At 40.0% G+C, this 72,089-nt stretch overlaps 1 protein-coding gene and 1 pseudogene across 1 annotated transcript; both read right to left on the reverse strand.

Moving 5' to 3' along the window:
* Nucleotides 1–3,449: 3,449 nt before the first annotated feature.
* LOC121972325 lies at nucleotides 3,450–21,904 on the reverse strand (annotated as a pseudogene).
* Nucleotides 21,905–28,075: 6,171 nt separating this feature from the next.
* Nucleotides 28,076–28,907, reverse strand: LOC121972326 (uncharacterized protein ycf23-like). The gene is made up of 5 exons (XM_042524007.1): nucleotides 28,824–28,907; nucleotides 28,685–28,744; nucleotides 28,504–28,593; nucleotides 28,319–28,426; nucleotides 28,076–28,243 (listed from the first exon to the last, which is right to left on the reverse strand). Exons 1-5 carry the CDS (start codon nucleotides 28,905–28,907, stop codon nucleotides 28,076–28,078), a joined length of 510 nt encoding a protein of 169 aa, XP_042379941.1.
* Between the last annotated feature and the right edge of the window lie 43,182 nt (nucleotides 28,908–72,089).

Raw genomic sequence — 72,089 nt, forward strand, 5'->3', positions numbered from 1 at the left:
TTAAAGTGTACCTGATCAAATCACGGTTCTCCATTTGGTAGCCTATAGCGTGAAGCCCGTTGAGGATTTCTTTGATCCTCGCGTGAAGTTGACTTGCCATTTCTCCTTCCTACATTTTTAAACAATTTATTTAAAAGAAGGTCTCATTTGGTTACCTTGGCGTCGCTAGTTCCCTCGTGTCGTTCGACGAGCTTGTGCCATAGTTGCTTCACATTTTGGTGTGGCCCACTCGGTTCAGCTCTTCCTTCATCAACCCACATTGCAGGGTGTTGAGGGCTTTGAAGTCTGTCTGGGGTTTCTTCTTCTTGTCTGGATTCCACTGTTTCAGGTCCAATGGATTTTCGGAGTTGTCGACCGACGCCTTGTAGCCTCTGGTGACGCTAAACCGAGGTCTCTAGATAGACCTCCATTCGCTTCTTCTAGTAGGGGAAATCATCACCGTTGAATAAAGGGTGACAGACTGTACTAAAACCTTCGATTTGAGACATCGATCTTGCATACAAGAAAACAAGGGAAAAAATCCCAAGACTTGGTCTTGGATTAGCAGTGTGGGAGAGAAAAAAAAAAGAATTTAGGACTGAATTGGTGTTGCACCAATTCAGTTTAATTTGCTATGGAAAAGAAATCCAAAAAGGCAATGATACTAGTTTGGATTGTATCGAAAAACTTAAAGCTGAGAAAAAAATAAAAAATTTTCATCCCTTCTATCTGATTGGTGGTTCCACCAAATCAGAGCGGTACTTACTCTGACACCACTTGTTGGATCAGAGAAGTCGCTAGAGGCGGGAGAATAGCGATAGAAAAATTCGTAGTGAAATTAAGTCGAGTACGTAGTGGAATAAATGAAAAGAAAACACAATGCTAACACGAACCAGTTTTACTTGGTTCGGAGCCTTCGTTGACTCCTACTCCAAGGCCAGCACTCGTCAAGTGTTTTCGTTGGGCAATTCACTAGCAATTCAAAAATGTGATTACAAAGTTAAGTACAAGTATAATAAAAAAAACTACCGACGGTAAAAAATAGACTCGAGTCGCAGGTTGTCGGAGAAGTCTCGCATTGTCACAGGAGCAGTGCGCAATAAAGCAGTCGTAGGAAGAAGTTGTTGTGTTTTGCTCAGGGCAAGACCTCCTTATATAGGATGCTCCAGGCGCCTGGACCATGATGTAGGCCCGGCCAACTAGCACACTCCACATTGCGACGAGATAAGCTTTTGCCTTCCGGGCACTCGGACCAACTTTGGGTGCCCGAATCCCTTCCGGGCGCCCGGACCACCATTTTCCAAAAATTCCTTTTCCTAAAAGAAAATGTTAGTCCGAGACAAAATAAAAGTTATACTATCCTGCAAAACAAAGTGTTAGCACAATTAAAGTAAAGAGTAGTAATTAGATTCCGTCTCACCGAGACCAGAATTTAGTCACGATCTCAACTTAGATTTTTGAAATGGTTCTAAGTTGGATCGACGCCTACTGTTCTCTCAAATGGGGAGAGCGTCCTTACCAAGGCACTCTCCTCCAGTGATTTACCTTAACTTACCTGCCAGACGTCCGGTCAGTCCATCGACCCGTCTGGACTTCATGCCAGCTATCAGGTCGGCCCGTCGACCTAGCTGGATATCGTGCTAGACATCCGGTCAGCCCGTCGACCTGTCTGGACTTCGTACCAGCTACCTGGTTGGCTCGTCGACCTAGCTGGACTTCATGTCAGCTACTTGGTCGGCCCGTCGACCTAGCTGGGCTTCGTGCCAGCTATTCGGTAGGCCCGTCGACCTAGCTGGGCTTCGTGCCAGCTATCTGATCGACCCGTCGACCTAATTGGGCTTCTCCTGCACACTTAGTCAAAGTATTAGATCACAATGAAATTAACTTAACTTATTTTATCATTTATCAAAACCTGAGTTAGACCGTTAGTGCTAACCGCACCAACACCAAAGACCTTCGATTTTTGCTTTAAAAAATACACTTGAGTTTTCTAAGAAAATTCATCTATGAAAAGAATGAAATAATTACTCTTACCAAGTGAACTTAATTTTATCGAACCACAAACATTTGTGTGTATAAGTTCAAGCGACTTTTGGGCTCTTAAACTTGACTCCTTTGGAAAACCTTTTCTAAATTGCTTCCCACATAAACATGTTTCACATAATTGATCAGGATGTTTGATGCAAGTTAGTCCTCTCACCATCTCCTTATTTGAAAGTAATTCTAGTCCTCTGAAATTGAGATTCCTAAATCGAAGATGTCATAGCTAAGTGATGTTTTTATAACAAGTTTTGAGACAATTGACAACATCATTTTGAAATTTAAGCAAGAACATTCTATTTCTTAACATAAATACCTTAGCAATTAAGCAACCAATATCATTTTTCAAGATGAGCATACTATCTTTTAGTTGAATATTATATTTTTTTCCAAAAGTTGTCCTAAGTTTAAGATGTTGCTCTTCATATTTGACACATAGAAAACATTCAAGATAAATGCAGATTTTCTATTCTTCAAATAGATGAGAATGTTACCTTTGCCTTTCACCTCGATCTTTGATTTATCTTTGAAGGATACATTACCACAAACTAATTGATTAAGCTCTACTAAAATGTTTCTTTTTCCACACATATGATTGCTTGCACTAGTAACAAGATATCACATTATATCTTCGCCTCTTTCATTATCTTTATACGATAGTAATAGGATGTCTTCTTCCTTTTTTTTTCTTTCATATAGTTTATTTTTTCATATACTTTATTCTTAGGTGATTTGCATTCTCTAGCATAATGCCCAAACTTATTATAATTATAGCACTTAACTTGAGATTTGTCATACCTCCAGTTTGTGTGTCCTCTTCCCTCTTGTTGAGTTTTCTTCTCTTTCATTGTTGTTATTGGAACCTCATCCTTACTCATTAGGAAAACCTCTTCCATATCCACAACCTCTTCCACGTTGGCTTCTATTTTTACTGAAGCTTTAATCTTTGTTTGTCAGTTGAAGAGTCATTTTTAGGAGTTGTTGAGTAATTTCTTCATTTATCTTTTTCTTTTCTTCATAGACTTATAATGAACCCAAGAGTTGTTCTATCGTCGTGGCCTATAGATCCTTGGTCTCTTCGATGATGGTTGTAATACTATTAAATTTTGAATCCAATGATTCCTGTGCTAGCTTGGGAAGGTGGTAGCATGGGAAGATTCCTGTGCTAGCTTGTTCTATCGTCATGGCTCCTAATTAAAGGGATATTTAATTTTTAAAATTAATCAATTTTAAAATTAAGTTAACCCACCGACTCATTTAATTAGGAGCCACGTGATTAGATGGAGGGTTTGCAATAATGAATTGGGTAATGATAAACATACGATGACTCATGACTCGAAGATAGAACAAAGTAAATTTTAATTTTTTACCTAGAAACACAATTTATTCCGGTGTGCCCCTTTATTTATATAGCACCATGTATAATTAATTTATAGGCCCGACGTGTAAGGAACGTCGGTGACTGGTATCCACGAGTCATCGGACAAGAAGCTTTCGACGATGAATTTTTCAGCTTCAGACGAGTTATTAATCACGTGATAACCACTCCAATTCACCCTCCTACTCGTGTCGGCGCCGGCGCCAGCGTTCAGGAACTCCCCGTAGTACAACATGCTCAGCGGGGAGCTGTCATTCCACTCCAACCACCCCGCGGGGTCGATCAAACCCCCCAGCTTCGTCTTCATCACCACCCTCCTCGAATACTCCCTCCATGGTCGGCTGAGGTACGTCCTGAACGACCCCTGCACTGGCGCGAGGTCGGATGTTGTAGCCACGACGGATTTGTGGATCGATTTGCCGATGGACTCGTTCGAGCTGCTCCTTCCCTGAGCCGTGTCACGCCCCGGTGGAGTCCCTGTCCGAAGAAATTTTGGCAGCACCTCCCCTGTACGGTTGACAATCTGAATCATTTCTACATGCACAATATACATCAGCCACAGGCGGCTGGAATATAAACACAACCACGCAGTTATATGATACAACCTACTCGGCTGATACAATAAAAACACAACCACGCAGTTATATGTAAAGCAGCCCACTCGGCTGTACCAAAACCAAAACACAACGGAAAATGACAAAAAACCAAATACAAACCAAACACAAAACTACTAGCCGGCTAGGCTTACACAACCAACAATAATACAAAATACCACATAACAACTTCAAAACTCCATAAACAAAATCGGAGCACAAATTAAACACACTGACACATAAAACAAACAAAACATAAATGAAACCGATAGATCTTCTGAGGTAACGTGGGGACCAGCAGACAGGATACTCCAAGCGACATCATAACCAACCTGGTACCTGAAAAAGATAGTGTCCACGGGGGTGAGTTCAACAACTCAGCGAATGCCAATAGACATGCCTAGTAAGATATATCTAACATCAATAAACATGGAATACAGCTTCCTAATCATATATAGGAAATATTCAAAACTGAAAGATAACTGAGGAAGCTATACTCACCAGGAACTCCTATCCAGAACAAAAGGGTCGTCAAACCGAGAGTGTCATAAATCCTGTATGCATGTCAAACATATGCATCCAACCAAATGCAACAAATAAATGCAGCAAACACAAGCAATAAATACATCAATTGAGTATGATGCCAATGACATGTCTTGGTCACCCCTACTCTCCAGTCAGCCGTCTCACACATGATGGTGAGACCGAGTGGGTAGGGTTGTGACAACCGTACACTCTGACGTCACTACTCCTAATGAGTGACCGAGTGGACGAGATGCTGTCAGAGTACACCTATCCTCCTACCCCAAATCATAAATGGGGGAGCTCAATACTCTCATCTCCCAGTACACGATGACGTGGAGGGATCTCTGTTCTGCTACAACGCTGCGTCACACTAACCCATGAGTGGACTAACGGAACCCTTGACAGAGCACCTGCTGCAACACACCCTGCCTGAATATACCACTAACCCATGAGTGGTCATGTGTGCAGATCCATGTAACTGGCGATATACTCATAATAATGGAGTCGACTATCGCTCAGCATGCAATCATGATGCATGACACTAAGCATGACAATATCCTGATCAACATAGAAAAATCCATATATATATAATGGGTACCACAGTATCGATGATCAGATCCAAGGATCTAAGGTACACAAGTCAGGTATGGTATAAAACCTAGGTATCAGATAATCTAGATACACATGCCAGAAAATAAAATCCAGAACCAAGTCCTAACCTCAGTAAGGTATGGTATGTCACTTACTCTAGGAACTAAGGTACACAAGGCAATAATCACAAGACGTAAACATGGATACATAACAAACGCCCAACAGAACACACTATGGGTAACAAACAGTGACATACCAAAGGCAAACATGATCATTGCTTGTAACTATAAAATACTATGCATATCCAATTGACAATATCATAAAAGATAAGTCAAGAAGTACCCGTCTCCAATCGAAAAGTCCAATCTGGTCCAAATATGACGTCAAGATACTCGTCTCGCGTAAAATTCCTGTAGTAAATGGTACAGTTTGTAGGACCGTTGGGCTGGCTAGAAGGGGGGTTGAATAGCCCTGAATAAAACACAACCCTTTCTCGAACAATTAAGCTAACACTTGAAAAATAGATTAAGCAGAAAATAAAGCATAAAAACGAGGCACCGGATTTAACTTGGTTACAACCGGGGAGGTTGTTAATCCAAGGAAGATGATTGCACTAAGAACTCCTTCAGGCGGAGAAGCCTCGTTTACAGCAGTGTAGGCACAAAAAGAAAGAAACTAATCAAAGCAGTGGAAGCACACAAGTGTTGTTACAATTTCTAAACTGATGATTAGCTTCTGGACCAAGGCTATATTTATAGCCTTGGTGGGGGCGCCTGGAAGGGTTCTGGGCGCCCTAGGGGGATAAAACTTTATCCCCCAACGTTCAGATCGCGTAAATCGCGATCTTGGTCAAAATCAGGGTCCGGGCGCCCGGAAGGGTTCCGGGCGCCCCGGAGGGCTCCGGGCGCCCCGGACTGTTCCGGGCGCCATGGAGCCCAAAGTCAACAGCCGTTGACTTTTTCGTCCGGGACCTCTTCTCTGGTTCAGTCCCGCCTCGGTCCGGTTCTTCTCCTCCGAATCCGCTCACTTGGGTGATCTCTGCCATCCGAAAAAGGGCTCACCCGAACCCAACTTCCGGTCTTCTCGAGCGGGCTTCCCTTCGGCTTCTCGTCCCTCGGAATTGCCGCGTGTTTCCTTCTCGTTCGCCAGCGTACTCATCCGCAGTCTTCGTCCCTCGGTCGTCGACCTTCTCGCTAGCTGCGTCTCTTGCTCTCCGAGCAATCTTCTGCTCCGGCTTTCGTCCCTCGGAACCACCGCACGCTTCCTTCTCGTCCGCCGGTGTACTCTTCCGCAGCACCTCGTCCCTCGGACTGCCGTCCTTCTCGCTAGCTGCGTCTTCCGCTCGACTACCTGTGTTCCTAAGCTCCTGCACACTTAGACACAAGGTTAGAAACAAACAGGACCTAACTTAACTTGTTGATCACACCAAAACAACCTTGGGGTTCCAACAATCTCCCCCTTTTTAGTGTGATCAACCCAAGTTAAGCTAGGGTTAAAATAGACATTAAATAACATTAAGTAAATTAACTTAATTTTCAATTTAAGTGTAAAAAGATAGAAAAGATTAAATCAGATTAAATCTATCTACCTCCCCCTAGACTTATACTTTCCCTTCTCCCCCTTTGATCACAAAAAAATGGGGTTCCAAGAAAAACAATCTAAGGGTTAAAGACTTAGAAAAAATATTTCTAAAAAAAATTCCTAAGTTTTTAAGAGATTTAGAAATTTTTTCTAAATAATTTAAGCTGAGATTTCTAGTTTCAAGAAAAAGTTCTTAACTTAGGAAAAAATAATTTTTGAGAATATTTCTAAGTAAAAAAAATCTTAACTTACATTTTTAAGTATATATATATATATATATTTTTTAAATTGACTTAGGCAAAAAAAATTTCTAAGCAAGTAAATTTCTAATTTGAAATAAAATGTTTTGAATAACCTTTTTCAAGCACTAATTAATTCTTGTATTAATGCTTCATTAGTAAGTTAATTAAACATTTATTTCAATATTTTGGCTTCCAGGTCGTGGCGAGGCACTAGGCCTTCTTGGTTATTGGAGCAACAACCACTTCCTAAGACAAAGCCTCATAAAGAAATTCTTTGTTTAATTTTCTCACTTAAAGCGCTAATTTTAATTTTAAAATTAATTTAAGCATGACTTCGGAACCCAATATAGGTTCCAACCTACTGGATTAACTAAAAAGTTTTTAGGAACATATTTTCTTGAAATGTTTCTAATTTGTCCAGGGTGATATTTAAAGTACCAATTTAAATTATTAAATCTTCTAACATTGGTTTTAGATGAACATGCATGGTTTCTCAAGTTATCTACTTGCATTTTCAAATCATCATTTTCAAGTTTCAATTTTTCATTTGCTAGTTTTAATTTATCTAATTCTTCTAAGGGACAAGACTTAGCTAGAATTACTTTTAAATTTTTATTTTCACTTTCTAATTTGCAGCAATCTTTTGTTAAAAGTTTAATGAACTTAAACATTTTATCGGGAGGAAGAGATCGTACCTGACTTACCTTATCGATCTCGTTGTCCGTTTCTCCCCCTGAGCTGCTGCTTTCTTCCGACGTGTCTCCCCCTTCATCGATGCTCTCAATGCTCATTTCGGAAGAGCTTGAATGGCAGTCGTCATCTTGATGACTCGCCATCAGTGCGAGTCCGGAGAAAGCTTCGACTTCCGATTCGGACGATGTATCGTCCCACGTCGCCTTTAGGGCCTTTCGCTTTTGGATAGGCTTCTTACCCTTCTCCTTGTCCTTGTTCTTCAGCTTCGGGCAGTTGTCCTTGACGTGCCCTTCTTCGTCGCAGTGGTAGCAGCGGATCGTTCTTCTCCTCTTTCCCTGCGGATGGTTAGTAGATCTGGATTTACAAAGTTTCTTGAATCTTCTTACCATCATTACCATTTCCTCGTCGTCGAGAGAGGATTCCGATTCTGGTTCGTCTCTCGAGGCTTTAAGGGTGACGTTATTTTTAGGCTCCTTCATTCCTGTACATCTTGACTCATGCACTTCAAATGTTGAAAAGAATTCTTCTAATGAAATCTTTTCTAAATCTTTAGAAATGTAAAATGCATCTACTAATGATGCTCATTTGGTATTTCTAGGAAAGGAATTTAAAGCGTACCTGAGCAAATCTCGGTTACTTACCTTTTCTCCGAGATTCGAAAGACCGATGATAATTTCTTTTATTCTCAAGTGTAGATGCGTGACTAACTCGTCTTCCCCAAGTCGCAGGCTGGTGAGCTGATTGTGAAGCAGATCTCTTCTGGTGAGCTTAGCTTCGGACGTTCCTTCGTGCAGCTCGAGGAACTTCTCCCAAAGTTCCTTTGCAGAGTTGTATTTATCGATCCTGTTGACTTCTTGAGGCGGAAGAACGCTTAGCAGATGGTATTCTGCTTTGTCGTTCGCTACGAAGTCGGCCTGCTCCTTTTTTGTCCATTTATCTATTTCCTTGTCCTCTGGAGCTTGAAAGCCAAGTTTCATTGTTAAAAATAATTCAATATCTGTTGTAAGAAATACCTGCATATGTTTTTTCCAAGTGGCGAAATCCCCTACGAATTTCGGCGGGTGAATGCTTGGTCCGGCCATCTCGTTGCTTCGTTCGGCGGTTAGTCCTCCTGAAGCACCTCGGCTCTGATACCACTTGTAGGACCGTTGGGCCGGCTAGAAGGGGGGGTTGAATAGCCCTGCAAAAACACAACCCTTTCTCGAACAATTAAGCTAACACTTGAAAAATAGATTAAGCAGAAAATAAAGCATAAAAATGAGGCACCGGATTTAACTTGGTTACAACCGGGGAGGTTGTTAATCCAAGGAAGATGATTGCACTAAGAACTCCTTCAGGCGGAGAAGCCTCATTTACAGCAGTGTAGGCACAAAAAGAAAGAAACTAATCAAAGCAGTGGAAGCACAAAAGTGTTGTTACAATTTCTGAACTAATGATTAGCTTCTGGACCAAGGCTATATTTATAGCCTTGGTCGGGGCGCCTGGAAGGGTTCCGGGCGCCCTGGGGGGATAAAACTTTATCCCCCAATGTTTAGATCGCGCTTGACGCGATCTGGTCAACAAACCAGGTCTGGGCGCTCGGAAAGGTTCGGGGCGCCCCGGGCTGCTCCGAGCGCCCCGGGTTGCTCCGGGCGCCCCGGAGCCTAAAGTCAACCGATGTTGACTTTTCATTCGGGGACCACTGCTCCGGTTCAGTTCGCCTCGGTCCGGGTCTTCTACTCCGGATCCGTTCGCTTGGGTGATCTCTGCCATACGGAAAAGGGCTCACCCGAACCCAACTTCTGGTCTTCTCGAGCGGGCTTCCCTCCGGCTTCTCGTCCCTCGGAATTGCCGCGTGTTTCCTTCTCGTCCACCAGCGTACTCATCCGCAGTCTTCGTCCCTCGGTCGTCGACCTTCTCGCTAGCTGCGTCTCATGCTCCCCGAGCAATCTTCCGCTCCGGCTTTCGTCCCTCGGAACCACCGCGCGCTTCCTTCTCGTCCGCCGGTGTACTCTTCCGCAGCACCTCGTCCCTCGGACTACCGTCCTTCTCGCTAGCTGCGTCTTCCGCTCGATTACCTGTGTTCCTAAGCTCCTGCACACTTAGACACAAGGTTAGAAACAAACAGGACCTAACTTAACTTGTTGATCACACCAAAACAACCTTGGGGTTCCAACACAGTTTAGCTAAGTTTAATTATAAACAAATAGCTAAAAAAATTCCTAATCCACCGACCATCTAGGGTTAGCTTCATTAACCCTAATTATTCATAATCCAATCATACCTACTTCAACACATAAATCTAATCAATCTACACATGATTCATTATCTAACTACAACATGTAACCAAATTCCTATAACATACCTCAAACTCACAGCCGGTGTGGAAACAAAGTGCTGCTAGATGGAATTCTACCGAAACCAAGAAAACCACAGCAAGTCCTCCTTATTCCCCTTACCTCCTCTTCTCACAGCAAGGGTATTACTGGTAATTATGAATGGAAAAATCACAGCTGCTGTGGAAAAATAATGACAGTACCACAGTGATCAATCCCACAATACAACACAAACATTCTAATCAAGAACAGTAGATCATCACAAAGGGAAACGATTCATCAAAATCCTTGAGTCTACAAAATTGCCAACCAAAAATCGAACCTCACCGTGGATTCATCAAGGGCAATGGCAGGTTTGGTGGTTGGCACAGAGGTGACTGCCGAAAATAGAGGGAAGAAGCAAGCTCGCTCGGCAGTGGCAGCAAGAGGAAGAACTAGGGCTTGGATTCCACACTAGGGCACACTCAAGAGGAGTGTGCTGGATTTGTGTCAGCGCTAGGGCACGGTGAAGTCGGCTACCGGCGCTAGGGCTGAAGAGGAGCAGCGGTGAACACAACTAGGGCAGCAGAGGAAGACGATCAGTGGCGGTGCAGCTAGGAGCTCCCTTCCAGCGACGATTGGCCCAGCAAAGTTAGGGTAGCGTTGTTAGATGAAGAGGTGAAGACGACCGGCGGAGGAGGCAGTCGGCGGCGCGCTCTTTTGCTGAGGACAGGCGGCCGACGGTGTGTGACTTGGGTGGTTGGCGACTAGGGCACAGAAGCAAGGGAAGAGGATCGGCTCGGCACCGGCACCTAGGGCAGAATCGATGAGGAAGAAGATGAGAAGAGGGGAGAAGTGGGGATCGGTTTGGCTTAGGAGAAGATAACCGCAAGGGTGCGGTGCAGGTTCGGCGAGGATCGAGAAAAGAAACGGGAAAAAGAAATAAAAGAAATAGAAATAAATTAAAAAGGAAAATAAAACATTTCCTCAATTAAATGGGTAGCCTAAACAGGCTTTCCCGGGGCCCTATTTTTATCCCCGTTAACTCGTCCATACGAGCTCCGAAAAATTCCTGAAAAATTTCTAAAAATTCCAGAAAATTCTCTTATCATTATCTTCCATTTTTCCAGTATTTTACATTCTCCCCCACTAATAAAAATTTGGTCCCCAAATTTCGTTATCTACCATCAGCAAATACTAACAACAGGTAAAGCGTATAAATGATGAACGGTAAATTAAATCACATACCTCAAGTGAAAAGGTGGGGGTATCGAGCTCGGATCGTATCCTCGAGCTCCCAAGTAGCCTCCTCATCCGAATGATGCTGCCATCCGACTTTAACAAGTCGGATAGTCCTATTCCGCAACTGACGCTCTTTCCGGTCCAAAATCCGTACCGGAATCTCCTTATAAGTGACGTCAGGCTGAACGGGAACTGAGATATTGGTCAACACATATGTCGAGTCGGATATATACCTCCTCAGCATAGACACATGGAATACGTCGTGAACGCCTGCCAGGGACGGGGGTAGTGCCAACCGGTAAGCTACCGCTCCAATCCTCTCCAAGATCTGGAAAGGTCCAATGTATCGCGGAGCTAGCTTACCTCTGAGGTCAATTCTCTTCACCCCTTTCGTGGGTGAAGCTCGCAGACATACATGGTCGCCTGTAGAAAACTCCAGGGGTTTGCGTCCCCGATCAGCATAACTCTCCTGGCGGTCCTGCGCCTCTGACATCCTCCGTCTGATAGTACGGACAAACTCTGCCTCATGCTGAGCTCTATGAGGTCCCAACAGCTGGGCCTCCCAAACCATTTCCCAGAGGGTGGGTGTCCGATAGGGTCTACCTTACAACGCCTCAAACGGTGCCATCTGGATAGCCGAATGAAAGCCGTTGTTGTAGGTGAACTCTACCAATGGCAAATGGTCCTCCCAACTACTTCCAAAATCTAATACGCATGTCCTCAACAAGTTCTCTAGAGTCTGAATGGTCCGCTCTGACTATCCATCCGTTTGCGGATGGAAAGCTGTACTGAAACAGAGCTGAGTGCCCAAGGCCTGCTACAGACTCTACCAAAAACGAGACGTGAACCCGGGGGTCTCTATCCGAAATAATAGTCAACGGGGCACCACGTGATCTGATGATCTCCCGGCAATACAGATCTACTAATCGATCCAGGAAATCAGTCTTCCGGATCGCTAAGGAGTGCGCGGATTAGGTTAATCGATCCACGATTACCCAAATCGTGTCATAGCCCCGTCGTGTCCTAGGCAAACCCACCACAAAATCCATGGTAATATGTTCCCATTTCCACTCAGGAATAGGGATCCGTTAAAAGAATTCGACAGGTATCTGGTGCTCTGCCTTCACCTGCTCTCGCTACAAATTACGCGATGTCTTTCTTCATACCGTTCCACCAATAGAAACGCCTCAAATCTCGATACATGCGGTCCCGCCTGGGTGGACCACAAATCAAGAGCGATGAGCCTCCTGAAGTAGCTCCTGTAAGACTGGATGAGACTGAGGTACGCATAATCTGCCTCGGAAGTATAAAATACCCTCCTTGTCTCGTGTGAACTCGGTCTGCTGCCCGAAAGCTATCTGACTGTCAATGAACTACAAATGATGTTCACCGGCCTGGGCTTCTCAGATCCTCGTACTGATCGACGACTAAGCAACCATGGTAACCAACATACCCTGCTCTGTCTGTCCCTGTTCCTGAAGGCCTAACTCAGCAAAACCCTGAACCAAGTCTGTGACCACTACTCGATGGACTTCCTGCTGAGAGCATCGGCAACCACAACGGCTTTCCCCGGGTAATAGCTAATGGTACAAATCATAATCTTTTAGGAATTCCATCCATCTCCTCTGTCGAAGATTAAGCTCCTTCTATGTAAAAATATATTTGAGACTCTTATGATCAATGAGAATCTCAAATGTAATGTTGTATAAATGATGTCACCAAATCTTTAAGGCAAAAATAATGGTGGCCAGCTACAAATCATGTACTGGGTAGTTCTTTTCATACTCCTTCAACTGTCAAAAAGCATAGGAGACTACCCTGTCGTGTTGCATCAGAACAACGCCCAAACCCTGAAGAGAGGCGTCGATATAGAGCACGAATCCGTCCTCTCCAGAAGGTAAAACCAAAATCGGAGCCGACACTGGTCTCCACTTCAGCTCCTGGAAGCTGATCTCATAATCCTCAGTTCAAGTGAACTTCACGCCTTTCCTGGTCAAGCGTGTAAGTGGCATAGCAATCCGAGAGAAACCCTCAACGTATCTCCGGAAATATCGAGCCAAACCAAGGAAGTTGCAAGCCTTCTCTATAGACTCCGTCTACTCACAATGGTAACAACCTCTATCTCCTGTGGAACCACGGTATACTCCTACTGGTGACCATGTGTCTCAAACATCTCACAAAAGACAACCAAAATACGCACTACTGATCTTCACATATAGACGTTTCAGTCGAAACATCACTAGAACTATGCGAAGATAGTGTACGTGATACACCTCAGATCAGGAATAAAACACCACGTCGTCAATAACGATAACGAATTCTGATCCAATATCCTAGGGATACCCAAATCATCGAGTCCATGAAAACATCTAAGGCTCCGCAAGCCCTAATGGTAAACCAAGACACATAATGTCCGTATCATAGACATTCCTAACCATAAGATCCTCGACAATAAACAGATCTGATCACCAACGATATAAATCACCAAAGAATAGATCCTCCAGTTTAAGAGCAACGCTCCATCACATGAAATACCACATATGTGGGAGCAACGCTCTACCACAAGAAATCCTCCATATGTGGGAGCAACGCTCCACTATAATTAATCCAAAATATGTATCTACAATATATATATGGGAGAAATACTCCACTACAAGCAATCCACAATATGTGGTAGCAATGCTCCACCACAAACGATCCATAACATGTATGGGAGCAACGCTCCACAACAACCAATACATAAGTGCCCAAGGCACCTAACTATCCAGTTAGAGACTACACGAGATCTCTCTACCACAGATCACTGTGGGTAACCTAGGGTATAATAACCCAGTAAGCAAATCAAATCCATAGTCAACTCTATCATCATCCTAGTGAGTCGGTCACCCACTAATAGGAGAATTAGTTGACAGGGTAATACAACCAATGACATAATGTAGACACTCACATTCTACATTCAACATAGGTAGAATCATCATGATGCTACCAACCATACACCTGGCACACATGCACACACAACATATGTATGATCGACATAATCCTCCAATTAGTACACACCAAACATACTCACAACAAAGGTATAAACCATCGTGATACCTCCAACAATGCATATTGAACCCGTGTGCACATATCAATATAGGTATAATCGATAATACACCTCAAACAACACTCACATGACATAATATACACCTATGTCAAGAGTATAATCAACGTAATACTTCCAACAAATCATAATCGACACGAGTGTACACACAGAACAAATATAATGAACAAGATTCCTCAAATATTACACCGAACACATCTGCTCATATCACAACTCAGATTAATTCGATAAGATACCTCCAATACAACACTCAAACACATGTGCGCATTTCACAACATAGATTTAATCGACAAAATACCTCCAATAAACCAATCAGACCACTCGAGTATAATCTACTAGAAACCCACAACAATCATAACTGGAAAAATACACCCACTACATGAAATCAGACCGTCCATCATAACACTCCTACACACATAATAATTATATGTACACACCACATAGATATACAGAATCAGCATATTTAATCCAATCAACCTGATATTTCCTATGCTACATCTAAGTTATCCAACCAGGTACATAAAGTCTAAAAATTAAAGTACCCATCGAATAGGATACATTGATCCTCTATAGACTGACCAAGCCGACAATGGTATACGGCTAATTCAGTCTTTTCCACGTCGGTACAAGCCCTGTACTCAAAGGTGCTCAAAATATCCAACTAAGCACGAATAGCCCAAAGATCATCATCTCTATAAAATAGAGTATGATGGTCCTCTACTGCTCGAACCCACAAAACTAAATCGGTTATCTACCAACTGATCAAGATTACATTAATCCTTTTCAAGCAACTATGGTAAATCAAACTTCTACTGACCGATCTAATAAGAGTAGATCAATTACTTACTGACGAAACTAACTAAAGTATATCAGTACACTACTGGCTGAGTCAATAAAAATATGTACTTACTAGTCATTACCTAGCACCTAGCCAATAACAACAGAGACTGGTATGTCTCCAACCTCTAACCAACTAGTAGTAACAGAAGCTAAAACTACTGGTGATATGATATGGAAAATCACCAGAGACTGTAATCCTCGATCTCTATTAAAGTCGACCATGATCAGGGGTTTACCTAACACATAAAATATATGTTATATCAACTAGACAAGTACTAATAAAGAATGCTCATGGCTTTACCTAACACATAAAATATATGTTATATCAACTAGACAGGTACTAATAAAGAATGCTAATATATGTCATAAACTGTAATAGTCAACGGTGCATATACTAACAAAAAGGTAGGATAACAGTATACCAACATACCTCCTATAGCTTGAAGATGTCCTACTGCTGCCAGGTCCCAAAACCCAAAAAGTCACATCGAGAAGAACAAAATACAAAATCCGAAACACAGGGAAAATAAGACTCATAAGCCGATCTCTGATACCAAATAAATTGGTATCACATAAATCTCGAAAATCCAGAACACATAGCAAGTATCGTAACCTAACTCTGATACCACTAAATTATCATGCCTCGAGGGAGTCCCTGTCCAAAGAAATTTCGGCAGCACCTCCCCTGTACGGCTGACAATCTGAATCATTTCTACATGCACAATATACATCAGCCACAGGCGACTGGAATATACACACAACCACGCAGTTATATGATACAGCCTACTCAGCTAATACAATAAAAACACAACCACTCAGTTATATGTAAAGCAGCCCACTCGACTGTACCAAAACCAAATACAAACCAAATACAAAACTGCTAGTCGGTTAGGCTTACACAACCAACAATAATACAAAATACCACATAACAACTTCAAAACTCCAGAAACAAAATCGGAGCACAAACAAAACACACTGACACATAAAACAAACAAAACATAAATGAAACCGATAGATCTTCTGAGGTGACGTGGGGACCAGCAGACAGGATACTCCAAGCGACATCATAACCAACCTGGTACCTGAAAAAGATAGTGTCCACGGGGTGAGTTCAACAACTCAGCGAATGCCAATAGACATGCCTAGTAAGATATATCTAACATCAATAAACATGGAATACAGCTTCCTAATCATATATAGGAAATATTCAAAACTGAAAGGTAACTGAGGAAACTGTACTCACCAGGAACTCCTATCCAGAACAAAAGGGTCGTCAAACCGAGAGTGTCATAAATCCTGTATGCATGTCAAACATATGCATCCAACCAAATGCAACAAATAAATGCAGCAAACACAAGCAATAAATGCATCAATGAGTATGATGCCAATGACATGTCTTGGTCACCCCTACTCTCCAGTCAGCCGTCTCACACATGATGGTGAGACCGAGTGGGTAGGGTTGTGACAACCGTGCACTCTGACGTCACTGCTCCTGATGAGTGACCGAGTGGACGAGATGCTGTCAGAGTACACCTCTCCTCCTACCCCAAATCATAAATGGGGGAGCTCAATGCTCTCATCTCCCAGTACACGATGACGTGGATGGATCTCTGTTCTGCTACAACGCTGCGTCACACTAACCCATGAGTGGACCAAACGAACCCTTGACAAAGCACCTGCTGCAACACACCCTGCCTGAATATACCACTAACCCATGAGTGGTCGTGTGTGCAGATCCATGTAACTGGCTATATACTCACAATAATGAAGTCGACTATCGCTCAGCATGCAAGCATGATGCATGACACTAAGCATGGCAATATCCTGATCAGCATAGAAAAATCCATATATATATAATGGGTACCACAGTATCGATGATCAGATTCGAGGATCTAAGGTACACAAGTCAGGTATGGTATAAAACCTAGGTATCAGATAATCTAGATACACATGCCAGAAAATAAAATCCAGAACCTAGTCCTAACCTTAGTAAGGTATGGTATGTCACTTACTCTAGGAACTAAGGTACACAAGGCAATAATCACAAGACGTAAACATGGATACATAACAAACGCCCAATAGAACACACTATGGGTAACAAACAGTGACATACCAAAGGCAAACATGATCATTGCTTGTAGCTATAAAATACTATGCATATCCAATTGACAATATCATAAAAGATAAGTCAAGAGGTACCCGCCTCCAATCGAAAAGTCCAATCTGGTTCAAATATGACGTTGAGATACTCGTCTCGCGTCAAAGTCCTGTAGTAAATGGTACAGTTTAGCTAAGTTTAATTATAAACAAATAGCTAAACAAATTCCAAATCCACCGACCATCTAGGGTTAGCTTCATTAACCCTAATTATTCATAATCCAATCATACCTACTTCAACACATAAATCTAATCAATCTACACATGATTCATTATCTAACTACAACATGTAGCCAAATTCCTACAACATACCTCAAACTCACAGCTGCTGCAGAAACAAAGTGTTGCTAGATGGAATTCTGCCGAAACCAAGAAAACCACAGCAAATACTCCTTATTCCCCTTACCTCCTCTTCTCACAGCAAGGGTATTGCTGGTAATTATGAATGGACAAATCACAGCTGCTGTGGAAAAATAATGACAGTACCACAATGATCAATCCCACAATACAACACAAACATTCTAATCAAGAACAGTAGATCATCACAAAGGGAAACGATTCATCAAAATCCTTGAGTCTACAGAATTGCCAACCAAAAATCGAACCTCACCGTGGATTGATCAAGGGCAGTGGCAGGTTTGGTGGCTGGCACAGAGGTGACTGCCGAAAATAGAGGGAAGAAGCAAGCTCGCTCGGTAGTGGCAGCAAGAGGAAGAACTAGGGCTTGGATTCCACACTAGGGCACACTCAAGAGGAGTGTGCTGGATTTGTGTCAGTACTAGGGCACGGTGAAGTCAGCTGTCGGCGCTAGGGCTGAAGAGGAGCAGCGATGAACACAACTAGGGCAGCAGAGGAAGACGATCAGTGCCGGTGAGGCTAGGAGCTCCCTTCCAGCGACGATTGGCCCAGCAAAGTTAGGGTAGCGCTGTTAGATGAAGAGGTGAAGATGACCGGCGGAGGAGGCAGTCGGCGGCGCGCTCTTTTGCTGAGGACAAGCAGCCGACGGTGTGCGACTCGGGTGGCTGGCGACTAGGGCACAGAAGCAAGGGAAGAGGATTGGCTCTGCTCCGACACCTAGGGCAGAATCGGTGAGGAAGAACATGAGAAGAGGGGAGAAGTGGGGATCGGGTTGGCTTGGGAGAAGATAACCGCAAGGGTGCGGCGCAGGTTCGGTGAGGATCGGGAAAAGAAACGGGAAAAAGAAATAAAAGAAAAAGAAAAGAAATTTAAATGGAAAATTAAACATTTCCTCAATTAAATGGGTAGCCTAAACAGGCTTTCCCGGGGCCCTGTTTTTATCCCCGTTAACTCGTCCATACGAGCTCCGAAAAATTCCCGAAAAATTTCCAAAAATTCCAAAAATTTCCCTTATCATTATCCGCTATTTTTCCAGTATTTTACAAGCTGTCATGACGTTCTCTTGGTCGTTCATAGGTCGCCTCACGTAGAGGTTGCAATTCTGGAAGGCAATAGCGGTGTTGCCGAAGATGAAGTCGATGGTTCCATAGACGTCGCAGTTTCGGTAGAATTGTCTTTGGGAGTGGACGTAGAGGGTGTCCTGGTAACCCTTGAAGCTGCATCTGTAGAAGACGGAGTGGTCGGACTTGGATAGGAGCGCCACCGCCTGTTCCTTTTCTAGCTCAACCATGTTTTCAAACGTCATGTTGCGGGCGATGAATCTGTGGCATGATACGCCTGATCAATGTACATTGAATTACAAACATTAAATGGATCCTGACCAATGTGAAGAAATATTAATTAAATAGATCAATAGTACGTAGGTCCTAAAAATTATTGATACATCGAGTAAAATGAAATCAAATAGTTTTAGAAAGTATTGATTAATTAGAAGCTAGCAAAGGGAAAATCTATTTCTTGTATGATTGTTTAATTTTGAAATTAATTAAACTAGTACTTTATATCGATGGTAAAAAAAACTACAACTAACTGTTAGTTAGTTGATGTAAACATATTATCTATCTATCTATATATATATATATATATATATATTCTCATATTAGTTAATTTCTTACCAAGTAAATTAAATCAATTGATTATTTATTTATAACTAACCGAAGGTGGCCGATTGGAAGGTGTGGTAGCCGTCTTTAACGCTCCTATTCCCCATCACTACAGTAGCATCTATCCTGTCGCCGGTCATCATTAAATTCTCCATCGAGTTAGAATCTCCACGTACTCTTCGTAGACGCCGGCCTTCACATGAATCACGATCTCGTCGTGCTTCCTCCCCTCGCCTTGGCAGCGCCATGCTTGAACTAGATTTCTATTTGATGAATTTACTATTGATAAGTACGATATAAATCTTTGTTTGACCTTGTATCCAAGTCCAGTTTGATTGTATATGATCCTTTGTTTTTCAAGAATTAGATCAAGACTCTTGGAACCCAAGGTGAACCGTTCCAACGTGTTCTTAAGTTCTTTAACTTGAGTTTTCAAGTGAGAATTTTCTTCCTCAAGTTGTTGGACTTGGGTTGAACTTCCACTATGAACTGGCTCAATCAAAGGACTTAGGTTGGTCTCCTCCTTAAGGATTGTTACCTCCTTTTAGAGTGACTTGACTCGGAGGTTGAATTTTGTCAACTTTCATAACAAATATGAAACTAAATTTTGTAATTCATCTACTTTAGTACCAAAAATTAGGGAGCTTACAATATTATTTGTCCCTTCAGAAATGGATACTGATCTATGGCTTCTTTCTGACTCGGTTTCTGATTCAGCTCTGATTTCTAATTCAGGCTCTGTTTCGACAGCGTATGCTTCTACTGGTAGAGCAAGGAAGCTTGCTTGCTCGTGTTCTTGGTCAAAATCTTCTAAGGATTCTGACCATGTTGCTTTCAAGGCCTTCCTTCTTTGTTACTTCTGGTTTAGACAGTCAGGCTTGTAGTGTCCCTTCTTGTTGTAGTCGTAGCAGGTAACTCCAGACTTGGCCTTCGTGTTTGATTGAGTCACTTTCTTCTTCTTAAGTGCTTTCCGAACTAGTTTTACTAGTTTCGAGGTGATTTCATCATTGTCATCTGAGTATGACTCGTCTTCATATTTGGGTTCAGTTCGGCGCTTGACTTTTGGTTCCTTTTTTCTATTTGTACCTGCAACAAGAGCAATACTTTTCTCGACCGAGGGTGTATTAGTCTGTTCATGTAATTCGAATTCAGAAAATAATTTGTCTAACTTAATTAAGGAAAGATCCTTGGAAACTTTATAAGCATCTACCATGGATGCCCACAATGTATTCCTCCAAAATGCATTGAGCTCATACCTTATAACATTGCAGTTTTCCACCTTCTGACCAATTGTGTGGAGGTTGTTGAGCAGGTCTTAGATGCATGCGTGCAACTGCCTCACCGATTCACCATTCTGCATTTTTATGTTATATAATTTATTTAAAATAAGATCTCTTTTACTTACCTTAGTATCAGAGACCCCTTCGTGCAGCTCGATTAGTTTCTCCCACAAGTCTTTGGCGCTTGAGAAGAAGCCTACTCGGTTCAACTCTTCTTTTATTAAGCCACATTGGAGAGTGCATGTCGTTTTGGCGTCGGCCTCTATCTTCTTCATGAGATTTGTGTCCCATTTCTCGCATGATACTGGTTTTCTAGTGTCATCGAGAGGGAGCACAAGGCCAGTTTGGATGATTATCCACATCTCGACCTGTGTCTTCAAGTGGTACTTCATTCGGCTCTTCTAGTAGCTGAATTCTTCACCGAAGAAGAGGGGAAGACGTGCAGTGATATACCCTTCTTGGTGGGTCATTTAGGAAAAGTCTCCTACAAATAAAAAATAATAAAACTTGTTCCAAGACTCAGTCTTGGATTAGTAATGCTAGAGAAGATAAAATAAGAGTATTTTATGAATTTCAAGAAAAAATAATAAAATAATATTATTAAAAAATATTGTGACAAATTTTGTTAAATGAGATATTTTATCAATTCTAACTAATGGTGAAAATTAGAGAATGGATTTTTCAAAAAAATTGGAGGGAAAAAAAATGAAAGGTGCAAGAATTTATTTTTACCAAAAATGAACGAAAAAGCTATGAAAAAAATGCTCAAACGGTAGTTGTACCGATTCAAAGCGGCCCCATTCTGATACCAATTGTAGGATCTAGATGCGCTCGAGGGGGTGAATAACACTCATGACTTTTTCACTCATTTTAGAAAGCACAGAGCAATACAGCGGAAATAAGAAATAATGCGGAAGCAAAACAAGCGCTAACACTTTTCTTTTACTTAGTTCGGAGCCTGTGGCAACTCCTACTCCAAGGCCCACACTCGTTGAGTGTTTACTTTGGGCAATTCACTATCAATCCGGAAATTACATGTACAATAATTAAAGTACAATAATTGAAAGTATACCGACAACTATGAATAAGGAATTTCGAGCTTCCGGTTGTTGGAGTTGTGTTACAGCTTCGTTGGATCATCTTTTGAGTAGCGCGCAATAGAAAGACTGTGAAAAACAAGTTGTATTTTTGTATCTACTCGAACCAACCTTATATAGGCTGTTGAAGGTGCCTTCCACCTCCATGGAAGGCACCTCCAGCTTGGATTCTTATTCTCGAATCCACGGAGATGATAACTCCCGCTTTTTGTGAACTTTATCCCTCCGAAGGCGCCTTCAAGCTCCATGAAAGGCACCTTCCATCCAACATCTAAGGCGCCTTCAAGCTCCTTGGAAGGCTTCATCGCGCCTCTCCATGCGAGCTCTTCAGCCAAGCCTTTCGAGATGCCTCCTGCTCCCCTGGAGGCATCTTGAACACTGTTTATCCGAGCCTTTTAAGTCCTTTTTGCTCCCTGCAAGATACGTTAGACCAAAATAACAAACATAACCTATAAAATAAATTTAGCACAATAAAATATGAATGAATACAAGTATTTGATAGTCACCGGACTGTCTGATTTTGACTTTCAGATTTCCTTCGAAAACCCTAGGTCGAACCGACGCTTACTATTCCCTCAACCTCAATGGGGAACGCATCCTCACCTACTCCTCTCAGGAGAGTTTACTTGTTGTCAGATCGGTCCTGCAGATCGACTAGACTTTTATTCAGCGTCTGAGTCTTCAAAACTTTTCGCTGGACGTCCAATCCCCAACCCGTCCAGTCTTCCACCTAGTTTGCAACCACCAAGATTTTCACCTAGAGTCCCCGACTCTAGGGTTTCACCCAAAGTGCTTGACCCGCCAAGACTTTCCACCTAGGGTTACCACCTCCTAGGACCTAGGGTTACCAACCCCTAGGGTTTTCCACTTGCCTAACCGCGGCTAGGACTTTTCATCACCTAAGGTTACCACCCCCTAGGACCTAGGGTTACCACCCCCTAGGGTTTTTCACCTACCTAGAATCCACTAGGACTAAGACAACTTAGGACTTTCCTGCAAACTCAATCAACCTTATTAAATCACAAGACACACTATGTGAAAATTTGGAATAGACTTCGCAACTATTTACTTCGACAATCAGTATTTGTGAAGTAATATATTACAATCAACTTCGATAATAAATTTGATGTAGTAAATACTATTTTAGACTTTATAGATTAAAAAATGTGGGTCTCACTTCTAATTTTATCTAACATTTTACTTCGTAATATAAATTTGATGAAGTAATAAGTCACAATATCAAACTAATATATCTAAGTGTTGAAGTAATAACTTTGAACCGGTTTAAAAAAATTTCCTTGTTGAACCGGTTAATTTTTTCCACACGTGAACCAAACCCTATGCCCTCTTAACCTTTTTTTTTTTTTGTCGTTTCTCTTCTCATCACCTTGCGCCTCTTCCCTCTTTCGTGTATTTTTGCCCGACGCACCCTTTGCCCGGCGATCTTCGACTCCCCCCACGACGTACGGAGATCCACTTCACCCAGCGACCTTCGAGTCCCCCCTCCCTCCCCGATGCACGGATATCCTTTCCTCTCTACAATGCTAGGTTTTGTTCCCTTTCCGACCCCTTCTTTCCTTTCATCTCTACCTCTCCATTAGGTTTATGATTCTTTCATGGAATTTTTTGTATAATGAGCCACTAAGATGCTCCAAAGGTCCTATTATTTAGTTTTTTTTATCATTCATAAAGTGCTTTAGTTCTTATTCTTGTTAGGGATTTTTTTCCTTGTCAATAGATGATTCTGTTGATTTTGTATTTGGTATTGTAATTTTTTTATAGTGCTTGTAGTAACACCAGTGAAGATGTAATTTGCTATCCAAAGCATAATTAGTATTTTGTATTTGGTATCCGAAGCAAATCCTTGCTCGTACATTGGCAAGGATGTTTTATCTGCCTGGAAGTCATTTATACCAATCATAAGTGGTCTTCTTGCTAGTTTTGTTTTCCGAACCAATCTATTTGGCATCTGTAAGCTTAAGGTTATCACAATTTTCAATTTGAATTTGCTAATGTTGATCCACTTTCACTTATGGGACCATGTGTGAACATTAAGCTTCTTTTACTGCCATTACATTAGTTTCTGTATTTTTTTTTCTCAAATATATGAACTATTTATGTTTGTTAAATTAAGCTCCTTTTCCTGTCATTGCATTAGTTTATGAAACTTTCACTAAAAGTTCACATACATAGAATTAAGAAACTGTTCTTTTGTTCAGGAATTGTCTTATGGTTTTTGCATGCACAACAAACAAAAGGCTGATAATAAAATTTATCAGTTTGAAAGAAATCAATGATTCATCCCTAGTCGGGTTGCCAGGTATCCTTTGTGGGAGGGTGTGGGTGTGTGAGATTTCTTTATTGGAGGTTCTTTACACTTGTATGTGAACGAAGGATTTGATTACGTGCAGATTTCTTTTTGCACATGAATACAACAAATTACCATTTGGGAAAAGAAAAATCAATGAGTGGTGAACTTGTTGCAGGTACAATGCAATGAACCAGGCAAGCATATTTGAATATAATAAATATTCATTATGGTGGCAACTATGGTATCATGATTTAGAGAAAAAAAAATACTAATATTAAAGGGAATTTAAGCATTTGTTGAATAGATATAGTCAAGGATCAAGGATAGACAAAGTCTGAGAAACATAAGATTATCTACTTCATCTTTGTTATTATCTTTCATCTCTTGCTGTCGATTATGTTCTGACAATTTCTTATTCTTGCAGTTCCCCAAAAAGTTAACATCACTATTTTCATGGTAATTTTTTTTGTATCCAAGTTCATCCCCTTCAAGTGCCAATATCAGAAGAAATGCACATATATCTAATATCGACCATCAGGTTTAGGCAAGTTTGTCTTCATTCTTTATATGGAGCACATTTTAAAAAAAAAAAGGAACAAACAAATATTTTGACCTGTTCAATTTATTGATGAAACCTCCCATAATATTTATATATAACATCCGTCTATGAGTTAGTTTCTTAGATCATATATTTTTCATTACTTTGTCATTACCTTCTAATTTCCTTACAGTTACCTTTACACATACTTGAAGAAAGGAAAAAGAGCTGAGTATGTGTCATTTGTGGATCCTGGTCACATACCTACATGCGGTGTGGGTGAAGAAGGCAGTAAATTATCACAACATATTGCTGCTCAGTTGAGAGTATCGAACGGAGATAACATCTGCTTCATCCCATATAATACTGGGTAAGATTTTAATTATTTATCAATTCCTACTACTTGTTAGTCAATGTTATATTTTCATTTGTAGAGGTATCATTGGATCTTGACTATAATTAATGAAAATAAGAATATGATATATTTATTGGACTCTTTGAGTAATAGGAACCGAGACTATGCTTGACAAACTATTGTGACAAAGTAAGTAGTAGATTATACTAATTTTGAATGCATTCAATTCATTATAGGTTATAAAAATAATGCTCTATTATTTAGAATGTAGTGGGGTCAAGATATACAATGCATCAAGGGATATTTCAAAAGGACCAGGTGTTAAACAATTGACAGTATGTATTGTGACCATGTATTTAGACAACAATTAATAATTTTTATTATTTGGATTGTGACTTCTTGCATGACATTTTCAATTTTATTAGGGTAATTTTAAACAAAATGGTGGTGTTGAATATGGATATTGTGTGATGCAGTACATGAAAGAGATAATCTTGGATGAAGATCCACAATTAGAGAGAAAGGTGAATTTCTTCTTTATGAAATATTTTATTTAGAAAATATTGAGTCATTTTTTATTGATCCTCAAACTTTTGTTAATGTTTCAGTTTGCAGCATTAAAAAATAAACAGTATTACAATCAATCTCAGTATGATGAAGTCAAAAATGAATGGAGCGAATTCGTCTACTTCTATGTGGGTGCCTAAGTGTAGGCTGTGATATAAATTTTAGACATGTATTTAGAGATTTATGGATACAAAAGTTTTTGGGTTATGGTTAAACATGTCTTTTATGAATACACTTTTGGATTGTATTTGATACATATTTGTGATATATTTGTTTAATTTTGGTGGTAAAAAATATTGTGTTTTAGTAAAATATTATAATATAAATTTTTGTCAATTAAAATTTTATTGCAGTAAAATATGGTCAATTACTTTGATACTATAAATAAATGATGAAGTAATACAACAAAAAAGACTTCACTAAATTTAAATAGTCGTGTAGTTAAAAAAACTATTTACTTCACTACTGATCAAATTTAGGAAGTAGTTTGTATAAATTACTTCGTTATATTTAATTTTTTATTATAGTAAAATATACTCTATTACTTCTATACTACGATGAAGTAATACAATAATAAATACTTCAACCAAGACAAATTATGCAGAAGTAAAATTAAACATTTACTGCACCAGAATTCAAAAATTGTGAAGATGTATACCTATTTTACTTCGACAAAAACGAAACCTATGAAGTAATAAATCATCAACTACTTCGGTCATTTTACTAGTCTCGATGAAGTAATAGAGTTTTTTTACTTCGAAAACGGTCCGATTTTGAACCGTTTTTGGACCGGTGATAGACTTCGGTAAACGTGTGGTGAAGTAAAAAATTAACCCTTTTACTTCACGTGCATCTACTTTGATAATTATCTACCTATTACTTCGGATAATATCCGAAGTCTATTATCGATTTTCACATAGTGACAACTTAACTTTGGACCCTTTATCATAATCAAAACTTAGGTTCGATCGTCTGGTGCTCCCTATACCAACAGGTTGGATCATACATAAGACAAATATGAAAATATTTGTCAGAACAGAAGTACGGATGGGTCACATCTCTTATGAAAGAGTTGGACCCTATTTGGATTAGTCATGAACTAATTTGGTTTAGCCATGAACCAATTTGATTTAGTTGTGAATTAAACTAAGGGGTTAATGGACTAATTTTTTGTTAAGGCATAATGGGTTGGATTTGGACTTTCTAATCCAACTCATTAAAGAGGACTATATATTGATACGGTTAAGATAGAATTAATAAACAATTTATTATTGGCTTGATTAGGTTTTGAAAACTTAAACTCTATACCTCTCTCTCCCTCTCCCTCTCCCTCTCCCTCTCTCTTGTCGTCGGCTACAACAAGAGGTTCTCCTCTTGTTGTCGTGAGCCACCCAAAGGAAGAAGATCTTCCTTTTGCTTCTTCTTTCTTTTCTTGATTCTTCTCCATCGCTCGTGGCTAGTACCTTTTGAAGGAAAAGCTTATTCTCTTAAAATTATCTAAAAGAGCTCGGCATGGATATGAATAGAGGCAAGGTTCGATAATGCCGCAAAAGGTTGATGTCCTTTTCATTATAGGTCATCCGTAAAGTATACCTAGAATAATTGTTATTCGATTTTATTTTATTTTATGATCTTATCTACGCGATTATATACTGCATGCATATGGTGTGTGTGTGATGTAATAGATTAGTTTATTTATTATTAAGTATTTCCCTGTACATGTTTATGAAACGTGTTTTTTTAGCACATACACTGCATCGGGCATATCCCAACAATATGATCATACACAGGCATACGGATGTAGTTTCCAGACGGACAAGGATGACTCCAAGTCTCAGTCTGGATTCATATTCATATTAAATGAAGTTAGTTGTTAGAGTTCCAAGCAAGACAATGTTCTAGATTCTACTACCTATGAAGCGAAATACACACTACAAGAAAAAAGCTAAACAACAACGCTTTTTTGGCGTTGTCGTATGTACTTAAAAAGTGATGTTGTAGATGGTGTTGTAGAAAGTCATATCAAAGACAACGCTTTAAAAGCGTTGTGGTTGGTCACAAAGACAACGCTTTTTAAGCGTTGTCTTTTCGTTCTTAAAAAGCGTTGTTATAGATGCTGTTGTAAAAATGCACATATCAAAGACAACGCTTTAAAAGCGTTGTGGTTGGTCTTAAAGACATTGTTTTTTAAGCGTTGTCTTTTATTACTTAAAAACGTTGTCTTTTTAAATTTATAAAAAATAGTGTTTTTCTTAATTAAATAGCAAAAATTATAAAAAAATACTCAAAATTTACATATAATTAAATATCCACAACCACAATCATTTTTATAATAAGACTATTTAACAAATAAATAAAACTTTATATTATACAAACAAAATGTATACATATTGATCCACAAATTAAATTTGTATCATACAAGTTATCCTTAACTTCATGACAATAATTTTTCAAACACACAAGTTTTACAAAACCTCATCATTGACTAACCGCTGTTGTTGGTGTCCATCGCATGGAATTGCTTCTTTAAGTCCAGCCAACTCAAAAATGTTGACGTCCAAGTGTTAGTGTTCAACTACTTCTGACAATGAAGTAGTAGCAGATAATCAAGAACACAAGAGAATCTGAAAGAGTCTATATTTCTTTCACTAGTAGCAGATAATGATTAGATTAGAAAGCAAAAGAACGCATACCACACCAGCTGCTCCTGCTGTTAAAGCCATAGGTGCAGTGACAGCGCTTAATCCAGATGAGCACATAACTGGAATCTGAACTGCTCGGGAAATGGAGTATGCAGCTGCTAGCGTTGGTGTGGCCTACATTTTAAAGAGGAAAAATATCACATTTTTCATCACAAGTGTGCTAAGATTTCTTATTCGTACTGTTGTTACCTTCTCGATCAAACCAAGGACACCAGGTTTTGATGGACTTGAGTATTTCCCTCCTTCAGTTTGGATTATATCAGCACCTTCCTGTTCCAGCAACTCTGCTAGCTTCACCTTTTTAAATTGAACAAAAAACAACGAGAGATTGTGTTAGTGACAAATCTCAGTTTACGAGGAAATAAATGAGCTACCTGATCAGGGAGACTAAGCATGTGTGGCACGGTTACAGACAGTGTAATGGATGGAAGAATCCTTCTAGTTTCTCTAGTGAGCTTTAGAATCTGACAATGGCACCACAGAATAGTGACGAGATAGAAATAGCTGAAAATACTCGAGGAACTGCAAGGAAAAGTACGATCATGATTCATATACCTGTTCAGGGGAAAACTGAATTCCCATCTCGTAGAAAGAATCATAATTTCCAATTTCCACCTGCATTTAGCACAAGGATTTTAATGTTTGGTATGACAGACAATCCGATCGAAACCAGTCAAGTTCATCGCATCCTAACCATTTGGGCACCTGCTTCCACTGCAGAAGGAAATGCCAAAGGGTCCACAGAGGAAACACAAATCTGCAAGAACAAGATCATCATAAGAAAGAAGAGCTGTGGAACTCTAAAAATGCGAGCTACTGAGGCAGCGAGCAATCTGCTTGAACAAGGTAATCATGCAGCGTTGAAACTCTGTCGTGAGCATCAAAGACCAAATATTACCAAATATTAAGATCACTGACAAACCAAATAATAGGAAGATTATTGGTATAATCAGCTTCCATAGTTTTGATGTTTGTGGTACCGATGATATTAAAAGATCTTCCTCCTGAATGCTTTGACATTTTGGAATTTAGGAGTTCGAACATGTGTATTAAAATAGAAGAGAATCATACGAATGTGGTATTATTCGATATGATTTGATACAAATTTTGTTTTATACGATTCTAAGATATAAAAAACTATTAAAAAGTAAATAAAACTAATTGAAAGTAAAGAATTAATCTAATTTACTAGAAATTAAATTGAAAGCATTATTACAAAAGAAAAGCAATAATGGGTGAAGTTTAAATCATACAAAACTTGAAAAGAATGAATCTGCACTCTTCACATGGAGACACAAAATTGTCTATAGGTAAGGTCGATTCAACACAAAATAAGTCTAGCCAAAGCCAAGTTGATATAAAAATATGACAATAAGAGTGAAAATTGCACTTCACTCTAGAAGTTATGTACTCTAAAAATTGCCATAAAAATTGAATTTTAATCGATTATCATGGTTTTCTATGGTATACAATTTGGTCTTCTAGGAACAACACATGTGACAAACATGTAAACGATTCATCAACCTAAATGCCATTCTTCAATGCACCAAAAGCACCACATTTGAAGGAAGTAAAACAGCAAGGATTTCACAACCAAAGCATATTATAAGGTAAGTTGCAGAGACGATATTTCATCAGCATGATGATTGATGAGCAGAAAATGCAAGCTATGTTTAATGGCATCACACACCTTTTGAGCCCACGTCGATTGAGTGCTTCCAGATCTTGAAGCTATAACACCATTTCCAAGTTGCCATCAGTAAGTAAAACTCCCACATTGACATTTCATTGAACAGGTGGGGGACTGGCATTACTGGGAATGGCGATGCTGAGATTGGTTGGGACTAGGCCTTGCCTCGACCACGGCTGCTGCGCTGCTTCAGGTAGTAGCGAAGACAAGGTAAGCCACCAAGGAACTTCCTAATTCAATAAAACATCAGGAATTAATTATAACGATCCTTTTGCTATATAAAATGTTTGGAAGAGTAAGCTCCTGAATGCATTGCCAAAACCTGAACAATGGTCAATTCATTCGATAGAGGTGTACCCAGTTACCCTCACTATGTACCTCTTTTCAGAAGTTTAACGCCCCTACTCCCAATCCATCCCAAACCAATTCCATGATTGCCTTCATCATAGGAATTCAATTTGTAACCAACATAAAAAAGGACAACTTTAACTAAATCAAACAATAACTTTCTCCGGATTCACAGACCTATAGTGCAGGAACTTCCCCTTGTGGAGGGGGAAAAAACAAGGAGCTTAGGACAAGAGAGGTTACACGATTTTCGCCACTAGGGTAAAGCAAAGCGCAGGAAGACCACATAAGACATCAAATAAATGAATAAGAACAGTACAGGGCGAAAAGAAGGATGACGACTTACAGAAACCAGTGTGGATCATGAATACCTCCATGGACGCTCCGATCAGCGCCGATACCGCGCCAATCTTCAAGTACCAATCCAGAAACTTCATTGCCTAAAAGATTCGAAGACAAAAACAGAAACGACAAAATCGAAGCCTCAGCGTGGATCTGCAAGTCAACCAGCCGCAACGGCGACGCGAAACAAAGCAAGAAACGAGGGACCAAGAATCAAAGAGAACACTACAGGCCGCCGCTGAGAACAGGAAGTCCGTGGAGCGCCGTTGTGGCTCCGGCGGCGGATGCTCCGTCAACGCGTCAGCGTGCAGAGGGAAAAGGGGGCAGCTCTGGCGGCGGATGCGGTGGCTTCGTCCAGAGGTAGCGGCTAGATCTGCCGTCAGAGATGGCGTCGGCCGGCGTCAGAGATGGTGGCGGATTAGGAAGGGTAAGCTGACTTTGATTGAGGAGATGGGGAAATGCGAGATTAGGGATCTCGACTTGGAGGAGTTGGGCCGGCGTGAGGAGTTTGGGTCGAGATTAGGGTTCAGAGGAGATCACGCGACAAGGAGAGGAGAAGGCGCTCGTGGAGAGGAGAAGGCGCTCGTGGAGAGGAGAAGGAGAGGAGAAGGCACTCGTGGAGAGGAGTGGAGAGGAGAACTCGTGGAGAGGAGTGGTGAGGAGAAGGCGCGCGCGCGTTGAGGGTTTAGAGTTTAGCAAAGCGAGGGCTGCGAATTTATTTTAAGTGAGTTTAGGGGAAACATACACAACACTTTAAAAAACGTTTTTTAAAAAAATGTTGTCTTTGACCATAAACAACAACACTAAAGACAACACTTCATTAAAAACCGTTGTCTTTAGTAAAAAGTAAATACCATAGACAACGCTTTTCACTAAAAGCGTTGTAAAACAAAGAACGACAACGTTTTTATTAAAAAGCGTTGTCTATTGGGTGTTGTTGAATGCAAAAATTCTTGTAGTGACATTACAATTTTAGAAGTAGCAAAGGAAGCAGTTTGGATTAAGAAGTTCATTACCGAACTTGGTGTGGTTCCATCCACTGTTGAAGTATTACCTGTTTATTGTGACAATATTGGAGCCATTACACAAGCAAAGGAACCTGTCTTATCAACGATCCAAACACATGATTCGCTACTATCATCTGATTAGGGAGATTATTAGTAGGAAATAAATACAACTCGAAAAAATTTCCACTAAAAGAAACCTAGTAGATCCTTTGACAAAGGCTCTACCACAAAGAAAGTTTGAGAGTCACCTCCATGCTTATGATTTAGGATACTGTGATGATTGGCATAAAGCCAAGTAGAAGTGTTCGATTTTGAGGAATGTCCTAAGGCAATCACCTTATGATTTTACTATTTATTTGATAAATATAGACCCACTATTTGAGTGTATATTATATGTTTAAATAGTCTTAAACTCATTTACTGAATATCTGTAATAAAATTAATAGCATTTGAGAATTTGTGATTAGATCACAACTTGTGATTATCTCTACATGTACAATTATGAACATATTAGAATTTCCCTAGTCGTCAAATTGGTGCATTCGGATATCGTCAAATTTCCCTAGTCTTAATTTTCTTTTTTAGTTTGAAAAATCAAAGTTGAAAAACTTACCTTTTTAAAAAGTAGATAAAAATTTGAAAAACCTATTTTGAAAATTACCACACGCTTGAGAGTTAAACTTGATTAACTTTTAAAAACTACTTGTCTCCCCCAAGTCAACTTGACTATTTTTTAACTTGGTGTCAAAAATTGCACTTTTTTCAAATTTTGAAAGAAATAACTCTTCACTATGATTGTTTACCTTTGTTCATTTTTTTGATGAATGCCAAAGGGGGAGGAGGGTTAGGTGGTTAAGTTAGCTAAATCAATTTAAAAATACAAACTAACAAACTTTAAAACCACATAAATGCATGTTGTTTCTTGCATATGTTTTCACTAACTTAACCAGGTTGTCATTCCATCAAAAAGGGGGAGATTGTTGGTGCAGGTAGCACTAACGGTCTAACCCAGGTTTTGATGAATGACAAATAGGTTAAGTTAGTCTTGTTGTTGTCTGACACTTTGATCGAGTGTGCAAGAAGTCCAAGCGGGTCGACGGGCTGACCGGACGCCAGGTCGACGGGCTGACCGGACGCTTGGCAAGAAGTCCAGACGGGTCGACGGGTCGACGGGTCGACGGGTCGACGGGTCGACGGGCTGACCGGACGTCTGGCAGGTAAGTGAGGTAAGTCACTGGAGGGGAGTGACTGTGAGGACGCATTCCCGGGAAGGGGACATTAGGCGTCGATCCAGCTTAGATCCATTTCGGATGTCTAAGTCGAGATCGTGACTCGATTCCGGTCTCGGAAAGACGGAATCTAAGTCATACTAACTTATGCTAATTCATACTATTATAAATGTGCTAATAATCTGTTTTGCAGGATATATATTGCCTCGGACTAACTTTGTTTTGCAGGAAAAAGGAGATTTCTGGAACAAGGTGGTCAGGGCGCCCGGAGGGGATCCGGGCGCCCGGAGGTCCGGGCGCCCGGAAGGGATCCGGGCGCCCGGAATGCAAATTATATCCAACCGAGTCGTCGCCACGTGGAGCATCACGGGTTGTGCAGCTACGTCACATTCCAGGCGCCCGGAAGGAATCCAGGCGCCCGGAACATCATATAAAAGAAGCCCCAGGCAGGAGCTTCAAAATCAATCAAGCTGAGAATTCTTCTGCTGCTGGTCTTGCTGCTCAACGTTTAGTGCGACGCCAACAAAGCTCCGACACTACGCTCCATTCTTTTCCCTTCTTGTCGGTATTTTGTTTTTAGTTTTCATTAGCATTCACTGTACAGTTCTTTTGTAATCATTATTTCGAATTGCTAGTGATTGCCCAACGAAAGTGGTCAAGGACCACAGGCCTTCGAGTAGGAGTCGTCACAGGCTCCGAACGAAGTAAAACAACTGTGTCTATTTTACTTTTCCGCTGCGCCTATACTCTTGTTTTTCGAATCGATATTCACCCCCCCCCCCTCTATCGAATCTAACGGTCCTACAGGAACTACCGCGCGCACTTCCTTCTCGTCCGCCGGTGTACTCTTCCGCAGCACCTCGTCCCTCGGACTGTCGTCCTTCTCGCTAGCTGCGTCTTCCGCTCGACTACCTATGTTTCTAAGCTCCTGCACACTTAGACACAAGGTTAGAAACACACAGGACCTAACTTAACTTGTTGATCACACCAAAACAACCTTGGGGTTCCAACAATCTCCCCCTTTTTGGTGTGATCAACCCAAGTTAAGCTAGGGTAAAATAGACTTTAAATAAAATTAAATAACTTAACTTAATTTGCAATTTAAGTACAAAAAGATAGGAAAAAAAATAACTCTATCTACCTCAGTAAAAAAAGATAGACAAAAAATTAAATCTATCTACCTCCCCCTAGACTTATACTTTCCATTCTCCCCCTTTGATCACAAAAAAAATGGGGTTCCAAGAGAAACAATCTAAGTTTATTTTTTTTTTTTAAATATTTCTAACTTAAAAAAATTTCTAAGTAATTTGAGCATAAATTTCTAATTTCAGAAAATCTTTTAACTTAAGAAAGAATGATTTTTGAGAATGTTTAAGCACATAAATGACTAGGTAATTAAAAATTTCTAAGTAAGTAAATTTCTAAATTGAAATAAAATGCTTTGAATAACCCTTTTTAAAGTACTAATTAATTCTTGTATTAATGCTTCATTAGTAAGTTAATTAAACATTTATTTCAATATTTTGGCTTCCAGGTCGTGGCGAGGCACGAGGCCTTCTTGGTTATTGGAGCAACAACCACTTCCTTGACAAAGCCTCATAAAGAAATTCTTTGTTTAATTTTCTCACTTAAAGCGCTAATTTTAATTTTAAAATTCAGTTTAAGCATGATTTAGGAACCCAATATAGGTTCCAACCTACTAGATTAACTAAAACGTTTTTAGGAATATATTTTCTTGAAATGTTCCTAATTTGTCCAGGGTGATATTTAAAGTACCAATTTAAATTATTAAATCTTCTACCATTGGTTTTAAATGAACATGCATGGTTTTTCAAATTATCTACTTGAATTTTCAAGTCATTATTTTCAAGTTTCAATTTTTTATTTTCCAATTTTGATTTATCTAATTCTTCTAGAGGGCAAGACTTAACTAAAATTATTTTTAAATTTTTTATTTCTTTTTATAATTTACAGCAGTCTTTAGTTAATAACTTAACAAATTTATAAAGTTTATCGGGAGGAAGAGAACGTACCTGACTTACCTTATCGAGTTCGTTTTTCGTGTCTCCCCCTGAACTGCTGCTTTCTTCTGACGACGCTCCCCCTTCATCGATGCTCTCGATGCTCATTTCGGAAGAGCTTGACTCGTAGTCGTCATTTTGATGACTTGCCATTAGAGCAAGTCCGGAGAATGCCTCGACTTCCGACTCCGACGACGTATCATCCCACGTCGCCTTTAGGGCTTTTCGCTTTTGGATAGGCTTCTTATCCTTTTCCTTGTTCTTGCTCTTCAGCTTGGGGCAATTGTCCTTGACGTGCCCTTCTTCGTCGCAATGATAGCAGCGGATCGTCCTTTTCTTCTTCCCCTGCGGATGGTTAGTAGATCTGGATTTACAAAGTTTCTTGAATCTTCTTACCATCATTACCATTTCCTCGTCGTCGAGAGAAGATTCCGACTCAGGTTCGTCTCTCGAAGCTTTGAGGGTGACGTTGTTCTTGGGCTCCTTCATTCCTACACATCTTGTCTCATGCACCTCAAATGTTGAAAAAAATTCTTCTAATGAAATTTTTTCTAAGTCCTTCGAAATGTAAAAAGCATCTACTAGTGATGCCCATTTTGAATTTCTTGGAAATGAATTTAAGGCGTACCTGAGCGAATCTCGGTTACTTACCTTTTCTCCGAGATTCGTGAGTCCGGTGATGATTTCTTTTATTCTGGAGTGCAGATGTGCGACTGTCTCGTCTTCCCCAAGTCGCAGGCTAGTGAGCTGATTGCGAAGCAGATCTCGTCTAGCGAGTTTGGCTTCGGACGTACCTTCATGCAGCTCGGGTAAGTGGTGTGTGAGGAGAGAAAAAAGAACGGAGAGAAAGCTCGAGTGGTGTTGCACTAATTTTGAGTAATTCGAAGAAATCGAAACGAAAAGTTTATCCGAAGAGGTGATTGCTCCAATTCAGATTAAGTTGAAAAGGCTCAAAGCCGAAAAGGAAAAAATGAAGCGAAAAAGCAACCAGAAAAACCCCCTACTCGAATGGTGGTTACACTATTTTAGAGCGAACCTGACTCGATACCACTTGTAGGACCGATGGCATGTGAGAGGGTGTGAATCATGTGTTTTTAAAAAATGTTTCTATTTTGAATTTGAAAAACAAGTGGACATCGGAAATCAAAACAGTTAAGTAAGAAAGAAGAGAGAGCAAGACACATGATTTATTTAGTTTGGAGCTTTTGACGATTCCTACTTCAAGACCCCCTTTGGACCTTTCTGATGGGTAATCCACTAACTTTGAATCTCAAATACAAAATACAAGGAGAGTGTAACACTCTACACTTTTCTTTTGCAAGTATATTAAGCATGCACAATAAGAAATTCTTTACCAACACAAAGATGTTGAAATGGATGCGCTCATGTATTTATCCCCCAACGGTTGGATCGAGTCAAAGCTCGATCCTGTGAAAAAGTCACTTCCGGGCGCCCGGAAGGGTTCCGGGCGCCCCGGACTGCTCCGGGCGCCCCGGACAGTTCCGGGCGCCCCGTAGCCAAAAGTCAGCCCAGTTGACTTTTGGTCCGTGCTCTCTTCTCCGGTTCAGCTCGCCTCTGGGCCGGGTCTTTCTACTCTGGCTCCGCTTGCTTGGGTGATCTCTGACATCCGGAATAGGGCTCACCCGAACCCATCTTCCGGTCTTCTCGAGCATGCTTCCCTCCGGCTTCTCGTCCCTCGAAATTTCCGCGTGTCCCTTCTCGTCCACCAGCGTACTCATCCGCAGACTTCATCCCTCAGTCGCACCCCGTGCCGACCTTCACGCTAGCTGCGTCTCTTGCTCCCCGAGCAATCTTCCGCTTGACTACCTGTGTTCCTAAGCTCCTGCACACTTAGACACAAGGTTAGAAACACACAGGACCTAACTTAACTTGTTGATCACACCAAAACAACCTTGGGTTTCCAACACTTACAAGAAAATGTATACCCTATGGTTACTCATTAGGATTATTACTCAAAGTTTTTGGCCAAAGCATCACATGTTAAGAGTATGAGACTCTTGTGCACATGTACGAGTAATTTGAATTCATAGAACTAGAAAATATTACTTGGACTATATGTGATGTAGTCAGCCTAGTGGGGACAAACACATAGACTATGTCCGAAACTAAGTGGATATAAGATGAGTGAAAGGAACGAGGCACAACTCACTATAGCTACTGAAGGGTTTAGAATTATTTTGAGATCAACTATGATTTTTTCAATTAATTGGGGATCATGGTGTACTACTAGGCATCACTCATAATGGTTCCATAATTAAGTAGTTAATTATTGGCGATTAAGATAAATCGAAAATCTATTGGGTCACACGCACTACGAGTCTCTAAAAGACATAAAATAAGTTAAAGAATAGGATTCTTATATCAAGAGATAAATATTTTGTTGAACCATACATAAGATAAATATGAAAATATTTGTCGAAACGGAAGCATGGATGGGGCACACTCTTATGAAAGAATTGGACCCTATTTGGATTAATCATGAACCAATTTAGTTTAGCCATGAACCAACTTAATTAAGTTGTGAACCAAGGGTTAATGGGCTAATTTTTTATTAAGGCATAATGGGTTGGATTTGGGCTTTCTAATTAATCCCATTAAAGAGGACTATATATTGATATGATTAAGAGAGAATTCATTATTGGGTTGATTAGATTTTAGAAACATAAACCCAACACCTCTCCCTCTCTCTCTCTCTCTCTTGCCGTCGACCACAACAAGAGGGTCTCCTCTTGTTGTCGTGTGCCACCCAAGGAAGAAGATCTTCCTTTTGCTTCTTCTTCCTCTCTTGATCCTTCTCCTTCACTCATGGCTAGTACCTTCCAAAGGCAAAGCTTGTTCTCTTGGACTTGTCTTGAAGAGATCGACGTGGATACAAATAGAGGCAAGGTTTGATAATGTCACAAAAGTTTGATGCTCTTCTAGTTACAAGTCATCCGTAAAATATACCTAGAATAATTGTTATTCGATTTCATTTTGTTTTATGATCTTGTCTGTGCGATTGTATCTTGAATGCATATAGTGTGTGTGTGTGTGTGTGTGATGTAATAAATTAGTATATTTATCGTTAAATCTTCCGCTATACATGTTTACGAAACATGTTTTTAGCACACTCCTCATCAAGCATATCCTAGCAGGTGGTTGTGAAGTTAACTAAACGAAGACTTTAGATTGGAGCAGGGGTTGCGAATGGAAGCAAAAAATCCTTCCTGCGCACACTCGAGAGAGCAAACAAATATCCTTACCAAAACCAGGGAAGGGGTCCCTGGCGAAAGCCCTCCGACGCTCAAGTCAGTGTAATGCCCGAGCAGGAAATCGAATAGTAGATGTGTAGTAGAGCGTGTACTTATTCAAAATATGTTCCAACCCGTACCGTGCCATCGGAGAGGACTCCCACTTTATATACCACCTCTAATAACCTCCACAATTATGAAGTGACAAAGAATGTCGGGTGTCAGAAGTTGTCCAGTAAAGGAACATGTATTCTAGGAGGCATATAGTCACCGTTCAAGGAATCTTCCGTTACCCGTGTATACCCTTTTTGTAATTGGCACCATCAATGAGGCAGTTGAAAGAATATGCTCTCATAATGTGTCGGCTAATGAAAAATGTAGAGTCACCTTTGAGGAAGGTTCTATTGAATGCCCATGTAATAACGAAAGAATATTTTCTGACAAGCGGTTGTTATTCTCTGATAGATTGTTGCGATTCTCTGATAATGTGATCCCCGGGAGATATCCCGATAGGATATTCAGCTAACCAGGTGTACATATAAAAGAAGAGTACTGAGTATGGTAAGACATTCAATTTTTTGGGCTACGATGATATATGTCGTGTGATGCTGGAGGCCTGATTATAAAGTAATGGGAAACCAAGTCTCCTAAGTCCAGACGGTTCTTGTGACCGGTCGACCATGTGCAAGGATACTTATTTCTGAAAAATGGGGAACTATTCCCTGAGTGTTGGATCGAGAAGTGCTAGAGGGGGGTGAATAGCGCTCGTGGCTATTTCGTTCGATTCAGAATCGTAAAATACGAGTAATTAAATGCAGCAGAATAACGAAAAGAAAATAAAGCAACACAAAGAGACACGAGGAGTTACTTGGTTCGGAGCCTGTGGCGACTCCTACTCCAAGGCCCGCGATCGTTGATCGCTTCCGGTGGACAACAACTATAAGCTCGAATAATGGTTACAGAGTTATTACAATCTACTTGAAATGAGAAAGTATACCGACAACAAGAATGTGTAATTTCGAAGCTTCAGGTCGTCGGGATCTTGTCGCAGCACTTCGGGATCGTCTCGGTAGCAGAAAGATCACTTAGAATGTGTTCTTTTAAGCTGCTACTCGAAAACCCCTTTTATACAATGCTGGAGGCGCCTCCAAGCCTGTCTGAGGCACCTTCAGGCCGCCGAGTCGCACGCGTGGATCAGCTCTGATCTGGTCGTGCCTTATCCCTTTCAAGGCGCCTCCAAGCTGCTCCAAGGCGCCTCCAACGCCTGGTCCAAGGCGCCTTCAGCTTCCTCCGAGGCGCCTCCAGCTTCTCTGGACAGCTGGCTTCGGCTAGCACCCGAGTCACCTCCAAGCCCCATGGAGGCGCCTCGGGCACTGCTCATCCGAGGTCAAAATGTGCTTCTTTGTTCCTGCAAAATGTGTTAGTCCCAAACACAAAATCCTGCAAAACAAAGTTAGCACAGACATATTATAAGTGATATAATCGACAGTCGTTGGACTGTCCGGGTCTGACTTCGGATTTCCAACCGGAAACCCTAGGTCGACCCGACGCTTACTGTTCCCTCTACGGGGAACGCGTCCTCACCTACTCCACTCAGGAGATTTACATGTTGCCAGTGCGATCCTCCAGATCGACTAGACTTCTGCTCAGCGTTCGAAGCTTCCGGACTTTCTGCTGGACTTCTGCTTCCTGACCCGTCCAGTCTTTCACCTGGTTCGCGACACCAGGACTTTCCACCTAGGGTTACCCCCTAGGACTTTTGCCTTAAGCTCTCGACCCGCCCAGACTTTTCGCATAGGGTTACCACCCCCTATGACCTAGGGTTACAACCCCCTAGGGTTTTCCAACTTCCTAACCGCAGCTAGGACTTTTGCCTAAGTACCACTTAGGACTTTCCTGCAAGCTCCATGAACTTGTTAGATCACAAAACGACTTAACTTTGAACTCTTTGCCATTATCAAAACTTAGGTTCGATCGTCTAATGCTTCCCGCACCAACAATCTCCCCCTTTTTTATTATGGCAACTCAAATTCAAAGTTAAGTAAAACATAATGCATAAATAAACATAAGCATGCTTTTAAATAGGAAGTTTAAGCATAAACGTAAGCATACTTAAGAAACAAGTTAAGTACAAGCTAAAGAAATTTTAAATTTTATAAAAGTTAAGGTAAATTTAAAAAATTCAAAGTTAAGGCTCCCCCTTAATAAGAGAACTTTTATCCTTAATTTGAATTTTTTGTCCTACTCCTTAATTTGAATTTTTGTCCTACTTTCCTTAATTTGAATTTTTTGTCCTACTCTCCCCCTTTGCCATATATCAAAAAAATTTGTAGAAAAACTTGGTAAGAATGTTGAAAGCCAAAAAAATAACATTTAAAACACTTGGCTTTTAAAATTTTGTAGAAAAAAACTTGGCTAAGTAAACATAGTTTAAGTGCAAAACAATTCTGTTTAGCCAAAATTTTGAAAACTTAAGTTTTTAAATACTTTATTTAAAGATTTTTCATTAAACTTAAAAGTCTTAAAAAGGGATTTTCTGAACTAAGTTTTGGAAAAAACTTTTAAAGAAAACACTTAGCTTTAAAGACAAGATATTTAAGGAACCTTTCAAACACTTAGCTTTGTAGTTAATATTCAATGTAAACCTCTTAGCTAAAGAGATAATTATCTTTCAACTAAGTTTAAAGAGCTAGTAAAAAGTTTACTTTAAAAAATAACTTAGTGAAATCTTTGGGGAAAAATAAATATAGTTTTATAGTTAATATTCTTTTAATTTTGAACAAGTTTTTTTTTAAATAACAGTTTGAAAAGGGAAAAATAAACTTTAAGAAAGATATTAATAAAGTTTGAAAAAAATATTTAAATGAATAATGAATTCCAAAATACTTAACGGCCAAAGAGGAGTAAAATAAGGTTAACCTTAATGTCCAATTAAGCATGAGTTGAATTAATTCGATTGTAAGTTAACTAAGTTATTTTAGTAAGGTATCAGAGCCCTAATATGCAAGTTGAGTAACTTAATTTCTTGGCCACAGGTCTAACCATCTAGCTACTAGCTGATTGTCTAGAGGACAACAGCTTTCACTTGGTTAGTCAAGTTAAGTCAATAGTTCCAGTTAGATTGACTAGGGTTGGATGACTTGACTTGATTACTGTATACTAGTGCTGGAGACCATCCAAGGCGCCTTTGGTTAAGGCGGCGGGAAATTTCCCGCCGTGATTAAGGGTGCCTCCCTCGTGTGGGAGGCGCCTCCGCAGTGCGCCTACGTGTCACACAATTTTTTTTTTAATATTAAATTAATTTGTTTTAAAGGTTAGGTTAATTAAGAAAGAAAATTAAGTTAATTAAGTTTCAAAAAATATTAGGTTCATTAAATTTTTGAAAAGTATTAGGATGATTAAATTTTTGAAAAATATTTTAAGTTAATTAAATTTTTGAAAAATAGTTTAAGTTAATTAAATTTTTGGAAAATATTTTAAGTTGATTAAATTTTTGAACAATATTTTAATTAAGTTTTAATTTTGAATTTGAATTTGAATTAATTTTAATTACGAATTTAATTTTGAATTTCAAATTTGATTTTCTTTTAATTTCTATTCCTTAGTCATCTCACCCGATCTAAATTTTCAATCAGGGAATCCTATAATTTTTGTGAGATGAATTATGGTTCAATTTTAGGGTTTGGTTTAATTTTGTGTTAGATTCAAGTTTAGCTTTGGGTTCAACAAGTAGACATTCTTTGGATAAACTTCTGGGCTATGGTGAGTCACAAGGATATCATTAAAGTAATCATGCCTTCGAGGTTTTCCAAATAGTCCTACCCATTGAACTTAATATAAAACTTTGGTCTAACTGGTTAGGATCCATAAAGGGTAGCTTCGGTCAGTTCCACTTAGCCAAATGCACAAGGTCGAAGCCATATCTTCCTAGACATGCGATGATTAAGTTTCCCCAACGTACTATCATCCAATACTTCACCAGTATTGTGAGTCAAGTTAAACCTAACACATTTTAATCTAACCTTAATTACCCTGCCGGGTAGTCTATTCTTGGTTACCCTTATCAGGTGGATTAAGTTAGGAGGTGCCAGCTATTCTGGAGCCTTCCCTTGGATTTTAATTTGATTTAATTTGAATTTAATTTAATTTTAATTTGGATTTTAATTTAATTTGACTTTTAATTTAATTTTATTTAATTTTAATTTTATTTTATTTTAATTTTATTTTATTTTATTTTTATTTTTATTGTTTTTATTCTAGCTCCCCCTGGATTATAGCCTCGATATGCTCTATCGAGGTAATGTATTTGATCCTTAGGGACCCAATATTGACCTAGTCCAACTTGATTAACCAGGTTGGACTTGGGTACCCATGCTTGGACTGATTTATTATTTTATCTATTTACTAAGGACATGTAAGATCTATATTTTCTTTTAGTTTTATAACCTAGCCTAGTTTTGTTGTAAATAGCTCTTTGTGTCCCAAGAATTAGGGCAAGCTTCTTGGAGCCCAAAGAGAACCGTTCTAATGTATTTTTTAAGTCCTTAACTTGAGCTTTCAGACTGGAGTTTTCTTCCTCAAGTTTTTGAACTTGAGTTGAATTTCTAGTATGAGTTGGGTCAGGCAAGGTTTTGGGGTTAGTCACTTCTTTCAGGACTGCTACTTCCTTTAGAAGTGACTTGACTTTAAGATTTGATTTTGCTAATTTGTGTAATAAGTAATTGACTAAATTATTAAGTCGAGGAACACTTACAGCGGGGTCTGGCCCTTCGAAAATGGAAACGGATTCATGGCTTTGCTCGGACTCAGCTTCCGACTCGCTCTCACTCTCGCTCTCGGACAGGTTGATCTGGTCCCGGGCCATCAGTGCAAGTAGACTCGTCTGATCGAGTTCGTCTTCGTCATCTTCTGAGGAAGATTCGTCCCATGTCACTTTTAGCACCTTCTTTTTCCTCTGCTTCTTTGCATCCTTCTTATTAGGGCAGTTGGCCTTGATGTGCCCTTTCCGGTTGCATCCGTAGCAAATCACTTTGAGCTTGACTTTTGAACTAGATTGAACCTCCTTGGATTGTACTGCCTTCTTTAGATCTCTCTTGTTGAAGCCTTTCTTTGCTTGTAAAGCTTCTTCACTAGGTTCACGAGCTCGAAGGTTAATTCGTCATCTTCATCGTCTGAGTCGGGTTCGTCTTCCTCCTCCGGTTCAGTTCTTCGTCGTGATCTTGGTTCACGTGTTCGACTGATACCTGCAACCAAAGCAATACCCTTCTTGGTTGGCAATGTATTAGTCTGTTCATGCAGTTCGAATTCTGAAAACAATTCATCTAATCTAATGGAAGATAAGTCCTTGGAGACTTTGTAGGCATCTACCATCGATGCCCACAATGTGCTCCTCGGAAAAGCGTTTAGAGTGTACCTTATGATGTCCCGATTCTTGACTCTTTGCCCGATCGCATGGAGGGAGTTGAGGATGTCTTGTATGCGTGTGTGGAGTTGACTAGCTGTCTCTCCGTCTTGCATTTTTAGATTATATAATTTATTAAATAAAAGATCTCTTTTACTCACCTTGGTGTCGGAGGTGCCCTCGTGGAGTTCGATCAGTTTCTCCCATAGCTCTTTTGCGTTGGAGAACGGTCCAACTCTGTTGAGCTCTTCCTTGGTCAGTCCGCACTGAAGAGTACAGGTTGCTCTGGCATCGGCTTGCACCTTCTTGATCAAGGTCGGTTCCCATTTTTCGCAGGGTGTCGGCTTGCCATCTTCGTCGGTTGGTAGTTGTATTCCAGTCTTGATATTTATCCAGGTATCAAATTGGATCTTGAGGAAGGTTTCCATTCGTCCCTTCCAGTACCCGAAGTCTTCTCCGATGAAGAGAGGGGGACGAACGGTGCTGAATCCCTCTTGTTGGGTCATTGATAATATGCAAAAAGGAAAAAAAAACATAAATGCCCCAAGACTAGGTCTTGGATTAACAGTGCGGGAAATAAAATTAAGATCACAAGCTTGAGTGGTGTTGCACCAACTTCGAGCAAAAACCAATTCGAACAAATAATTAGAATGTAGCTATTAAGCTAGATTCTAATTGACTCCGTTAAAATTGAAAATACCACGAAAAAATTGCGCGATTGGTGGTTGCACCAGATCAACACGACCCCACTCTGATACCAATTGTTGGATTGAGAAGCGCTAGAGGGGGTGAATAGTGCTCGTGGCTATTTTGTTCAATTCGGAATCGTAAAATACGAGTAATTAAATGCAGCGGAATAACGAAAAGAAAATAAAGCAACACAAAGAGACACGAGGAGCTACTTGATTCGGAGCCTGTGGCGACTCCTACTCCAAGGCCCGCGATCGTTGATCGCTTCCGGTGGGCAACAACTATAAGCTCGAATAATGGTTACAAAGTTATTACAATCTACTTGAAATGAGAAAGTATACCGACAACAAGAATGTGTAATTTCGAAGCTTCAGGTCGTCGGGATCTCATTGCAGCACTTCGGGATTGTCTCGGTAGCAGTTTGTAGCAGAAAGATCGCTTAGAATGTGTTCTTTTAAGCTGCTGCTCGAAAACCCCTTTTATACAATCCTGGAGGCGCCTCCAAGCCTGTCCGAGGCGCCTCTAGGCCACCGAGTCGCACGCGTGGATCAGCTTTGATCTGGTCGCGCCTTATCCCTTTGAATGCGCCTCCAAGCTGCTCTAAGGCGCCTCCAATGCCTGGTCCAAGGCGCCTTCAACTTCCTCCGAGGTGCCTCCAGTTTCTCTGGACACTTGGCTTCGGCTAGCACCCGAGGCGCCTCCAAGCCCCATGGAGGCGCCTCAAGCACTGTTCATCCGAGGTCAAAATGTGCTTCTTTGTTCCTGCAAAATGTGTTAGTTCCAAACACAAAACCCTGCAAAACAAAGTTAGCACAGACATATTATAAGTGATATAATCGACAATCGTCGGACTGTCCGGGTCTGACTTCGGATTTCCAACCGGAAACCCTAGGTCGACCTGACGCCTACTGTTCCCTCTACGGGGAACGCGTCCTCACCTACTCCACTCAGGATATTTACCTATTACTAGTGTGATCCTCCAGATCGACTGGACTTCTGCTCAGCGCTCGAGCTTCCGGACTTTCTGCTGGACTTCCGCTTCCCGGCCCATCCAGTCTTTCACCTGGTTCGCGACACCAGGACTTTCCACCTAGGGTTATCCCCCCCCCCCCTAGGACTTTTGCCTGAAGCTCTTGACCTGCTAAGACTTTCCGCATAGAGTTACCACCCCCTATGACCTAGGGTTACCACCCCCTATGACCAAGGGTTACCACCCCTAGGGTTTTCCACCTACCTAACCGCAGCTAGGACTTTTGCCTAAGTACCACTTAGAACTTTCCTGTTGGAGTGTATTCTAAAAGCCTAGCTTTTGTAAACATTTATTTTTGAAATAAAAGAATCACATTGGTCAATATGAGCATTTATTTATTAAATGTAATTGTTCAATTAATTTATATAGTAAACAACATGGAGTGTGGTGTCACACTCAGAAGATCATGTTGTCGGTTCTCTATAATTTATAAACAGTTGCTCACGACTAAGATGGAAAGGAACAAACCATCAGAATAGTCGTAGTGTAATTAAGTATTAGTTTATCTTAACTAATAAATTACACTGATACATTTTAAGTGTATTGAGTAGGACCATTTAGGTAAGTTCTTTTTGTACTGACTTAGTAAAAGAACTAGACCTTAGTTATTATGGAAGTGTGTACTCTTAATCCTAATATAATAAAAAGAACATATATTTAATATTTATTTCTTTGGCTTATCATAGGGTGAGGTTTAGCTCGATAAATCAATATGCCCGATAAGTTGGGAAATGATATTACTTATAGTGTGTATTGTTGATCATAGAAGGAATATGTGTCCTAATCATCTAGGTTGAGAATGTCCCCAAGAGGAGCTCATAAGGATTGTCATGTTAAATCCTGCAGGTGGACCTAGTCCGACATGACAATGAAGTTGAGTGGTACTACTCTTGGAGCTAGATATTAATTAAGTGAGTTGTCAGTAACTTAATTAGTGGGCATTCGTAATCTTAAACACAGGGAGACTAACACACTCATGATAAGAAGGAGCCCATAATGTAATTTGGGATTGGTGCGGTAGTGCGGTAATAACTCTCTAGTGGAATGAGTTATTATCGATGAACTTGAGTTGTGTGTTCGGGACGAACACGGGATACTCAAGCTCATTGGAAGGCCAAAACTAATTTTTCCTCTAGGTCCCTGTCGTAGCCTCATGATAGCCTCAAGTCTATCCAAATGTAAGGCTCTTCTTGGTGTCCAAGAAGGGGCCGGACCATTGCTTGGTGACCAAGCAATGGCCGGCCACATCCTCTTATAGGGGTCGGCCCTATTGCTTGGTGACCAAGCTTGTAGGGGCCGGCCAATATTAATTCAAATAGGAGGGTTGTTTTGAATTTTTAAAATCTTCTCTTTAAAGAAAACTATAAGTTTTAAAAGAGAGATTTTAATTTTTTAAAACTTTCCTTATTTGAATTTGACCACATGTTTTAATAGAGAGTTTTAAAAGTTTTAAAACTTTCATTTTTTAAACATCCTCATGGTTTAAGAAAAAAAGGGAGATAAGTTTTAAAATTAAAATTTTCTATCATTATGTTAAAAAAGGAAATTTTATAAGAGAGTTTTTAAATTTTAAAACATGGTTTTAATTTTTTAGAAACTTTCCTTTTTAAACTCCTACTTTAGAAAAGAGAGCTTGTAAAATTTTATAAGAGTTTTTTCTTGTAAAATTTTATAAAAAAAATAATTCCTTTTTCCTCTTAATGAGGTGGTCGGCCACCTTGTTTGGTGCCCAAGCAAGGGGCCGGCCATAATAAAAAATATAAAATCATCACAAAAATTAATTTTGGTGATTGATTCAATCAAGAGGAAAGAAAAGGAAAAAATTAAAAGGGAAAAGGAAAAACTCTTGGATGATTTTATTTTTTGTAAAAGTTTTTCTTTATTTGCCTTGGGCAAATAATATAAAAGAAGGGGTGAGGGGGCTTCATGAGACACAACTCTTATTCTCTTGCTTGGAGACCTCTTGGTGGCCGACCCTCTCCCTTCTCCCTTTCCCTTTGCTCTCTTCTCCTTGGTGGTGGTGGTGGCCGGATTTTAGAAGAAGAGGAGAAGCTCTTTTGGGTGGTGTTCATCTTGGAGGATCGTCGCCCACACGACGTCCAAGGCAAGGCGAGGAATACGGCAGAAGATCTCGAGGTCATTAGCTTACAAAGAGAAGGTATAACTAGTAATTTTCTTCCGCATCATACTAGTTATTTTCTTTGTAAGAATTCTAAATATAAGAGAATTAGATCTAGTTTTTCAAAATAGTTTTTCGAGTTTGTGTTTTCTTCTTTTTCGAATTTGTGATTTGATTGTTCTTTTTGGTTAACCTAGAGTTATTTAAGGAAATAAATATTAGCTTTCCTTAAAAGGCTTTGCCTAGGCGGTGGTGGTTGCTCCCATATCCAAGAAGGTCATGTGCCTCGCCATGCAGTCCTGGAAGTCAATTTTAGAAATTAATATTTATGAAATTAATAACTTAGGTAGATTTGAATCAATAGTGTTAAGTTCCGCTTGCGATTCAAATCTAAACCATTAAGAACAGATAAGTTAAATTTGGAATCAATGATGTTAAGTTCCGTCTGCGATTCCTAATTTAACTTCTAAAGAACACAATAGGTTATTTAAGGAAAGATTCGACACTTGTACAAAAAATTTTGTACAGTAGAACCGGTACGTTTTCCTAAGACTAACCAACAATTGGTATCAGAGCTAGGGTTTGCCTCTGTGTATTTTTAGAATTTAAATAGGTTATGCACATGTCATACATAATTTAGGCAGGATAGTAGTAGGATGTACTAACTCTTTGGTTGCAGGCTCCAACTATTATGGCTTATTGATATTGTGTGTGATTGAACCCTTGGACATGTCAAGGACATTATTTGTGTGCATGATTGTATGTATAAAATACAGCAGGAGCTGTATTATTTTTAGAATTTTATTTTTTGTTCGATCTAGAATACATGTACATTCCCATGTGGAATATAGGATCGATATATGTAAAATTTTATTTTTGTCGCGGATCGGATTCTTGCGAGACGTGGTACTTTTGGAGCACCAGAGGCGCAGCGGAATAAGAAGCAAGATAGATATGATAACTCGACCCGATGGCGGTGGCTAAAGATGGCAGCAGCTAGGGTTGGAGCACATAGAGAACAGTAACAGAAAAAGGCCATAATAGTTGGAAAATGATTTCCATATTTATTGCTTTTATTTACTGTGATGTGTGTGTATGCATGTGATGTATGCTAGCATAGGTTAAAATCCTCATTTTTAAATAACTAAGTGGGGGAGGGATTTTAATATATCTCATGGTCTCCATTACTGGTTTGTAAGTGATGCAACAAGCTTGCGTGTTAGATCTGAGTGCCTCCCTCCACAACGGATGGGTTTGTTGCAGATCACTAGATCAAACTTCCTTTTATGGATGCTTATAGGAAATTATTTAGGAGCGTGTGATCTTCTCCAACTGAAGGGGCACAATCCTATTTAATGGACTTAGTATCAAGTAATGGTATACACTTAGACGCATTAAATAGTATCCTCCCCAATAGAGTCACTGCTATTGTTTTGTGTGACCAAAGTGAAACCAACTATTAATTTTATTTGTCATAAAGTTATGATGACAAGATAATAAAATTAATGGGTCACACCCTCCTCTTACAAATGTTGAATTTGTATACGTCCACACTAACGTGGCATGCAATATTCACGATGATTTGAGGTGTTGGTTAATTTAAAATAGTATTGTTTGAGGAATCAATATTATTCTAAATTTAGAGTCTTGACCAAAGTTTATTTTTGTGATTCTTAGGATGACTTTCAACCCACTGGCCATTATACTGAAATAGAACAAACTTACTGGTCCCAATTATATTGATTGGAAAAGAAACCTGGGCATTGTTCTTACTGTTAAAAGCTATAAGTTTGTACTGACTGAGGCTTGCCCTGATGCACCTGATGGTGACTTTACCCCAGAGGAGATTGAGTATCATAAGAAATGGGTTTAGGGTTTAGGGCGCGGTGTTACATTTTGGCATCAATGTCAAATGTATTGCAACATCAGTATCAAGATTTACCAACAGTTTATGATATAATGAACAATCTCAAAGAACTCTTTGGGCACCAGAGTCGGACTGCTAGACAAGAGGCAATGAGAAAGCTAATGACAGCCACCATGTCTGAGGGGACACCCGTAAGGGATCATATCCTCAAAATGATGGCCTATCTGAACGAAATACAAGTTCTTGGAGGAGAAATCAATGGGGAAACCCAGGTCGATATAATTCTCCAAACGCTACCCAGAAGTTTTGAGCAGTTCCGCCTGAACTATAATATGAACAAAAGAGAGTATACGTTGGCGGAACTTCTAACAGAACTATAGGCAGTAGAAGGTATATTTCGTCAAAGTTCTCAGATTCACTATGCTGAAAATGGTTCTACTTCTAAGCCGAAAGGCAAGAAGAAGAAGAAATAGGTCTTTTCAGCAAAGAGAGTGAATAAACCTCAGAGACAAAAAGCTGGAATGAAGAAGTCGAAGGGCAAGTGCTTCATTTGTAAGCAGTCTGGACATTAGAAGGCGGACTGTCCTCGTAGGAATCAGAACAATAAAGGTATATCTCATGCTCTAGTTGTTGAAACATGTTTAGCGGTGTTATCTACCAGCACCTGGTGTATAGATACGGGAGCCACTGATCATGTCTGCAATTCCTTACAGGGGTTCCAGGAAACTTGACGACTATCTGAAGGAGAGATTACCGTCTACATGCGCAATGCTACTAAGGTGGTGGCTGTTGCAGTGGGAGATGTCTACTTATCATTTGATAGGAATAGAAATTTGATTTTAAGAAATTGTCTTTATGTACCCAGTTTTATAAAGAATTTAATTTCAGTTTCTAAACTGTATTTGGATGGATATTCAGTTTCTTTTAGTAACAATGTGGTTATAAAGAGAAATAAAGTGATTATCTGTTCTGGTGCATTGGTAGGCAATTTATATACTTTAAATTCAATTTATCCTACAAAGCAAAATATGGAAATTAATAACACATCTTCTAACTCTAATAAGAGAAAAGAACCTTCGGAAATGAACCAAACATATCTTTGGCATCTAAGGCTTGGTCATATTAACTTAAGTAGGATTCAAAGGCTTGTAGCCGATGGACTCTTGGGTTCATTAGAGTTGGAAAACTTTCCAACATGTGAATCCTGCTTGGAAGGTAAAATGACCAAGAGACCTTTTAAGGCCAAGGGGTATAGAGCCAAAGATGCGTTAGAACTGGTTCATTCTGATTTGTGTAGTCCTATGTCTATCCAGGCAAGAGGTGGTTATGAATACTTCGTCTCCTTTATAGACGATTATTCAAGATACTGATACATTTACCTGATGCACTGCAAGTCTGAATGCTTTGACAAATTCAAAGAATATAGGGCTGATGTGGAGAAACGTCTTAGTAAAAGTATCAAAACACTATGATCTAACCGTGGTGGCAAATACCTCTTTGGAGAGTTTAGGAATTACTTATCAGAAGTCGGGATTCAATCCCAATTGTCTGCACCTAGTACACCCCAGCAGAATGGTGTGGCAGAACGAAGGAATAGGACTCTTATGGAAATGGTTAGATCAATGATGAGTTATTCGGAATTACCGAATTCGTTTTGGGGATATGCTTTAGAAAAAGCAGTGTACATTCTAAATATGGTACCTTCTAAAACAGTTCCTTCTACTCCCATGGAATTATGGAATGGGTGTAAGCCTAGTCTGAATCATATCTGGATATGGGGTAGTCCAACACATGTGCTGAAGGGAGATACTGACAAGTTGGAATCACGTACAGAAGTTTGTCTGTTTGTGGGATATCCTAAGGGAACAAAAGGTGGTTTGTTTTATAATCCTAAAAATCAGAAGATCATTGTTAGCACCAATGCTCGATTTTTAGAAGAAGATTATGTAATGAACCATAAGCCCATGAGTGAAATAGTTCTAGAAGAAATTAGAGAGGACACGTCTACTTTAGTACCAACAGTACAAAATGAAGTACCACAAGAAACTGCAACACGAGTCACACATGATACACAGCCATAGACAGTGCCTCGTCGTAGTGGGAGGGTTGTGAGGCAACCTGAGAGATTCATGTTTTTGGGAGAGTCCTCGGACTTGATCCCAGGTAAACATGAACCTGATCTCCGTACATATGACGAAGCACTCCAAGATATAGATGCAGTATCTTGGCAAAAGGCAATGAATTCCGAAATAGAATCTATGTATTCTAATAACGTCTAGGAGCTTGTAGAACCATCTGATGGTGTAAAAGCCATTGGATGCAAGTGGATCTACAAAAGGAAAAGAGAGATAGATGGAAAGGTAGAAACCTTCAAAGCAAGGCTTGTTGTGAATGGGTATACTCAGAAAGAGGGAATCGATTATGAGAAGACTTTTTCGCCGGTAGCTATGCTTAAGTCTATCCAGATACTCTTATCCATTGCCGCTCATATGGATTATGAGATTTGGAAAATGGATGTCAAGACAGCTTTCCTTAACGGAAGTCTTGAAGAAAACATCCATATGAAGCAACCAAAAGGGTTCATTGAAAAGGGCAAAGAGCATCTAGTGTGTAAGCTCAATCGGTCCATTTATGGACTGAAGCAAGCTTCAAGATCTTGGAACATCCGGTTTAATGAAGTAATCCAGTAATATAGATTTATTCAGTGTCTGGATGAGTCTTGTGTATACAAGAAGTGTAACGGAAACGTGGTGGTATTTCTTGTACTATACGTAGATGATATTTTGTTAATTGGCAACAATGTCAAGGTATTATTGGACGTAAGGGTATGGTTGTTCAAACAATTTGATATGAAGGACTTAGGAGAATGTGCACACATTCTTGGGATCAAAGTTATAAGGGATTGCAAAAAGAGAATGTTGTGTCTATCCCAAGCTTTATATATAGATACAATCCTTGCTCGTTTTAGCATGCAAAACTCCAAGAAAGGTTTCTTACCTTTTAGGCATGGAGTAGCTTTATCTAAAGAGATGCCTCCAAAGACATCAAAGGAGATAGAGGACATGAAGGCAGTTCCTTATGCCTCGGCTGTAGGAAGCCTTATGTATGTAATGCTGTGTACGAGACTTGATATCTGTTTTACCGTGGGCATGGTTAGCAGATATCAGAGTAACCCTGGACAAGGACATTGGACTGCGGTAAAGCATATATTAAAGTACCTGAGAAAGACTAGAGATTATATGCTAGTCTACCAAGCAGATGATTTGCTCCCTGTGGGTTACACGGATTTGGATTTCCAATCAGATAGGGACAATAGAAAGTCTACGTCAGGCTATATGTTTACTCTAGGAGGTGGAGCCATTACATGGAGGAGTGTTAAGTAGAAATGCGTCTCAGACTCAACCATGGAAGCAGAGTATGTGGCAGCCTCTGAGGCAGCCAAAGAAGTTGTATGGCTCAGGAACTTTCTAATGGATTTAGATGTGATTCCTGGTTTGTCCAAGATCATCACAATTTATTGTGATAATAGCGGTACAATTGCAAACTCGAAGGAACCACGAGCCCAAAAAGCAAGTAAACATATAGAGCACAAGTATCACCTGATACGAGACATCGTCAAGCGAGGAGAAGTTGTCGTCGCCAAGATTGCATCAGCAGATAACCTAGCAGATCTTTTCACTAAGGCCCTTCCGGCGAAAGCTTTCGATCGGCATGTGGAGGGGATGTGAATCAGATGTATGGCAACAGATATGGCAGCTTAGTCTTTTAGTATAAGTGGGAGATTGTTGGAGTGTATACTAAAAGTCTAGCTTTTGTAAACATTTATTTTTGAAATAAAAGAATCGCATTGGTCAATATGAGCATTTATTTGTTAAATATAATTGTTCAATTAATTTATATAGTAGACAACATGGAGTGTGGTGTCACACTCAGAAGATCATGCTGTCGGTTCTCTATAAATTATAAACAGTTGCTCACGACTAAGATGGAAAGAAACAAACCATCAGAATAGTCGTAGTGTAATTAAGTATTAGTTTATCTTAACTAATAAATTACACTGATACACTTTAAGTGTATTGAATAGGACCATTTAGGTAAGTTCTTTTTGTACTGACTTAGTAAAAGAACTAGACCTTAATTATTATGGAAGTGTGTGCTCTTAATCCTAATATAATAACAAGCACATATATTTAATATTTATTTCTTTGACTTATCAAAGGGTGAGGTTTAGCTCGATAAATCAATATGCCCGATAAGTTGGGAAATGATATTACTTATAGTGTGTGTTGTTGATTATAGAAGGAATATGTGTCCTAGTCATCTAGGTTGAGAATGTCCCCAAGAGGAGCTCATAAGGATTGCCATATTAAATCCTGCAGGTGGACCTAGTCCGACATGACAATGAAGTTGAGTGGTACTACTCTTGGAGCTAGATATTAATTAAGTGAGTTGACAGTAACTTAATTTGTGGCCATTCGTAATCTTAAACACAGAGAGACTAACACACTCATGATAAGAAGGAGCCCATAATGTAATTTGGGATTGGTGCGGTAGTGCGGTAATAACTCTCTAGTGGAATGAGTTATTATCGATGAACTTGAGTTGTGTGTTTGGGGCGAACACGGGATACTCAAGCTCATCGGAAGGCCAAAACCAATTTCTCCTCTAGGTCCCTGTCATAGCCTCATTATAGCCTCAAGTCCATCCAAATGTAAGGCTCTTCTTGGTGTCCAAGAAGGGGGTCGGACCATTGCTTAGTGACCAAGCAATGGTCGACCACATCCTCATATAGGGGCCGACCCTATTGCTTGGTGACCAAGCTTGTAGGGGTTAGCCAATATTAATTCAAATAGGAGGGTTGTTTTGAATTTTTAAAATCTTCTCTTTGTAGAAAACTATAAGTTTTAAAAGAGAGATTTTAATTTTTTTAAAACTTTCCTTATTTGAATTTGACCACATGTTTTGAAAGAGAGTTTTAAAAGTTTTAAAACTTTCCTTTTTTAACTATCCTCGTGGTTTAAGAAAAAAAAGGGAGATAAGTTTTAAAATTAAAATTTTCTATCATCATGTTAAAAAAAAGAAATTTTATAAGAGAGTTTTTAAATTTTAAAACATGGTTTTAATTTTTAGAAACTTTCCTTTTTGTAACGACCCAATTTTCCCTATTTCAAGTTCTAAAAGTCCATAAAAATATTTGGAAATACTTTTAAAATATTCTAGAGATTTTTAGGTATTTTTAGAGTATTTTTACATAATTTTTGGAGGTCGTTTAGTAGGGTTACAAAAAGAAAGAAGTTTTGATAAAAACGTTGAAGGTGAGACTCGAACCCGAGACCTTGACCCGAGCCGAACCTCAGCCGAACGCAGCCCAACCAACCGGTCTGTAGTTGTTTTGTTAATTATATATGGAATAAAATATATATAAGGTAGAAGTTAGTAATAGAGAATACTCGGAAAAAAAAATGGTTGCAACGAGTTTTGAACTTGCAATTGGTGACTTCGGGCAAAACCAACCCAATCAGCTGAGCTACACAGTTTTGTTAACCTTATATGGATAGAATTAAGTTTATAGCATAGTTTTGATTACACCCAAATATAAGAAAGGAATTAGGTTTTGATTTTTCCGGAAAATCAAACAATTCCTCTCAAAATCTTCTCCTCTGCTCCTTGCGTGCGACGGCGCCGCTTCTGCCCGAGCGAAGGAAATATGAAGCCCTAGCTTCATCTCCGGCGGCCGGCGAGGGCTTTTCCCTGTGAGATCTTCACACTCGCGAGACCCCTTCATCGAGGAGAAGGTGTTGCCGCAAGGGATCACTGGAATTTTCACCTTTCCGCAAACCCTAAGGGCTTCCTTCTCGGTTGTAAGTCCAATAACGCTCGGTGAGTTGCTTCTCACCTGCAGTAGGAGTGGTTCCGCGACATTGATCTTCTTTTCTTTTGATTTCAAAATTTGATTTCACTCCTTATCATCCACAGCGTGCTCCTTTGTTTCAAATTTTCTGTGAAGCTTGCTGTCAGGTTGCTGCCGTGAGTTTCAAATAGGGTTAAGCTGTGAAAGGGTTACAATTAGATTGATGGTTAAGTTTTTTTCTGCCGTGTACCTTAAAAAAACTAACAAGATCCTTCTGTGAAGCTTAATCTGTGAAGAATACAATATCTACACACATCTGTGAAGAATACAATCTCTAGAATCCAAATAGATGTTATGAATATGTAGTATAGTATGGTTATTATGCAAATAACATGAAGGGATAGTTGTTTTAAATATGTAGTTAGGTTTTACCTTACTATGTTTTGACAGGACTGATCAGTTTCTCATTAAGGACTACTGCTTAGACATGTAGTAGATTTCCTTGCTATGTTTTTAACAAGACCGATTGGTTTCTCATTAGAATTAGTGCTTGAATTTCTTAATGCCACGGCAAGGAGCAAGAACAGCTCTCTTATTCCAAGCGCATATCTTTGGTTTCTTAAACAATAATAACCATTCAGTTTAGTATACGAGTAGATTTCCCTTGCCATTAGATGAACATGAACAGACCTTAAGCTTAGGTTTAGATTTCCTTGATGATTTTACCTCAAGCTTGTTGATTGTATCTTTCGTGCCATTTATGAAGTTATTGTTCCTTGCTGTTAGTAAAGCATGAGCAATTTTTCCATTTGCTAATAATTAAGCATGATCAGTTTAACATGAGCAGTTTTATTTTAGAGTAGGCTTAAAGAAATCAAATTCAGTTTTTCTTGATTCATATATGTTGTAGCATGCTTGGAGAGCTCAGTTTGCTTCCCTTTGTTTTATGTTTATTGTAGCATGTTTAAAGAAGTTTGATTTGTTTTCTTTTGCTTCATTATGTTGATACATTTTTAAAGAGTCCTGTTGCTCTATAAAAACTCTAGTATCTACCTGTAGGTGGGAAAAATAAGAGTTTTAATAAATTCTTTAGAGGTTTATAAGAAGTTATAAGAAAGAGAGACCAAGAGTTAGTAGTGATGGCTGGACTATGGGGAGATCAAGAGTTTGCTAAGGAATTGTTAAGACTTTTCTGTTTAGAGTTCTTTAGTTTTCTTTAAATGCTATTATGAGTCAAGATTGTAATTAAGTTTATTCCGCATTTGTAGTTGGGTTCTATTGATGGAGTGATATTGTTGTTTGCTATTATTAGGGTAGTTTCCTTCTTTTATTTGTGATATTATACTGCGTGGTTGTGAAAATATATGTTCCAGCCGCCTGTGGCTGAGTATAGTTTGTTTGTATTGATGATTTAGTCATCGGTACAGGGGAGACTCTGTCAAAATTTTTCGATAGAGATTCCTCGTGGTTTTTAATTATACCGGTTAAGTAGAGTTAGTAGTTAAGTAACGGTCACTCTTAGAGAGTAGTAGTAGTAGTAAGAAGGGTGGTCGTTACAGTTGGTATCAGAGCAGTGTTCCATTCTCCAGCATCACACACATATCAGCATCATCCTTGCCGTCTCCAAGTAAGAAAGTATTTAAAATTCTTTCTTTATTATGCTTTCCTTATTATTAACTGCAGTATAGAGTATTTGTTTTTAAGTGCTTAAGTAAGATAGAAGTTTGTTTCTCTTTTATTCATATACCTAAGTTTGGTTAGAAAGGATAAAGAATATATCAAGTCTTTCTTGCTTTGCATAATTAGATGTCAAGAAGAGGGCGTCCCCGTACCGCTCGTACTGAGGACCAGGCTCAGGAGAACGAAGAGCCAGGAGCAACTGAACCAAATCTCTCTGAAGTTGTTGCTCAACTCCAGAGACAAGTAGCAGAGCAACAGCAAGTGATCGTCAATCTGATGGCGAATCAGCAGCCAATCCCTCCCACTCCTCCAACCATTAATGTGGAGACTCCCGTGGTGACTGAGGTTCCACCAGCTGCCCTGGAAGTCCCCACAGCACCTAGAAGACAAGAAGCATATCTGATACAGTGGCTGAAACTGAAGCCAGAGAGTTTCTCAGGCACGACTGAGCCCTGGGATGCTCAGGCTTGGTTCAAGACACTGGAGAGCACCATGGAGCTTCTTGACTGGCCAGAAGTCGAGAAGGTCAAGTGTGCCTCATTCTGCCTATCTGGAGATGCTCGTATGTGGTGGGAGAGAGTTAAAAGCAAGAGAGAAGTCAATCAGATGAGCTGGGCTGACTTTGAAGCAGAGTTTTATGAAGAATTCTTCCGTCAGCGGATCACCAATAAGCATTATGAGGAGTTCATAGAATTCAGACAAGGTGACCTGTCAGTGGAAGAAGTAGTAAAGAAATTCAATAGGCTAGCTCGTCTCTGCCCAGAGCTAGTAAGCACGGAGAAGGAACGAGTCAGACTGATGCTCAGGATGCTGAGGCCAGTGATAGCACTTAATGTGAGTAGTGGAGCTCATCAGCCTCAGACTGGCGAAGATCTAGTCAGCAGAGCATTAGTCGCTAAGCACTATCTGGACAGCATCAGGGCACAACGAGCGCAACATAAGTCAGTCAAGATCGAAGATAAGACAGTTGGGAGTCAGAAACCTCAGACAAATAAGCAGAACTGGAAAGGCAAGGGTAACAAGAGAAAGCAGTGGAACTCAGGAGGTAACCAGAAGGGAGGACCAGCAAACAAGCAGACTAAGTTCCCTCCCTGTCCTAAATGTGGGAAAATACATCCAGGAGTCTGTCTTTTGGGTAAGACTGGATGTTATTCGTGTGGGCAGGAAGGACATATGGCTAGGGAGTGTCCTAACAAGCTCAAAGCACCTCAGCCACAGCCAATACAATATGGAGGCAAGCCTCAGTTACATTACATGCCTGCAACTCTGGAAGGACCTCAACTCAGTCAAGGAAGGTTGGAAGCTCCACCAGTTCCAGCCAATGCTAGAGTATTCTCCCTCACTAAAGAGGAAGCTGCTAGTGCCTCCACGGTCATAACAGGTCAAGTAGTTATTTTTCAGCATATAGCTACTGCACTATTTGATACTGGGGTGACCCATTCTTTTGTATCCATTCCTTTTGCCAAAGAATTACAGGTACCTACAGAAAGCATGAATTCCAAGTTCCTGACAACCCTACCTTGCAGGAAGTCATGGAATCGATCGATGGTTTGATGCATGCAGTCGAATTCGGGCAGTGAGCTAAGTGTAAATCTGTAGTCCTCGCCATGCGAGTTTCAATATCATTTTGGGTATGGATTTCCTTAGCAAGTATGGTGCTTCGGATTGGAAGGAAAGTGATCTTTAGTCGGAAGGTGAACCATCCTTTGAATTCTGAGTGCCAAGGAAGACCGAAATTCCTCTCTTCCCTCCTGACTCACGGATGCTAGCTAAAGGGTGTCTTTGGTTTCTTCATTCATTGTGAGTCTGAAGAAGAAGAAAGACCTAGCGGGAGGAAGTTCGGGTGATGCTGAGTATCCGGAGATATTCCTAGAAGAGCTACGGACTACCTCCCAACGGAGAAGTGGAGTTTGAGATTGAACGGTTCCCGGTGCGGTCCAATTTCAAAAGCTCCATACCGCATGTCTTCAGCAGAGCTAAAAGAGTTACAAGAGAAACTTCAGGAGCTACTTGACAAAGGCTTCATCCGTCCTAGTCACTCACCTTGGGGAGCTCCTGTGTTGTTTGTCAAGAAGAAGGATGGATCTATGCGGATGTGCATAGATTATAGAGCTCTGAATCAAGTGACCATCAAGAACAAGTATCCACTTCCCAAAATCGATGACTTATTTGATCAATTGAGAGGGGCAACAGTGTTCTCCAAGATAGACCTGCGCTCTGGGTACCATCAGCTAAAAGTGAAAGAAAGAGACATACCCAGAACGACTTTCAGGACCAGATACGGACACTACGAATTCGTAGTCATGCCTTTTGGTGTGACTAATGCACCTGCAGTTTTCATGGACCTGATGAACAGAGTGTTCAGAGAATACCCTGACAAATTCGCCATTGTGTTCATCAACGACATTCTAATCTACTCCAGAACCCCAGAGGAGCATGACACGCACTTGAGAATAGTTCTGCAGACCCTTCAACAAAAGCAGCTCTATGCTAAATTCTCAAAGTGCGAATTCTGGTTGGAGCAGGTGGCGTTTCTAGGTCACATCGTTTCTAGAGAAGGCATTCAAGTGGATCCAGCCAAAGTAGAAGCGGTCAGCAATTGGAAGAGACCCAAGAATGCTAGGGAGATCAGAAGCTTCCTTGGTTTAGCTGGGTACTACAGGAAATTCGTGGAAGACTTTTCCATAATAGCCTCTCCACTTACAGCCCTCACCAGAAAGAACAAGAAATTTGAATGGTCAGATAAATGTGAGCAGAGTTTCCAAGAGTTGAAGAAGAGACTGACCAGTGCTCCCATTCTAACAGTTCCAGAGAGTGACAAGAGTTTTGACATCTACAGTGATGCTTCCAAGATGGGCTTAGGAGCTGTACTCATGCAAGAAGGAAAAGTTATAGCTTATGCTTCCAGGCAACTCAAAGACTACGAGAAGAACTACCCCACTCATGATCTTGAGCTGGCAGCTGTGGTCTTTGCACTGAAACTCTGGCGACACTACCTGTAAGGAGTCCAGTGCAGAATCTTCACAGACCATCAGAGTCTTAAGTACTTCTTCACTCAGAAGGACTTAAACATGAGACAGCGTAGGTGGCTAGAGTTGGTCAAAGATTATGACTGTGAAATCCTCTACCATCCAGGCAAAGCTAATAAAGTGGCAGATGCACTAAGTAGAAAATCCAGTGCATCCTTGATGTCTTTGTCATCATTAGCCCTACCACTGCAAAAGAAGTTGTCAGATTTTGGTATGAAAATTATTTATGGGCAACTCTCTGCATTGACCTTAGAGTCAACCCTGCTTGAGGATATACAGAGAAAGCAAAGTGAAAATCCTGATATCCAAAAGATCAAGCAAGGGATACAAGAAAAAGGAAATTCAGAGTTTCGAGTATCAGACAGTGGAATTCTTTATCAGGGGAGCCGCCTTTGTGTTCCCAATGACGAAGAGCTGAGAAAGAAAATTTTAGAAGAAGCTCATAGTACACCTTATTCCATGCATCCTGGTTCTAACAAGATGTATCAAGACGAGAAACAGAGATTCTGGTGGTCTGGACTTAAAAGAGATGTAGCTAAATATGTCAGTACCTACCTGACATGTCGGAGGTCAAGCGAACACGAGACCGGGAGGAGTTCTTGACCTCTTCAATACGAATGGAAATGGGAAGATATATCCATGGACTTCAGGTCACCCAAGAACCACAAATGGATATGATGCAATATGGGTGATAGTGGACAGACCAAGTCTGCTCATTTTCTAGCCATCAAGGTGTCTCACTCTATAGAGCGGTTAGCACAGTTGTATGTTAAAGAGGTGATCGACTTCACGGAGTTCCTAAATCTATTGTTTACGATAGAGATGGGCGCTCACCTCTCACTTACAGGGTGTGTTTAGGCACTAGGCACAAACTCAAGTTCCCTGACCTTCCATCCTTAGGTGATGGGCCAGACAGGCGGGTAAATCGGATCCTAGAAGATATGCTCGGGGCTTGTGCACTAGATTTTAAAGGCAGTTGGTGCAAGTATCATGCTTAGCTGAGTTTGCCTACAACAATAGCTATTAGGCCACCATCAAATGGCACTAGATGAGCGTTGTATGGCGGAAGTGCAGATCACCCATTCTTTGGCAAGAAGCGGTGAAAGAAGAAATAGAAGTGGGTGGGCATTGAGGTGATAGATGAGACTACTCGGGCTATCCGGAAGATCAGGCAAAGGATTGAGACTACCCGGAGTGAGCTGACACACGCCGAAGGCCACTGGAATTTCAAGTAAGAGATTCAGTTTTTCTCAAAGTCGCTCCTATGAAGGGAGTGATGAGATTTGGCAAGAAAGGCAAATTAAGTCCTCGCTATGTAGGACCCTATCTAATTACAGAAAGGATTGGGAAAGTAGCTTACAAGCTGGACTTACCACAAGACATGTCAACAATACACAATGTGTTTCATGTCTCCATGCTAAAGAAGTGTCTCCATGACCCTAGTCAAGTGATTGAGCCTCAGTCAGTGCAGATCCAAGAGGATCTTAGTTATGAGAGTAGACCTACACAGATAGTGGACAGAGCAGTCAAGAGACTAAGAAACAAAGAAGTACCACTAGTGAAGGTCATCTGACAGAACCAGAAGCACGATGAAGTCACTTGGGAGCGTGAGGACAGTATGAGACAGAAATATTCAGAACTATTCTAAGTTCGAGGACGAACTTTTTATAAGGTATGGGGGATTGTAACGACCCAATTTTCCCTATTTCAAGTTCTAAAATTCCATAAAAACATTTGGAAATAATTTTAAAATATTCTAGAGATTTTTAGGAATTTTTAGAGTATTTTTACGTAATTTTTGGAAGTCGTTTAGTAGGGTTACAAAAAGAAAGAAGTTTTAAGAAAAAACGTTGAAGGTGAGATTCGAACCCACGACCTCGGGTCGGACTGACCCAAGCAAAACCGGCCCAACCAGCTGAGCTACACGGTTTTGTTAACCTTATATGGTGAGAATTAAGTTTATAGCATAGTTAATGATTAGGGAATAAATTGGGAAAAAGTCCGCGGCTGAGGGATTGAAGCCAAGACCCCTTGCTTCGGTTAAAAGCCGGTTGACCAGCTGTGCCGGCGAGTTTTTGTTAATTAAGGAAAGAACGGATTATATTTAAGGTATAGTTCAGTTTAAACCCTAGTACAAGAAAAGGAATTTAGGTTTCTTTTCGGAAAATCAATATTTTCTCAAAAAAATCCCTTCTCTTCTCGGCCGCGTGACGGCGACAAACCCACGGGCGAAACCGCGGCGTCTCCTAGGGTTCCCTCCGGCACCGGCGAAGCTGTCTTCCGGCCAACCTCATCCGTGGTGGTCATCCCGACAGAGAGGAGCACGCGTGAGCACAAGAGGAAGCCGAGAACTTCATCTTTCCGAAGCCCTAGAGTTCGTCCCGATTGGTTGTAAGTCCAAGCAAATCACGGTGAGTTGCTTCTCACCTGCAATAGGAGTTGTTCCGAGTTTCAATTTGTTTTCCCTTGCCTTGGATTGGGTTTGTACCGAATTTAGTGGTTAGGGATTTAACTCTCTTTTCCTGCTTGTTTCGGAACATGTAGATGATCTAATCAATTTTAAGCTTTGATTTAATTCATCCTTGCCTACAGATCATGTTGTACAGAATTGAGATTGATTAGGGATTTAGTTTCTGTTCTTGTTTTCAAATTTTTGAATTCTTTGTGATGATCGGGAATCCATGCTTCTGCCGTGAGGTAGTTTGTGCCATGTAGTCGCTGATTGGGTTCCTTTTTGTGTAGATGTCGTGTAAGTCATTGAGTAAAGGATTTTGCTGTGAATTAATTTACTTTGCAATTTAGTTTCAACATGCCCAATGATCTGCTGCATTTCTGTGGATTATGATGGGATTAGTTTTGCTGTCGTGAATCACCTAAAGGGATCTACTTAATTATAGCAGGAAATATGGCATTTTACAGTTGGTAGCATTGTCCTGTTTTAATACTTGTCTTTGGTTGATTTCAGTTAATATCTGCATGGTTGATTTTGAATAGAACAATACAAGAAGGGTTTCAAAACCAGAAGATCTTCTTCTTGGTACTTTTAAAATGTACCGGTCACCCTACTATCATTTAGGATAGATTTAGCAAATGCTGTAGTAGTAGTACTAGAGACTATTTCTAGTTAAAACTATTTCTAGCAAATTTCCAGAATTTTCTGGATTAATGCTGCCGTGAGGTTGATTTCACTTCACTTTGCTACACTTTGCTTCATTTGGCTTCGCTTAGCTCCACTTTGTTGATGTCTTTAGATTTAATCTCTTTGTTAAATCTGAGCATGAGGTAGTTTAGTCCTTTAGAGCATGTAGACTTCATTTCATTTGTCACAGTGAGGAGTAGTTTCAGATACCTTTACTTACTGCTATGAGTTGAAGTTTCTATTCTTGAATCTGTTTGTTAAAGAAGAGGAGAAGGAGTTCGAATGGATTCAGCATGTCGTTTAGACTTTCCTTCGCTGTTTAGATTTATTTTCTTGCTGTTTAGTTTTCACTTGTTGTTAGTAAAGCATGAGAAATTTTCCATTTGCTAATAATTAAGCACGATCAGTTCCCTTTGCCATTAGATGTGCACGGTGATACTTTCTAGTCTCTTTTGTTATTAGAATATCTTGAGCATGCAATTATTAGTTTCTTTGCTATTACATAAGCATGAGTTTCTGTCTTTAAGAACTATAAGTAAGAAAGACTAAGGTCTAGACTTGATTTCAATTCCAGAAGATTGAATATCAAAAGCGCACACAAGGTATTTGCTTAAATGCCAAGTAAGGGCAAGTATAAAGAAATTATAGTTAAAAAGAAAGTATTTTACTTTTTAATGGCATGTACCGGACACAAGGTCCAGGACACAAGGTCCAATGGGTGGGCTCCTAGATCGCCCCTAGACACAAGATCGCCTAGAATTACCTTAGTAGTTTCGGGATTAGCTACCTCGACTCTTATTAAGGATGCGCGCAAATTGGTTAAATGTCGGGTCCAAAAGAAGTTTATTATTATTTTGAAGTATTAAAGTATAAGTTTTTGAAACAAATGAAACGAGCTTCAAATCTGTCTAGAATTAGAAAGTTAGTTTCTTGTTATTTGAAGCATGCAGTGGTAGTTTCAATTGTTTCCTTGCTACTAGATTATTCAGCATGTTTAGCTTTACATGTTTAGTATGCTTCTTTTATTGGTTTATGAGCATAATTAGATATACAATGATTAGCATTTCAGTTAGCATGATTTCCTTTGCTATTTATGAGCATGAGTAATTTTATATGTTAGCATTCAGTTTTAGCATGTTTTTATTTATATACATGCATATCGAGTTTTTGTGAGTAGATAGAGCTCACTAAGCTTTATGCTTATAGACTGCACTTCCTCCTATTGCAGATAAAGGAAAGGAAAAGATTTAGCAAGGAAGGCGACAAGGTGGTGGTGATGAAGGTGTGTGATGGCTAGACTATGGGGAGATCAAGAGTTTGCTAAGGAATTGTTAAGACTTTTCTGTTTAGAGTTCTTTAGTTTTCTTTAAATGCTATTATGAGTCAAGATTGTAATTAAGTTTATTCCACATTTGTAGTTGGGTTCTATTGATGGAGTGATATTGTTGTTTGCTATTATTAGGGTAGTTTCCTTCTTTTATTTGTGGTATTATACTGCGTGGTTGTGAAAATATATGTTCCAGCCGCCTGTGGCTGAGTATAGTTTGTTTGTATTGATGATTTAGTCATCGGTACAGGGGAGACTCTGCCAAAATTTTTCGGTAGAGATTCCTCATGATTTTTAATTATACCGGTTAAGTAGAGTTAGTAGTTAAGTAATGGTCACTCTTAGAGAGTAGTAGTAGTAATAAGAAGGGTGGTCGTTACAGTCTTAATAGGATCCCTAATTTTAAGAGTTGGGATCAGTAGCATATCAAGTGCTCAAATAAATGCCAAAGCATTTTATTATAAGAGAATTAAAGAATAACAAGTATAAGGAAGTAATAGTTAAAAAGAAAATAAGTATTTTACTTTTAAATGGCATGTACCGGACACAAGGTCCATTGGGTGGGCTCCTAGATCGCCCCTAGGCACAAGATCGCCTAGAAGTACCTTAGTAGTTTCGGGATTAGCTACCTCGACTCTTATTAAGGATGCGCGCAAATTGGTACAATGCCGGGCCCAAAAGAAGTTTATTATTATTTTGAAGTATAAAAGTATTAAAGTATAAGTATTAAACAAGTGAGACAAGCTTCACATATGTTTAGAATCAGTAAGTTTAGTTCTTCTTATTTCCAGCATGCGGTATTAGTTTGTATGATTCCTTTATTGGTTTATGAGCATGATTAGCTATACATGTTTAGTATTTCAGTTAGTATGATTCCTTTATTGGTTTATGAGCATGATTAGCTATACATGTTTAGTATTTCAGTTAGTATGATTCCTTTATTGGTTTATGAGCATGATTAGCTATACATGTTTAGTATTTCAGTTAGTATGATTCCTTTATTGGTTTATGAGCATGATTAGCTATACAGGTTTAGTATTTCAGTTAGTATGATTCCTTTGCTATTTATAAGCATGAGTAGTTTTATATGTTAGCATTCAGTTTTAGCATGTTTTTATTTATATACATACATATCGAGTTTTTGTGAGTTAGATAGCGTTCACTAAGCTTTATTCTTATAGACTGCATTTCCTCCTACTGCAGATAAAGGAAAAGCTAAAGTATGAAAGGAAGGCGACAAGGTGGTGGTGGTGATGAAGGTGTGTGATGGCTGGACTATGGAGAGATCAAGAGTTTGCTAAGGAGTTGTTAAAACTTATCTGTTTAGAGTTTCCTTTTCTTTTCTCCTTAATGCTATAATGAAGTTGAGATTGTAATTGAGTTTATTCCGTATTTGTAGGCTGATATGTCCTATTGTTGGAGTTATATACTTGCTTACCATTGCTAGAATAGTTTCCTTTGAGTTATTGTGTTATTATTACTGCGTGGCTGTGAAAAAATGTGTTCCAGCCGCCTGTGGCTGAGTATATATTATTTGTATTGTTGATTTGGTCACCGGTACAGGGAAGACTCTGCCGAAATTTTTCGGTAGGGATTCCTCGTGTTTTTTTTTAATTATACCGGTTAAGTAGAGTTAGTAGTTAAGTAACGGTCACTCTTAGAGAGTAGTAGTAGTAGTAAGAAGGGTGGTCGTTACAGTTGGTATCAGAGCGGTTCCCATTCTCCAGCATCACACACACATCAACATCATCCTTGCCGTCTCCAAGTAAGAAAGTATTTAAATTCTTTCTTTATTCTGCTTTCCTTATTATTAACTGCAGTATAGAGTATTTGTTTTTGAATTCTTAAGTAAGATAGAAGATTTTGTTTCCCTTTTCTATATTCATATATAAGTATGATTAGAAGGGTTAGAGAAGCTATTTAGTCTTTTTCCTCTGCATAATTAGATGTCAAGAAGACGGCGTCCCTGTACCGTTCGTACTGAGGATCGAGTTCAGGAGAACGAAGAGCCCAGAACCCCTGGGCCTATTCTCTCTGAAGTTGTTACTCAACTCCAGAGACAAGTAGCGAGCAGCAGCAAGTGATTGCCAATCTAATGGCCAATCAGAAGCCAGCTCCTCCCACTCCCCCAACCATTAATGTGGAGACTCCAGGGGTGACTGAAGTCCTATCAGTTGCCCTAGAAGTCGTCACAACACCTAGAAGACAAGAAGCATACCTCATCCAGTGGCTGAAGCTGAAACCAGAAAGATCCTCAGGCACGACTGAGCCCTGGGGTGCCCAGGCTTGGTTTAAGACACTTGAGAGCACAATGGAGCTTCTTGACTGACCAGAAGTCGAGAAGGATAAGTGTGCCTCTTCCTGCCTATCTGGAGATGCTGTATGCGGTGGGAGCGAGTTAAGAGTAAGAGAGCAGTCAACCAGATGAGCTGGGTTGACTTCGAGATAGAGTTTTATGATGAAGTCTTCCGTCAATGGATCACCAATAAACAGTATGAGGAGCTTAAGGGATTCAGACAAGGTGACCTACCAGTAGAAGAAGCGGTCAAAAGATTTAACAGGCTAGCTCACATTTGCCTAGAGTTAGTAAGTACAGTGAAAGAACGAGTCAGACTGACGCTCTGAATGCTGAGATCAGAAATAACACTTAATGTGAGTAATGAAACTCACCGACCACAGATTGGTGAAGAGCTGGTCAGCAGGGTATTAGTGAGCACTATCTTAACAACATCAAGGCACAACAAACGCAACACAAGTCAGTCAAGATGGAAGATAAGACAGTGGAGAAACAGGGACCCCAGTCAAGTAATCAGAACTGGAAGGACAAAGATAACAAGAAAGACCCAAGCAGGAAGACGTTCGAAGAGGTATTTTTAGAAGAGCTACCTGGACTACCTTCCAACAGAGAAGCGGAGTTTGAAATTGAATTGGTTCCTGATGCCAGCCCAATTTCAAAAGCTCTGTACCAAATTTCTCTAGCAGAACTAAAAGAGTTACAAGAACAACTCCAGGAGCTACTTGACAAAGGCTTCATTCGCCCTAGTCACTCACCTTGGGGAGCTCCTGTGTTGTTTGTCGAGAAGAAGGACGGATCTATGCGGATGTGCATAGATTACAGAGCTCTGAATCAAGTGACCATCAAAAATAAGTATCCACTGCCCAGAATCGACGACTTATTTGATCAGTTGAGAGGGGCAACAGTGTTCTCCAAGATAGACCTGCGCTCTGGGTACCATCAGTTGAAAGTGAAGGAAAAGGATATACCCAGAACGGCTTTCAGGACCAGATACGAACACTACAAGTTCGTAGTCATGCCTTTTGGTGTGACTAATGCACCTGCAGTTTTCATGGACCTGATGAACAGAGTGTTCAGAGAATACCTTGACAAATTTGTCATTGTGTTCATCGACGACATTCTAATCTACTCCAGAACCCCAGAGGAGCATGACACACACTTGAGGATAGTACTGCAGACTCTTCAGCAAAAGCAGCTTTACGCTAAGTTCTCAAAGTGCGAGTTCTGGTTAGATCAGGTGGCATTTCTAGGTCACATAATTTCTAAAGAAGGCATCCAAGTGGATCCAGCCAAAATAGAAGCAGTCAACAACTGGAGCAGACCCAAGAATGCCAGGGAGATCAGAAGCTTCCTTGGTTTAGCTCGGTACTACAGGAAATTCATGGAGGACTTTTCCAAGATAGCCTCTCCACTAACAGCCCTCACCAGGAAGAACAAGAAGTTTGAATGGTCAGATAAATGTGAGCAGAGTTTCCAAGAGCTCAAGAAGAGACTGAACAGTGCTCCTATCCTGACAGTTCCAGAAAGTGACAGGAGTTTTGACATCTACAGTGATGCTTCCAAGATGGGCTTAGGAGTTGTACTCATGCAGGAAGGAAAAGTGATAGCTTATGCTTCCAGACAACTCAAAGATTATGAAAAGAACTACCCCACTCATGATCTTGAGCTGGCAGCTGTGGTCTTTGCACTAAAACTCTGGCGACATTATTTGTATGGCATTCAGTGCAGAATTTTCACAGACCATCAAAGTCTTAAGTATTTTTTCACTCAGAAGGACTTAAACATGAGACAGCGTAGGTGGCTAGAGTTGGTCAAAGATTATGACTGTGAAATCCTCTATCACCCAGGCAAAGCTAATAAAGTGGCAGATGCACTAAGCAGAAAATCCAATGCATCCCTGATGTCTTTATCATGATTAGCCCTACCACTGCAGAAGGAGTTGTCAGATTTTGGAATAGAAATTATTTATGGGCAACTCCCTGCATTGACCTTAGAGTCAACCCTACTTGAGGATATACAGAGAAAGCAAAGTGAGGATTCAGATATCCAAAAGATCAAGCAAGGGATACAGAAAGAAGACAAATCAGAGTTTCGAGTAACGGACAGCGGGATTCTTTATCAAGGGAGTCGCATTTGCGTGCTCAATGATAAAGAACTGAGAAAGAAAATTTTAGAAGAAGCTCATAATACACCTTATTCCATGCATCTTAGTTCTACCAAGATGTATCAAGACGTGAAACAGAGATTCTGGTGGTCTGGACTCAAAAGAGATGTAGCTAAATATGTCAGTACCTGCCTGACATGTCAGAGGGTCAAAGCAGAACACCAGAGACCAGGAGGAGTTCTACAGCCTCTTCCTATACCAGAGTGGAAGTGGGAAGACATATCCATGGACTTCATAACAGGTCTTCCAAGAACCACAAATGGATATGATGCGATATAGGTGATAGTGGACAGATTGACCAAGTCTGCTCATTTTCTAGCCATCAAGGTGTCCCACTCTATAGAGCAGTTGCCACAGTTATATGTTAAGGAGCTGATCAGACTTCACGGAGTTCCTAAATCTATTATGTCTGACAGAGATGGACACTTCACCTCACAATTTTGGGAATGTGTTCAGACTGCACTAGGCACCAAACTCAAGTTCAGCACAACCTTCCATCCTTAGACTGATGGACAGACAGAGCGAGTAAATCATATTCTAGAATATATGCTCAGAGCTTGTGCACTAGATTTCAAAGGAAGTTGGTGCAAGTATCTATGCTTAGCTAAATTTACCTACAACAATAGCTATCAGGCCACTATCAAGATGGCACCTTATGAGGCACTGTATGGCAGGAAGTGCAGATCACCCATTTGTTGGCAAGAAGCAGGTGAGAGAAAAGAAATGGAAGTAGAACTGGGCATTCAGACAGAACTGATAGATGAGACTACTCAGGCTATCCAGAAGATTAGACAGAGGATTGAGACTGCCCAGAGTAGACAGAAGAATTATGCTGACACACGCCGTAGGCCACTTGAATTCCAAGTAGGGGATTCAGTTTTTCTCAAGGTCGCTCCTATGAGGGGAGTGATGAGATTTGGCAAGAAGGGTAAATTAAGTCCTCGTTATGTGGGACCTTACCTGATCACAGAAAGGATTGGGAAAGTAGCTTACAAGCTGGATTTACCACAGGACATGTTGGCAATACATAATGTATTTCATGTCTCCATGCTAAAGAAGTGTCTTCACGATCCTAGCCAAGTGATTCAGCCTCAGTCAGTGCAGATCCAAGAGGATCTTAGTTATGAGAGCAGACCTACACAGATAGTGGATAGAGTAGTCAAGAGACTAAGAAATAAAGAAGTACCACTAGTGAAGGTCATCTGGTAGAACGAGAAGCACGAGGAAGTCACTTGGGAGCGTGAGGACAGTATGAGACAGAAATATTCAGAACTCTTCTAAGTTCGAGGACGAACTTTTTATAAGGTATGGGGAATTATAACGACCCAATTTTCCCTATTTCAAGTTCTAAAAGTCCATAAAAATATTTGGAAATACTTTTAAAATATTCTAGAGATTTTTAGAAATTTTTAGAGTATTTTTACGTAATTTTTGGAGGTCGTTTAGTAGGGTTACAAAAAGAAAGAAGTTTTGATAAAAACGTTGAAGGTGAGACTCGAACCCGAGACCTTGACCCGAGCCGAACCTCAGCCGAACCCAGCCCAACCAACCGGTCTGTAGTTGTTTTGTTAATTATATATGGAATAAAATATATATAAGGTAAAAGTTAGTATAGAGAATACTCGGAAAAAAAAAGGGTTGCAGCGAGTTTTGAACTTGCAATTGGTGACTTCGGGCAAAACCAACCCAACCAGCTGAGCTACACGGTTTTGTTAACCTTATATGGAGAGAATTAAGTTTATAGCAAAGTTTTGATTACACCCGGATATAAGAAAGGAATTAGGTTTTGATTTTTCCGGAAAATCAAACAATTCCTCTCAAAATCTTCTCCTCTGCTCCTTGCGTGCGACGGCGCCGCTTCTGCCCGAGCGAAGGAAATACGAAGCCCTAGCTTCATCTCGGGCGGCCGGCGAGGGCTTTTCCTTGTGAGATCTTCACACTCGCGAGACCCCTTCATCGAGGAGAAGGTGTTGCCGCAAGGGATCACTGGAATTTTCACCTTTCCGCAAACCCTAAGGGCTTCCTTCTCGGTTGTAAGTCCAATAACGCTCGGTGAGTTGCTTCTCACCTGCAGTAGGAGTGGTTCCGCGACATTGATCTTCTTTTCTTTTGATTTCAGAATTTGATTTCACTCCTTATCATCCACAGCGTGCTCCTTTGTTTCGAATTTTCTGTGAAGCTTGCTGTCAGGTTGCTGCCGTGAGTTTCAAATAAGGTTAAGCTGTGAAAGGGTTACAATTAGATTGATGGTTAAGTTTTTTTCTACCGTGTACCTTAAAAAAACTAACAAGATCCTTCTGTGAAGCTTAATCTGTGAAGAATACAATATCTACACACATCTGTGAAGAATACAATCTCTAGAATCCAAATAGATGTTATGAATATGTAATATAGTATGGTTCTTATGCAAATAACATGAAGGGATAGTTGTTTTAAATATGTAGTTAGGTTTTACCTTACTATGTTTTGACAGGACTGATCAGTTTCTCATTAAGGACTACTGCTTAGACATGTAGTAGATTTCCTTGCTATGTTTTTAACAAGACCGATTGGTTTCTCATTAGAATTAGTGCTTGAATTTCTTGATGCCACGGCAAGGAGCAAGAACAGCTCTCTTATTCCAAGCGCATATCTTTGGTTTCTTAAACAATAATAACCATGCAGTTTAGTATACGAGTAGATTTCCCTTGCCATTAGATGAACATGAACAGACCTTAAGCTTAGGTTTAGATTTCCTTGATGATTTTACCTCAAGCTTGTTGATTGTATCTTTCGTTGTTCCTTGCTGTTAGTAAAGCATGAGCAATTTTTTCATTTGCTAATAATTAAGCATGATCAGTTTAACATGAGCAGTTTTATTTTAGAGTAGGCTTAAAGAAATCAAATTCAGTTTTTCTTGATTCATATCTGTTATAGCATGCTTGGAGAGCTCAGTTTGCTTCCCTTTATTTTATGTTTATTGTAGCATGTTTAAAGAAGTTTGATTTGTTTTCTTTTGCTTGATTCTGTTGATACATTTTTAAAGAGTCCTGTTGCTCTATAAAAACTCTAGTATCTACCTGTAGGTGGGAAAAATAAGAGTTTTAATAAATTCTTTAGAGGTTTATAAGAAGTTATAAGAAAGAGAGACCAAGGTCTTAATAGGATCCCTAATTTTAAGAGTTGGGATCAGTAGCATATCAAGTGCTCAAATAAATGCCAAAGCATTTTATTATAAGAGAATTAAAGAATAACAAGTATAAGGAAGTAATAGTTAAAAAGAAAATAATTATTTTACTTTTAAATGGCATGTACCGGACACAAGGTCCATTGGGTGGGCTCCTAGATCGCCCCTAGGCACAAGATCGCCTAGAAGTACCTTAGTAGTTTCGGGATTAGCTACCTCGACTCTTATTAAGGATGCGCGCAAATTGGTACAATGTCGGGCCCAAGAGAATTTATTATTATTTTGAAGTATAAAAGTATTAAAGTATAAGTAT

The sequence above is a fragment of the Zingiber officinale genome, chromosome 4A (assembly GCF_018446385.1).
Source record: "Zingiber officinale cultivar Zhangliang chromosome 4A, Zo_v1.1, whole genome shotgun sequence".
Taxonomy (NCBI): domain Eukaryota; kingdom Viridiplantae; phylum Streptophyta; class Magnoliopsida; order Zingiberales; family Zingiberaceae; genus Zingiber; species Zingiber officinale.

Excerpts from the sequence above, each read along its gene's own strand:
- LOC121972326 (XM_042524007.1), bottom strand. The coding sequence starts at position 28,907 with ATGATGATCTTGTTCTTGCAGATTTGTGTTTCCTCTGTGGACCCTTTG. Across the intron at positions 28,594-28,684 it reads TTCAGTTTTCCCCTGAACAG|ATTCTAAAGCTCACTAGAGA; the intron begins GTATATGAATCA and ends TGCCATTGTCAG. Across the intron at positions 28,427-28,503 it reads TGCTTAGTCTCCCTGATCAG|GTGAAGCTAGCAGAGTTGCT; the intron begins GTAGCTCATTTA and ends CAATTTAAAAAG.